The following is a 64,087-nucleotide window of genomic DNA, read 5'->3' as shown; positions in this document are numbered from 1 at the left end:
CTCTCACTTTTTCCTTAATTACTTAATGTAGTAATCTTATTAGCCTAACCTAACCTAAACTCTGATTTTTTGTATTTTAGAATAATGTGGCAAATTGGTACTCCATTGCAGCTGGGCTTCAATTGGAAGCGCAAGGAGAGTCAAGCGGAGTCAGTTGGCATGGGTTTAATGTTATTTCGTTTTGCCGGATACCTATAGTGATTAATCTTTGGTCAAGAGGGGGTAAAGGAGGTGCTCCGTGGTGGGAATTATCGGATTGCAGGAATAACGAACACGATTGGACCTGCAATGGGCATCGAGCCCTTGATGTACATTATCTATCCTGGTCGAGGTATTTGCTTTATTACATCAGACTGTATTAGTGACTGAACATGGAAGTTAAAGGCAATCTATTGATCTGTAAAATGTCGATAATAGCTTAACCATGAGACCGGACAAAAGAAAAATGAATCTCACAAGAGTAACCATGGTTTTCTTGTTGTAGCTTTACCTGTTGATGAGTCACTAAGTGTAATCCTGGAGCTTATAGGTTGGTCGATGTGGTTCCGAGTATAGATTTGTTGGAAGAAGACGGGCCAAACTTTTCCTTCTTTCTTTTTACCAAGTTTGTTCTCTTTTTCTGTTTTAATTAAAGAAAAATGTACCATACATAATCCTTCTGATCTACTATATTATATAGAAATGTGACTAATGTTCAAGTGATGATGAAGGTTTAGCTGGACCTTGTTAGCTTCACAGAGTAAAGCCACTACTCAAATCCTTGTACTTTTGGCTAGCTTGAGGTTCGTTTTCTTTATTTGCTTCTTTAAAATAACTCTGCCTTTTATACATTTAGCTTTGATTGGAGGTACGGTTTGGATAACCATGTTAGAACTCAAATTTAATGGCAATATAGTGGATGATTAATGATTATGGTAATAAGTGGGTAATACATAAACTGTTGTATTGTTTTTAGTTTTTGATTTGATTTTTAATTTTATTGTTGCTTTGTTAATTTAATTTCAACCGAGTGCATGATTAATGATTTTATGGTGAATGAAGTGTGAATCACACACCCTGCACCACGGACTGATGCGGAAGGACTTTGAATAAAAATTTCCCGTCATTGATTGTCTCAAATGAAAATTCTTGTGATCTGAGTCCAACTTAAGGGTTTGTTGTTGTTTGTTGATGTTCTTGTTCTCAAGGGTTTGGATTTTGGCCCTTTTGATCATGACCCAAGTTCAGTTCCGATCATAGGAAGAATCGATCTTTATCATACCATAACTAATAATATTGGTTACTATTTATCTCAATCCGATAAGTTGTTACAACAGATAGATTACATTTATTGACCATAGTAACTGATAATATATAGTAGTTTCCTGTCTCAGTTTTTGTTAGGATCGTCAATTGATGAACTCTGAGCCTTCTTATTTTTAGCTTATTTGTTAGATGGTGATCCTGTCCCTAATTTCAAGCAAGCCAAAGTGAAGGCATTAGTTAAAGATAGGCGGGCAGCCCTTGAAGCCTTCGGAACTTATGTTGAGGTATGTGCCTGAATTTTTTACGACTCTCATTCTTCTAATTTTGGCAAGCCTTTTGTAATTGTCCAATATTGTCTTTGTGACTTTAGCTTGAGCGCTGGTTCAAATATGATCAGTCATTTTCTGGAGACGCAGATGATAAATTGATAAGACAGCTATGTTCGTGCAGCTATATGCCCTAATGTATGTATCTTGCATACTCTTACTACCCTTTTCAACAATTACACCAAAAAAACTATCCTGTCACCGGTTATTGTTGTCTTCAACTTATCTTAAATTTTTTGAACTCAGAGTGTTATTCAAGTACTTTTTGGTGAATACAGATACAAACTTTTATGAATTTAAAAAATTGATCTTTTCAAAAGTTAGCTAAAAGAAGTTGAAGAGAACATGTCATAACTAACTTCTAGATCCAGATCTTAATTTTCCAAATATCTGTATAATTTGTTGTCGTACATGGTCTATGTGTGTACATGCAGGTTTCTTGTCCAAAGCTCATCACGGTAGATTACGTGTGAGAATGGTGGAAATTAGTGAAAGTACCCCGGCATGTCCGTTTGATAAGTTCACATTATAATGGCATTCAAGCTCCTAGGACAAGCAATGCACGAAAGTTAGCTGAGCAGGATGAATCTACGATGAGTCATTGATGGGCTTAGGAGTTCCATATACTATTATCAGAGAAGGTTCATAACTGAACTCCCTGGGTGGATCACAAGGGTTTAGCCTTCAAGAGGTGTATAAGGTTCGCATTTAATTTGAGCACGCCATTAAGAAATTTAGTCAAATAGTGAATCACTGCGTATTTCACCTCTTTATCAAGAGTCAAAACGTAGGTATTGACTCAATAAAACAACATAGGAGAAAAGAAACAAAGCCAAATTTCCTCAAAGTTCCCAAGATCATGTGTGTTATGTTTAGGAAGGCATCCTTTGACTGATGAAACTTTTTGATAGACGGCATCATTTTTTTCTATTCTGGGAGCCTTCTTTTGCCAGAAAGGAGCTGAGCTACCCATTTTCCTTACGACTCTAAGAAAGGGAAACTTATGAGCTGTAAATTCAAAAGCCAAAGCCATTGTCTTTGTTAGCGAAGTTTCTCATATAAAATGTTATGATTACCTGCCTTTCCTATCATGATATGAAGATGAGATAAACCAATGGGAACATAACATAGAGGCAATATAAGCCTAGGTTTAATAGCTTACGTAGACCTTTATCTACACGCCTTTAAATTTGGCCTTTTTAGGGATTAGGTGGGTGGGAGAGGGGGAGGGTTGAGGAAAATTAGGAAGGCGGGAGGGGGTGGGACTGTGGGAGAGTAGGAGAGGGAGGGAGGGAGGAAAAGCGTCTATGCTTGGTTTTGTTCAAATTACCTTCGCATTTTGTAGTTATTGAATGACCTATTTAAAAAAAAAAATGGCGCTGATGGTTATGCAGATTATGAATAACAGGATGAAGATAATGATGTTGAGATAGATTATTTGTTGATCGTTTAGTAGCTAAGACGATGGTGGACCACCTTAGGTTAGAGCATGGATAACCTTAGGTTAGAACATGGACCATATTTTTTTGGTTTTGTTGATTAGTTTTGGTTATGTGTGTATAGGTTGATTTGAGCAATACCATCATATAACACGATGCTTTTAAATATCAGTGTGGTTTGTTATTATTGGGACGTGTTGTATCTGGAAAACTATACTCATCCTATTCAGCCTATAGTTCCCTTTTCTCTAATATATGTGAGGAGTATTATAATGAAAGGGGAACTATAGGCTGAATAGGAGGGAGTATTTAACAGTGAGGGATCCACTAGGTTGGTTGGTCAGGAACTACTGGGGGTTTTGGTTGGTCAGAAACTGCATTAGTGTTTCATTGGAAGAAGAAATGGGTATATAATGTTTTTTTTTAAGCGAATTTGGATGTAACAAAAGGGAACTATTGCATTAAGGTCATTGATCAATGTACTTTTGTGTATCGAACATGATCATAGCTTAGTAAAAGTTGTAGCTTGGCACTATAAATTTCGTTTTTGACATTTAGGAATGTAAATTTATTGATGCTTTTTGTTATGTTATGTTCTAAACCGTGGTTCAATGGCGGGCTTGCTAACATTTGCTATTAATGCTTGGACCATCAATTATGAAGGTCATTGGTACGCCGCCCAAAGTACCAGTGATGGCGTTGTAATGTTAGAAGCACGGGGGTTCGTTTTAGTGTACTTATCCGACACCGATTGTTGAAAAATATGCAATGTCCGGAGACCTTGCGTATTCCTACATGTGCCAAATAAGAAATAAAACAAAGACGAATACTTCGAATGTACATGTGAGAAAAATTCCAAGTCCATACATTCTGCTTTACAAAATGAAATTATACACATTTGAACTTCTATTCCGCTTGTTATATTGATGATGCTATCTTTATAGGAACTTTAGTAAAATTCATACATGTTATTTTTTGGGAGGAATGCTCGTAAGTGGAGTGATGAAGTGGAATTCGGACCACTCTATGATTAAGAAATAGGGTTTCGTTTGAATTAAATTGTCAAGTTGCAAAAAAAAAAAACAAAAAAAAAGAAAGAAAAGAGGACAATAGGGCTTAACAAATTTCATAGCATCCAACCCGTTGTAAATGAGAATACTTTACAACGGAGTGTAAAATCATCCAAACCAATACTTCTTTGGGGAGTTTTCTTACCTTATTAACAAAAAAAAAAAAAAAAAATCAAAAATACTTCTTTGGGGGCGTGATTGATGCATACCTTCGTTGTAAAACGGTTATAAGCAAAACTTAATGATCTTCTAAGAGGTTCTCAATTGGTTTGTATCAAATGTTACATGTCACTGCCTTGGAGGCAATTGGGGCTTTACTTTTAGTGAACAGACGAAGAATAAGATATTAATTAGGTGTTCTTTATCAGAGAAATTCTTACTTCGATCATAATCCTTCTTTTATTCCCAGTTAGAAAATTGTATCATGCTAATATAAAGTAAAATGTACTCATTTAATATAAGCGAAAAGTCAAAGTCCATCAAACCAAATGAACTACTTTTACTATGATATTACTAAGGGTGTGTTTGGATAACAAAAGTGGAGGGAAAGGGAGGGAGAAGGAGGGAAGAGAAAGGGAGGGAAGGGGAGGGGAGGGGAAATAGGGTATGGGTGTTTGGATACAATTTCTCTCCAAATCTTGTCTATTGTGAAGAGATTTTGATTTGCTTTGAAGGAGGGAAAATGGATCCCTCCAAATCTTTCCCCCTTCATTTCCCTCAACCCTTATTTGCTATCCAAACAAGGGGTTTTAAATCCCCTACTCTCCCTCCCTTTCTTTTCCCTCAAAATCCCTCAATCCAAACACACCCTAAGGCTTTTTCCCATATTCAACATCTGTCGATCGGATATTCACAATCGAGTGACAATACTATTGTTCCAAAAATTGCAAAATTCGTATTAGTTTAGTTAATTTCAATTGATTTGTTATCGATTTCATTTTTGCATATAGTCTTTTCATTCTACAATATTAAATAATATGAGATTACTCAATTCTTAATACATACAATTATCCTTGTTATGTGATTGGAACACATTTGCCATTTATGTAATTTGGCTTCATTAAATTACTAAGCTCAGTAAATAAGTCCATTACTTCTATTATTTTTGGGGTACCGCTAGGCAAACAACAACTCGAAAGTAATAATATCTTGGGGTATCGCGCGCAAAGCGCGCGATACAACAACTAGTAGAACATAAGTGTTACAAAGGAGACTAAAGTGTAGAAAGGAGTGAATGACAATAATGTAGCAACATGTCAACAACTTATTAAAGATTTTTGCTACCATCCGATATCTCAAATACACTATTGTAGGAAAAAAGAAAAACTGACAAAAATGAAATAGTCATCCAAACCAAGAAAAAAATCTGTAAATAAAATCCATAGCCATTATTTCCAATCTCGTGCATTGTTATTGATATGTGAGCATGTCATCCTCCTATAATATTAATACAAACACACACAAAAATAACTAATAAAATTATAATTAATTCAAAACATAATAAAAATAAAAAGTGAAACAATTAATTTAGTTCTATATGTATAATTTACCTACCAAATTTTGAATAAAATTGAAAATTGATTCACCTGATGATGAGTGGTCATTTGGCCTCATTTTCCCCCTTCTTCCCTATACATTTTGTCCTAAATTTAGACGGTTTTGACCTCTTTAGCTTGCATTTTGTAGCTTTAGTCCCGCACTACGACTTTACATCTTTTCATGCAGGTTTGGGACCCGAGAGGACTAAAGAAGCTAGCTAAGAACATCACGGGACAAGTATGGGAAAGAAGATTGAAGATAGGCAAAAAAGGACTCCCAGTTGGTCGGCAGGCAGCCGGGCAGCCGGCTGAGAGTCCCTCCCGACAGCCGGTTCAGAGTCGGCAGTCGGTTGACCGGGTCATCATACCTGGCAACTAAATTTAGACGGAAAGTTACAGCGGGTTTTGTGCCGGTCCAGGACCGGCGGCCGGCCGGCCGACTGAGACCCATTTCCCCGCATTTCGATTTTCTTGTAATTTTCGGCCCATTTGTTTGTAAAATTATAAATACCCCTCCCCTAATTCATTTTAACACACAACCCTAGATCTATATTTTTCCTTACCAAGTTTGAATCTCCTAATTAGTTTGCTAATCCTTCCTTAATTAGAACAAATTCTTCATTAATTACTTCATTATTAGTACTAGAAATTGGGTTATAAGAAGATTGAAGATTTCTCCTTTTCTATTTTCAATCCAAGTTCCTTTCTTTGCTATTGATTTGGTACAATTTCTCTCCTTAGTTTCATTTGTTTACATTTACTTTCTCTTAAGTTTTGTTTAGTTGTTTATGTTAGAATCCTTCTCTTTGTTATTTGATTGTTGTTTTTTTTTCTTCTCTTGTTCATCTTTTCCTTGTTCTCCATTGTTGTTTTCACCCAAAGATTGACTCTTTGGGTTTCTTGTGTTAAAGTTTGTGTCTTTTGGTTTAGTCTTTACCTATCTTAGACTAATTTGTCCTTCCTCATAATTTTGTTGGTTTATTGCAGGATTAGTAGTAGAATTTATTCTCCCACCATGTTTATGCTTAAACAATCCATCTTTACTAATTATTTTGTCTTAATAACCATGATTAGTGAGTAGTCCTTTTACTGGGACTCGATTAAGAAATTGCCACGTCACACTTAAACCTGCCATGTCACATTTTTTAGGTTAGCCTTTTAATAAGATTTTATAGATTTAGTTGGATAGTCAAACATGCTACTCAAATCTACTAACCGTATTCTGCAAACTATTAGTGGTATTCTCAAAATACTCCAAACTTTAGTTTAACCCACAATAAACTATACAATTGCCCCTCTCTTCTCGTATTGCACTCGAGTCTTTTTTAACTTGTAAAAGCAGGTTAAAAAGTCATATGGGTAGCGGTGAGATCCACTAACATCACTACACCACCTTCCCAAACATTACCACCAGTACACCACTGCTTCTTTCTTCTCCATTTACACAATAACAACCAATACCTACATTGACACCTCCTTCTAGCCACCACCAAATCAGTTACTGAGCTAGCATCACCACTATCACTACACCCGTTTACTGTCGATGAACCAGAGGCATATAATTTACCGTCAATGAGCCAGAGGCACATCACAAACAGAGTTAAAGATTGAGTAACAAACCAACACAATAATGCAAAATACTCTATTTTTCCACATCCCATTTGTTGTCTCCTTAATCACTCACTTATGCTACTTGAACTAACAACACATTAAAGCAACTCAAAATAATCACCTTATACCCAAAACTTCATACAATCTGACTAATCTCAAACTCATTGTGAATAGGCAATGAATTTGGGTTCATATCGTTCTCAATCAAAATGAGTAAGAACACCGAGCATGACCAGTACAAGTAACAAAATGCCTTGTTAAGGGAATAAACAAAAATATAAGGAGGCAGACCCTAGATCCCCAAATTGATTTGGGTAAATTTTAATTTGGGGTTTTGGGATTTTGGGCGATGTCTTTATGGTGGTTGGATGGAGGGAGGTGTATGGGCCTGTATAAATAGGCAATATTTGATTTCTTGCTGTGGTTATGGTGGATGGTGTCGGTTGTGGTGATGGTTAAGGGCAGGGTAAGTCATTAATAAGAGAATAATGAAGGAGTGAACTCCTAAAGAAGTAGACGGTCATCCCATAGTAATATGAGAAGAGGGGGACAATTGTATGGTTTATTGTGAGTTAAATTAAAGTTCATAGTATTTTGAGAAGACCGTCAATAGTTGAAGGTATTCTTGTAAAATAATCTTAAAAATAAAACATATGGACACGAATTCAATTCAAACATATATAAAAGAAACCATACTCAAAAGAGGTAATTAAAAACACAGTAAATAAAAACACTAAATAATAGGGATAGAATGAAAAGAAACCCTGAAATTAACATAATTTAAAAAAAAAAAACCTTCATATCAGACGTTTGCGAACAGTTTGAAGAGTCAAAAAATACATGCCCCCATTCCATCTAAATTGTAGTGCCGGCGTATTTACCCATCCGAATGTAGCCGGTTGGTCTTCTGAAATCAAGAAGAAGTGCATGCAAAGTTTCTGGGTTTTTTCTGAAAGAAAACAGAGAGGTTCAATTCGAGAGAGAAAATAAAGAAAATGCGAGTTAGAGAGATAGATGTGTTTAATTGGCTCATATTTTATTTTTACGCACCGATTTTTTTTTATGGTCACCGGAGTGTGGCCCTGTCGGTTAGCTTCTCGACTCGGATTCATATCGGGTTACACTTACACATACATATGGTTGAGTCGGGTTTAATTAATCGACGCCCTAGTACACATTTCTTTATTGTCGGTTTTGGGGTTCGTACTTTCCGTACACTTAAACAAACGGGATGGTTAGGGTTGACTTGGGTAATAACTTTTTTTTTAAAAGAATTGAATAAATAAAAAGGACTTGTATAATGAATTTTTTTCTATTTTTTTTCACATCCAATTTTGTTTCTATTGTCCTGAGGCGTGGCCTTATGAGTTAACTTCTCGACACGGATTCATATCGGGTTACACGTACACCTGGTTAAGTCGGACAAATCAACGCTCCCTTGTACTTATTTCTTTTTTTTTTATATATATTTTTTAAAATTTTGATATTAAAAATAGGACTTATTCAATCAGGTCATGTTTGGGCAAATTGGGTCATGATGAGTAATATTTATATACAATTTTATACCTCCTCTTTGTTGATTTTGATACGGTTTTCGTGCTAGAATTGTCATATATATGTCATTTATGCTAGAATGAAAATATTTCCGCCTTTTTGTGTTTTAATGCATATTTGACGCATTTGTAAAGCAATCGGATGAGTATGAGCACCGCAGACTTGGTGATGGTGAGGGAGTCGTTGTTCATTCAAGCAAACACATTTATATTCTCAACAAACAACTAGTAAGTGGTTAAGCCGAGGTCGATCAACGGGACGGTGTGTTTTGGGTTCTAAGTCTACCTATTCTAACATGTGCAGTATAATAGTTATTGGGGTTTGAGGCTGTGTTCTAAACTACGACAAGAAATGTAAACAAATGGAGAACAAGGCAAGTAAATAGAAATGGAGATGTAAACAAATGATTAAAGACACTAGGGTCTTATGGAATCATAGGGGAATCATGGTAAGATAACATAAATGAGTCACATAGATGCAAACAATTATTATTTTTGGAATCGAGTTAGCTTATGTCTTCAATTCCTATGAAGATTTAGATCTCGGAGCCGAGCTGATCGAAAAGTTACAACACCTACATCGACTTAGTTCTCCCTATTCAACTATATGCATGTTCTAACAAGCCCTGAGTTAGCTTATATCTTACAAGTTTTGTTGAAAAGAGAAGAGAATCATGCTAGGTTGTCAATCAAGCATTTCATCAAACATAACATGTGCATAAGTTGAAAGTACAATAATCAAGCATTCATATGAATCATGCTAGGTTGTCACACAGAAGGTTCCTCGGAACAGGTAAATGGGCCACACAAAATTTTAGGAGCAACGGATGACATTTACGGGTTTCGGTATACGATAAACCAGCACTCATCGAACCCCTGGTAATCGTGAAAAATGGATTAATACTTAATACTCTTCACCTGAGGCTGAAATCGAATAGGTTAACTCCTGAAATGACATTGGACACGTGGTAGAAAAACCTTGGAGAAAAAAAAACGTAGTTCGGTACGACCTCTTGTACTACTAAATTTGAATTGTATTACACGATATTTGAGATTCCAGGATCCCGGAACAAAAAATTTCGGAAATCACACCGAAGGGTCCTCGGATCAGATAAAGGCGTAAAGCAGCTAAACAAAATTTGGGGAGCTCCAAGGACATTTGGGGGTGCCGGTATGCGATAAACCAGCATTCATGGAACTGTTTAAATTCATAATCTTCTAATCAACTTTTTTTTTTTTTTTTTTACTAAACTCCAAAATTCAATATGTTAGTTAAAATAAAATAAAATTTGTATAAATTCATAAGCTTTAAATTACCAAGTCTTTCATTCATAATTACTAGCCGCATAAAACAAAACTTACAAACTGTTATTATTAAGATCGTGATAAGAAAAAAATTAATTAAAGAAATGTGAGAACATTTATAAAACGAAACTATTAACTTTTAATTACACATCACCTAATTTTCTTGGTTAGATTTATAGAGAGACTTTGTTTTCTTGAATTAAAATACATTAAGCTAAAATATGAACATTGACAAGATGTCGATTTAGGCCCTGTTCTTTTTGACTGAAATTGTCTCGAATCGAATCGAATCGAATTGAACTTAATAGAACGAATCGAATCGAATCGAACTTAATAGAGCTAAATCGAATCGAATCGAATCGAACTCAAACAATAATAATAACTGCGCGCATTCTTTTATAAATAATAATAATAATAATAATAATAATAATAATAATAATAATAATAATAATAATAATAATAATAATAATAATACCATTCCATAAAAGAGCACAAAAATATACCATTCCATATAAACGGCTAGTACATCACGCAAGATTTGGACTAGTTCATGAGTATTAGTATTTTTTTTTTTTCTTTTTTTCCTTTTTGAAAAACCCCAAAAGGGATTTAAATATCATTAGCACAATCAAAAGAGACTAGCTCGGCAATGTTTTGCGGAAGTACATCGACCCATAAACGCCTACCTGGCAACCACGGCCTTACATGAGCAAGTTCGTGAGCCACCTTATTACTAGACCGCCTAACATAGGAAAATTCAACAGAGTTAAAAAAAGAACAAAACGAGTAAATGTCGTCATAAATAAGATATAAATCACTACGGCCTTGCTTCCGCTTGCGCAAGTCTTCTATCACAGTCAAGCAATCACTTTCGATTTCGACATCCGATATCTCCATACTCTTCGCCTCATGAAGACCCATTAGAATCGCTTCAGCCTCGAGCATAGACGGTTCCCGCATTTCTTCCTTCTGAACCGTGACACCCCATAGAACCCTCCCTTCATCATCACGGCAAATGGCACCCAGACCCAATCCCGTACCCACCATAGTTCCTGCGTCAACATTGATCTTTACCCAACCCGGCTTTGGTTTAACCCATCCTTGAGACACCACATCACGCTCCACGCCCGCTGACCCTGCCACCCCTCCCATTTCCTCAACAAGCTCCATCACCCGGTGCAGCACACCCTCCACACTCCACCGCACACCTTCAAAGACAACCTTATTACGCATCTCCCAAATCGCCCAACATCCCGTCATCAACTCCACCCATTCTGCCCCACCCTTATCCCTCATCATCGCTTCAATCCAATCCCTTGTACGGTCGAAGACCACACCTGACAACACATCCACACCCAGGCCTCTCCATACACCCCGTACCCAACTACACTCTCGCACAAGGTGAATACCCGACTCCACATCATACCCGCAAATGGGACAGCCATCCATCGTTCCCGGAATCCTTCTAGCTATATTACTCCTTGTCGCAATAGCATCATTGCATAGTTGCCAAAAGAATACTTTGATGCGAGGTAAGACCGGAACTTTCCACAGCCTCTTCCATAGCCATTCCTCCCTCGAGTAATCCGACTGCTCCTCCTGACACCCACCTCCCTTAGACAGTGGCCCATACGCCGTTTTCACAGAATAGTTACCATCCCTTGTCAAATCCCAACACCACACATCTCGAGGTTGGTTCGCACCCAGCCTGACATTCAGTATATTGTCCGCTTCAAATGCAAGAAAGGTCGCGCGCACCAAGTCAGCATTCCAACTATTCGTTTCAGGCCGTATAAGCTCTGAAACTCGCATTTCCATATCATGGTTTCCACGAGCTGTCAACACCATTCTTGAAGCCGTCCCAGGCAGCCACGGGTCCACCCATACACGCGTATCTAACCCATCTCCAATCCTCTTTCGCGCCCCTAATTTGACCACATCTCTCGCCTCCCAAATGCTCCTCCAAGTGTAGCTAGGAGCCACACCAATCCCTGCCTCCATAAAGCTCGTCGTTGGAAAATACTTAGCCTTCAAAACCCGTACCATTAAAGAATCGCTCTCAGTCATAAGCCGCCAAGCCTGCTTACCAAGAAGTGCAATATTAAACCTATTAAAGTCCCGGAATCCCAAACCACCTCTCGACTTTGGAAGACACAGACGATCCCAGGCCACCCATGCCAGCTTCCTCTTACCCCTATCCGCACCCCACCAAAACCCGGACACAAGTGAACGTAATTCATCGCAAAAATTAGCAGGCAGCTTGAAAACACTCATGGCATATGTCGGAATCGATTGGGCAACTGCCTTTATCATCACTTCCCGCCCCGCCTTACTGAGCAGCAAACCACGCCATCCCTGCAACTTCTTACTCAACTTATCCCGGATAACTTTTGAGATCACCTGCTTTGAATGACCCACCATCGTGGGCAAACCCAAATAACGGTCTTGAACGCCTACCACCCGAACTCCAAGGACCGCCGCCACCCTTCCTTTTCTGTCACCCCTTGTCCCCTTGCTAAAAGACACAATCGTCTTATCATAGTTAATTACCTGACCAGAAGCTCTTTCATATTGTGCTAGAATATCCATTACTTTCCTAGCCTCCGACTCAGCTGCTTTAACAAAGAAGATGCTATCATCAGCAAAAAGTAAATGAGAAATGACAGGCGCCGTGGGAGCAATCCTAATACCATGCAAAGTGCCAGCTTCCACCGCGCGTTTCATGAGGCTAGATAAAACCTCAGCGCACAAGATAAATAAGTATGGGGACATCGGATCTCCCTGCCTCAAGCCTCTCCCTGGATAAAAAAGATTAGACAGCTCGCCATTCACCACTACCTCATAAGACACCGTCCTCACACAATTCATCACCCTACCCACCCATACCCCGTCAAATCCCATACGCAGCAACACTTTTTCTAAAAACACCCACTCCACCCGATCATATGCTTTGGACATATCGAGCTTCAAAGCCATGTGGCCACCTCCTCCTCTTGAATTTTTCATGTAATGGAACATCTCAAACGCAAGAAGAATATTATCAGTTATAAGACGACCCGGAGTAAAAGCACTTTGATTTTCTGACACTATATCACCTAAAAACTGCTTCAACCTATTAGCTAACACCTTTGAGACGATCTTATAAATCACGTTACACAGGCTTATTGGTCTAAAATCCACCATCTTATCCGGAGCCTTCTTTTTTGGAATAAGGACAATATGGGTTCTATTAAAATTACTCGGAAAAGCCGCACCATTTAAAATATTCAAGCACTGTCTAACCACAGAAGGCCCAACTATATGCCAATATGTTTGGAAAAAGAGAGCATTCATACCGTCCGGCCCAGGAGCTTTAAGCGGATGCATCTGACTCAAAGCTTCCACAATTTCATCTTCAGTGTAATTAGCACGAAGAATGTTATTCATATTCTCCGTAACCCGCCCCTCAACCCCGCTTAATAACCCATCAAACTCCTCAGGTTCAGAGGAGGCAAAAAGATTAGAGAAATAACATAAAGCGCCATCAGCTATCGCACTAGTAGTACTCCTCACGGAACCATTGTCATCCACCAAGCGGCCTATATAGTTCCGTTGCTTCCTTTGTGTCGCCTTCCTATGAAAATTTTTTGTATTCTTATCACCATCTTTCAGCCATATAGCTCTCGACCTTTGCCTCCAGAAAAGCTCCTCCTGCCGAATCAACTTAGCTATATCCCGTACCAACCCTTGCCTCTCACGCACTAAACGCACACTCTGAGTACTCTCATTCAGCTCTCGCAATCTTCTCCTCTTAGTATTAATATCTCTAACAATCTTACCTATATTCAATCCCTTCCACTTTTGCAATTCTTGCGCACATCTCGAAATAGTTTCCAGGACATCAATATCATTATCATCCCATGACCTCCGAATAGCATCCTCACAACCCTCCTCCCCAACCCAGACATGTTCAAACCTAAACCGCCTTCGCAGCCCGCTAGCTTCACTCACACGTTTATCAAAAACAACTTTCAGGGGCGCATGATCAGACCACTCACGATCGAGGTGGAATAGCTTAACATAGGGAAACTTATCGAACCACAGATCTGTACCCATCGCTCTATCAATTCTACTCTGTCTATTATCATCGTCAGCTTGTCCATTGTCAAAAGTAAACTCATAACCCTCATAAGGAAGATCTCTTAACCCACAATCGTCGACTGCATCCCTGAAGTTATTCATTTGCCACTGAGCTCTAGAACCTCCCTTCATCTCAGTAGAATACAGAATCTCATTGTAGTCGCCCACACACAACCAAGGCTCCTGCGATTGACTTGCCAGAATCCGCAGCTGCTGCCACGAAAGGTGTCTATCTTGGTGTGTTGGGACATGGGGAGAAAGACTGTGAAGACGGACCGTATGAGGAGGAGGAGCTAAGGTTTGGAGATAAGTTGCGTGCATCACCGTGGAAGGGTGGTAAGGCGAGTGTGACGGAGGGTAAGAAGACTAGTAGGGATTTAAGACCTGAATTTGAAGAGGAGTATAGACGGAGTGAAAAGGACCCTACTCAAAAAAAAAAAAAAAAAAAAAAAAAAAAAAAAAAAACCCTTACGCTCGAGTCCACCTCTCACCCACTCTCTCTCCCCGGTGCCGCTCACAAGTCACAAGTCGCAAGTCTGCAACTTTCGACACTCTTAGCTTCACTCTCGTAAAAATCTCCACATTTTTTCACTCAATTTTTTCTCTCTCGAGTTTCTCTTCTACAATGAATTGCTCAAGTACGTAACTTCAATTCTCAATCTGTGTACTCTCATTTCACTTTTATGATTTGTTTTGTAATTAATTGTGTTGTAATTTTGTTTTTTCGATTTCTAGGGTTTTAATTAAAGTATTAGCATTTATTTCGATTAATTTGTGTTGTATTGCCTTTGTTTTCGCAGTTTCCGGTGAATTACCGGAAGAACCGGTAGTTTCGAAGAAATCTGGACTTCTCTTTGAGAAACGCCTCATCGAACGCCACATTTCAGTATGCTTTCTCCTTTTTTTTTGTTTATCGTCGTCGCGGTATTGTTTTATGCGGTTGTTTTAGTTTCTATGGCTTTACTGCGCACTTCGGTTGAATTATGCTAGACTTTGTTGAGGATTAGGAAAACTAGCTATTTTGCGGAATTTTTAGGGTTTTTTGGCCTGCTAGAACTGGTTATATAGCGGCATTTTGAGTAGGAGAGTGTCGCGTATTTAGTGAGTAGGTTGTTAACGTTTTCCCTAGCTCTTGAGTGATCGGCATTGGCTGTGTGAGGACTGAAAAGTAAGTAGTTTGCTAGAAACTTGCTTTATTGATACTAGAACTTTGATAGAATTGATAACATAGCGGCGTTTTGAGGAGAAGAATTTTCTAGATTTAATGAGTAGGTTGATAATGTTTTCCGTAGTTCGAGTGATCGGCATTGGCTGTATTAGGAGTAGTAGTTTGCAAGAAGCTTGCTTTTTGTATACAATGTGGATGTGAGAAAAAGAGTTTACTTACTGTATGCATTGGTTATTTGTAAGTTTTGTGATGTTTGTGGCTGAGTGAGGTTGGATAGGCTTGTTTAATGCTCAATCTTTGATTTTCTCGAACATTAGTCACAAGCTTCATATGAGAGGAATAAGTCAGATGACATGTAGTTTGGCGTTAGTTGACAACCGCAAAGGTGAAGGCTATAATATATGGGGCTTATTACGCCTTTGTTAGTTTGATAGTTTTGATTCAAAAGGTGAAGAATTAGCTTCATATTGGACATGTTATATGTTATAAGAGAGAATTTTGAGAAATGCCACATTTTGGTATGATTTCTCCTAATTTTGTGTATCTCGCTGCTGCGGTATTAATTTATGCATTTGTTTTAAATCAATGGTTTACTGCACAGTTCAGCTCAATTATGCTAGACCTTGTTGATGATTAGGAAAAGTGGCCATTTCGCGGCATATTTAGGTTTTTTGCCTGCTAGAGTTGGTTATATAGTGGCGTTTTGAGGAGAAGATTTTTTTGGATTTCCAATGGAGCCAAAGACTCCTTACTCTTTGGTTCTTGATTATGATGGAGTAAAGCAAAATGGCTTACTAAAGTGGTTGCGCTTCTTTCTCTTGTGAAGTAGCAGTCCTTCGATGCAGTTCTCGACGCAATTTTCATCTTGGGTCATTCCGAAACAGCCTCTTTGTGTTTCTAACACAAGGGTAAGGCTGCGTACATCCGACCCCCCCTTACCCCGCAATTTGCGGGAGCCATTGAGGCACTGGGGTAATGTTGTTGTTGTAATGAGTAGGTTATTAATGTTTTCCATAGTTTTTGAGTGATCAACATTGGCTGTGTGGGAATAAGTAGTTTGCTAGAGGCTTGCTTTATTGATACTAGAACTTTGGTAGAATTGGTTACATAATGGCATTTTGAGGAGAAGAGTTTTCTAGATTTAGTGAGTAGGTTGTTAATGTTTTCCGTAGTTCTTGAGTGATTGACAATGGTTGTGTGAGGAGTAAGGTGTTTGCAAGAACCATGCTTTTTTTGTGCTAGAACTTTGGTTATATAATGTGGATGGAAGAAGAAGACTCTAGTGTATGCATTGAATATTGGTAAACTTGTAATATCCCGAATGCGAGAATGAATAAACCTGTAATATACCCAATCCTTGGCTTTCAAGTACATTAGTTAAACAAATTCAATGCGAGAGGAAGAATTCACATGACGCTTAGTTTGGTGTTAGTTGACGATCTCAAAGGTGAAAAGCTATATTATTTGGGACTTATTAGGCTTTTGTTGATAGTTTTGATTCAAAAGGTGAAAAAGTAGCTATGTGTACGACATGTTGTGGGAGATACATATTGTATGAATCTCTAAATTTACTTCATGTTCTCCATTTTCGAGTGTCCATGAATAAACTTACTTCATGGATTTTTTTCATTTTTTGTATGTTATTGGTGGTCATTATGGTTATTCAACCCCATGCTTTGTCAACTTTCGTTTCCATTCATATTGTTTTACGTTCCTTAATTTTAGTGCAAACAAACTAGGAAGTCTATTCATGGATGGTGGGAGTATGTTTTTAGTGCCTCTCCTATCCTACTTAGTGTTAGGAGTTTAGCACTCCGTAGTTCACAACTTTTTGAACAAAATTATTGTATGAGACGTCCTCACAATAAAATAGTGTTGGGAATTTGGGATGTCCATTTATAGTTGTTTTTTTGTTTTTCTTGACACTTCTGTTAATATGTTAATTTTTTATTTACCGTGAGGCTGTCTCATTTAATAGTGTTGGGCCGTCTATTAAGAGACCAACACCTTGTTATGATAACTGAATATCGGTTTTTTTTTCTGGTCAAGGATTTCGGAAAATGCCCAATTACAGGTGAACAGCTGACTATGGATGACATTGTTTCTGTAAAAGCTGGAAAGGTATCGGTGTTATCTTTTCACCTTTAACTTTTTTTTTAAACATTTGTCATTAAAGTTGTTTGGTGTGTTCCTTATGTTGAATGTTTCTCTTGCAGATCGTGAAGCCTAGACCTGTACAAGCTGCAAGCATACCCGGGATGATAGGAATGTTCCAGAATGTATGTATTTCTCCTATCAATATAGGGTTATGTTTTGCTGTCTTCTCACTTTCACGACAGAGCCATCTCAGTCATCAGCTTGGTATCTTTTGAATTTTCTGTTCGTTACCTTGGTAACTTGGTTTGCTTTACCTTTCCTTTGGTTTAATGTTTTAGACCAATCAAAAACTTTGTAATGATGCTTCATTTCATACTTGTTGATGCATAAAGAATCCACCATTAAGTGTCGGTCTAGCTGGTTAATTATGTATCAAAACCATTCGTATGGTCAAAATACATATCATACTCAACCTTGAAGGTCTCTGTATTATATTACTGAGAATAATCCGTATGGATGTCTGCAGAAAACCATATATCTATTTTTGTAAGTGAGCTACATTTGAAAACTTTTCTGTGGTCTTGTGCTGTCTATTGTTCTTCTATCAAAGCACGGTGAAATGCTAGGTTTTTTTTTTCTCTGACAAACTCATTCCTGTCACTGAATCTCAGTTAATATACTTCTGAAAATTTGTATTTTATTAGTTTCTGATGCTATTTTTGTAAAACACAGGAATGGGATAGTTTGATGCTATCGAATTTTGCCCTGGAGCAACAATTACATACTGCCCGGCAAGAATTGAGCCATGCCCTCTACCAGGTATGACTTAGGCTCCCAGATTTTGCCTGCTGTCAGTTTTTAAAGAACTAGGGCCAATGCTTGTTCTGATCCATTTGAACTAGCTTAATAGGCTTTGTTATGCTTTTTCCTAATTTTATGCCAATCATTTTTACATCAAATGCATGAGTATGTGACTGGCAAACGCTTGCATCTACACTGAGAAACTAGGGATCCACTCATGGACTAACCTAGTATGGTTCTGTGGGATTAAACCCAATCTCTTTGAAACAAGTGATTACTATTTACATACTTAAGCACAATATTTGGTTAGATACGTGGTTTAAAAAGTGTATTAATCAGTGAGGGACAGCGCAATTCCCATTAGCAACGCTCTTCTTTTCGGTTTATTTTTACATTTTACCTGTTCCACTTATATGTTAACAATTTCTCTATTTCATTTAATGAGCTTATAAATAAGATAGCCTAGATGATCTTGGGGGATTACAACTCATTGACAGTCCCTAAAGGGTTCCCACATGTGGTCTTGGGGGAATGTTTAAGAAATTCTCCCAGATGTCACAACTACAATTATTTCTTTGGACATTTTCTTACAGTAACATTTTTATATCCTCCTGCATTTTCAATTACTCCAATTCCCGTTATATAGGCTTATTATAGTTTTTATGACCCCCACGATGTTGGGTCTAGAAATTTTCTATATAGATTATAGAGTCCCAATTTTAAGTCGTTATTAACGTGAAACATTCTGACAAAGATAGCCACGTCCGACTCCCGATATTGTATCGCACCGGACAGTTACAGCCGAGTGGGAGTTACATAGCTTTGGATTGTCTGGAGGAGTGGGATTGATTCTCACTTGATGTATCTGAAGTCTGAAGTCTGAACTCTGAACAATGGAATGTGGGATTATGTACAACCTTTGCATGGCTATATAGTCTTACATGGTTTGTAAAACCATCTTTTATCACTCTGTCAGATACAAGGATACGTTCAAGTTGTACTCTTATGCGTTTTGCTAAGTTACTTTACTTTATCAAATATACTCTTCCCTCTTTTATGAGGATCTTTTTAACTAAGAGTGTGTTTGGAGTTTGACAAAATTGGACACTGAATTCTTTATTTTCAGCATGATGCTGCCTGCCGTGTAATTGCAAGACTAAAGAAGGAAAGAGATGAGGCAAGATCATTATTGGCTCAAGCAGATAGACAGATACCTACATACGCAGACACAGGGAATGCAGTACATGCACCCACGAGAAATGGAAAAAGAGGTGGTTGTTTCCTCTTAGTCTGCCTGCTATTCTTCTTGTGATAATTTTTCATTACACATTTGAATTGAAAATGTGTGCTCTACAGCTGCTGATGGTGAAGATTTGGGCCCCGTAGGAAAGAAACCCCGACCTGGGATTTCTACTGATATTATAGCAGAGCTCACTGATTGTAATGCAGTACTTTCACAGCAGCGTAAAAAGCGGACGGTGAGTGTTACTAGAACGTACTATATTGGGCAGTCTTTGCTATTTTAGTACTCCCTATGTCCGTTAATAAACCATTATTTCCATTCAGGGCGTCCATGCATAAACTTCCCTATTGGAATCTTTTTTTTAGTATGTTATTGTGGTCATGATGATTTTTATCCCACATCTTTCACGAAATTTTTTAGTCCCTTTCCTTCCACATCTTATTATGCTCTGTAATGTTGCATTATAATAAAATAGGAAGGCCATTAATGGTATGAAGATGTATCTGTTTCGTCCCTTCAATGTGAATCTTCTTTATAGGAATTCTTTCATTTGCATCCCTTTGGTTGTGTATTGGACTTGAGTTATTGCTAATTATTTTGAAGCATTCTCAGTACCATCTGACAATTACACTTCTGTGATTTTTTTTTCTTGATTTTTAGATACCTCCAACTTTGGCCCCTATTGAGGATTTGGAGCGGTATACCCAAATTTCCAGCTATCCTCTTACTAAAACCAACAAGCCTGGCATTCTATGTGTTGATATCAACCACTCTAAGGTACAGTGGTACACTTGAAGGTTTTATACTCTTATGATCATCAGATTGGTTACTAATATCGCTATTTGTTGGTCGTGTGATTATAACATGTCATCTGTCTCTTTTTTACCCACTAGAATGGTAGGTGTGCAGTTTTATTTTCTCCACCATTTCCTCTGCCTGATTATATTTTTTCCCTTTTACAAAAGGATATAATTGCAACTGGAGGCATCGATACAAATGCAGTTGTCTTCGATCGAGCGTCCGAGCAGATTGTGTCGACACTCAGTGGTCATTCAAAGAAGGTGCTCATCTCTCATGCAGATTTTGGAAACGGAACTAAATGAGATGTATAGATGCTAAGCCCTCCAAGAACTCTTTTTTTTGGCGCATCTTGCAGGTTACCAGCATTAAAATTGTTCAACAGGATGAAAACTTGATTATAACAGGATCAGCTGACAAGGTAACTTTTCTTCCGGTGTTACTTGTACATACCATCTGACATGCAAGTTAGGTCCATGCTCTGGGAGCATTACCTCTTTCTTGTTTTTTGGCCCTTTCTTTCTAGTGCTGAAGCAGAGAGAAATTCTTGCCAAAATTTTTACTTCATTACGTATTGTACCAATAGGGACTAAAGTTGGCTCATCTTGTTTCTCTGATCGCTTACTGTCCTACTGGAAAGAATTGGAGATTTAAAGTTTTCATTGATAGTTCTTTTGAGGTTTCAACTTTAAAAGCTCACATCTTCCTATAGTGTGAGTCGTGTGACTGTCGTGTACTCTTGTGATCTTGTAATATATTCTTCAAGTTTTCTGAGAATTCCTGATATTGTTCTAAATATTAGGGAAAACAAGGTCAAGAGTATAGACTCTAAACCTGTCATGTCCCATATAGCCTACTGAATTCACGTGGTTAGAACATCTTGCTATTCTTGTGTATTTGTTTGGTCGATTAGATGTATGGGCCAATCTGCCTCTTCTTTTTGGATGTCACTCAACTTTCTTTCAAATCATGATTCTGTCTGGTGGACGGGTAAATGCTGAATGTTGGCGAAAGTTAAGCTATAGAAATTATTATCATGTTGGCCTTTAGGTTTCTTGCCTGGATATTAACATTATAACTACGTTAGTCCTCTAGTTAACCTTTCAATTTTATGTATCCCCTGTGATCCTTTCTTCAATGGGTCTGGTTAATTATTTTGTCCAGGTTTTCTCAGGCTCTTGCCTTTGGTTACGTACAAATTACAATCTCTCAATTGCTCTTTATTTTGTCATCTGTCGTACCATACAAATGCTGAATACCTGTTTTTTTTTTTACGTTCTCTTTTTCTGGTTTTTAGTTTTACATATAACTTCGTTAAATCTTTGATGTTGCTGACAGACTGTACGGTTATGGCAAGGGTTGGATGATGGTACTTATGATTGCAGACATGTTTTGAAGGACCACACAGCAGAGGTGCTGTTTCTCTGTTATTTTTTTTTTTTTTTTTTTTTTTTTTTGAAATTTGCTGCTTTTCTTTGGGTCACCTGTATACAATGTCTAATGTTAGTCTATAGTTCTGTGTCTGTTATACAATATTATGGATATGATATTGTATAAATTGTATTTGAATTGGCAAGAGTCACCATACTAAAATTAATGGACTTATCTCTCATGACTCTGTGGCCGTAGATTTTGGTCGCCTTCTCGCCTGCAGCTTAAATTATACTTCCCACTTCCCACAGTGCTAAATTGCTACTCTGCCACTTTCAAATATTGTGATATATTACTTGAAGAGTCAGACTGACTTAGTGATTTGTGTCATGACTTAGTCGGTTTATTTGATGTTTTTGAGATTTTTACTTGTAAATTGAAAGTTTTTGGGTCGGTTTGCTTTCAGCCTTTGACTAACAACTAACAAGGGCATTCCTAAAAAAAGTGTGGAATTATAGCACAAGTTCACTAATGTTAACCATTTGGCTGATTTTGAACAGGTGCAAGCTGTTACCGTTCATGCTACCAACAAGTACTTTGTGACTGCTTCTCTTGACAATTCCTGGTGTTTCTATGATATTGCAAGCGGACGTTGTTTCTCACAGGTCTCCATACACCATCTTCAACCTCTTTTGAACGTTTAGAATGTCAGTTTAAAAAGATACACCAATTTTCTAGGCGTGCTGTACATTTGGCATAGCATAGTCTTATTTTATATCTATGAACAGGTCACAGACTCATCGGCATATACCTCTGCAGCTTTTCATCCTGATGGCCTCATTCTTGGAACTGGCACTACAGATGCTATTGTAAAGATTTGGGACGTTAAGTCTCAGGTACTTGTTGCTTCTGAGTTGGCAATGTGAAGTCTCTGCCCTTTTGTTGGATGCAGCTAACTATGTTTTTGCTTATAGGCAAATGTTGCAAAATTTGACGGCCATACCGGTCCTGTCACAGCCATGTCGTTTTCAGAAAATGGTTACTTCCTTGCGGTAGGTGTTTTTTCTTTTGAGTAAATTATTGAATATCTGTACAGCTGTACTTCATCTCATTATTGTGCATTGGGTTTGGTCAGACCGCAGCTCATGATGGTGTGAAACTTTGGGATCTACGTAAATTGAAGAATTTCCGCTCTTTTCCATCTCCTGACCCTGATACGCCTACTAATTCTGGTATTGAAAATTTTGTTGGGTAAAAATAGACAGATTTATTGGCCTTAGACTTCAACTCAGGTTAATCGTTGTAAATTTTTCACTCACTTATCCTTATATTTGTTCTTCAGTTGACTTCGATCACAGTGGGAGTTACCTTGCAGTTGCTAGCTCCGATATAAGGTTAGCTTGTAATAGATTCTCTTAATTGCTGTTACCCTCCCCCACCACTTTAAAAAAAAAGTATAAACAACTTTACCACCTCGGGATGGATTGCTCTGGGTCTTGGGGAAGAATATGAAATATAAAGGCAGTCCCAATTTACGGGATGGATATGGTCTTTTCATGTTGTACGAAATTGAAAAGCATGTCTAGGGTGCACCTGGTGCACAAGGCTCAACTAACATGTCTCATTAAAAAAAATCCTCAATTTTTTTCGCCTACCTTTCTCTTCACCTAATATCGCTATTTCTTACTTCATTAAAAAAAATCCTCAATTTTTTTCGCCTACCTTTCTCCATTTTGAAAATTAAGTTTTGTTTGCAAAACTAGTGTCTCGTATGACAGGAGCGTGCCTTTGCGTCAAGCCTTCGCTAAGGCTCAAGGTATAGCTTCTGAACGTAGCAAAGTTTTGATACTTGGCTGTTTTACAGAGTATACCAAGTTGCGAGTGTAAAGTCAGAATGGAACTGCATAAAGACCCTTCCTGATTTATCTGGAACTGGTATGTATATACTCCCTGCATTGTCCGTCCTATTTTGACATTCACCCTCCAGTTCTTCATGTTTCACTCACATATGTTGAGTAGTGGGAATAACACGGTGAAATGGAGGTAAATGCAATTTTCTTGCCGTAGTAACACATTACCTATGGAAAATTTGTATTTTTGGAACTTTCATTTCAGGTAAAGCAACATCTGCCAAATTTGGTCCGGACGCAAAATATATCGCAGTGGGTTCATTGGATCGCAACCTACGAATTTTTGGCTTGCCAGTGGCTAAGGATGCACCTGAATCTTAAGATCTCGACCTTTCAGGAACAATGGTAGATTGGTAGCTAGCTATGTGTAGTTCTTGCATCGTATAGACGTACGTATACTCATTTGATACAAATGAAAGTGAGGCCCAAACTACTTAACTGATGAATTCATACCCATGGGATCTTGCTTGTCGGATGCAGTTTTCCAGTTGAAGCTTAGCTTCATGCTCCGCCGCTTAATGTTGTATTCTGAACGTGTAACTGTGATGATGGCACAAGAGCCAAACTGTTCCGAGTACTGTATTTGCCAAGAGTACATCTACACTTGTTCTCAAAGTTATTAATTAAGCGGCTTTTTTCCCCCATGTATAATGTGTTCTGTCGGCATTCTTTATCCGCTAATTCGGTATGTATGATGAGAACGAGACAATTGTGGTAATTGAAGCATGTTTATAATTGATCATTTTCTTAATTACCTGAAACACGAAGTACACTACCTGATTTGGCCTGAATGATTCGTTTGCAAATCTAGAACAATTTTGATCTGCTAAAATAACCAAAAACTAGGAATAAATAAACACACTTGTAAAATATGTACACCAAAATAATTAATGTATAAATTAAATGTATAAGTTGTGCCACATTCAAATAACATCATTGCGGAGTTACTTGGAAGGCTGGAGTTGCGACAGATCATCAGCAGATCAGAATAAATAACGTGACGAGTGGGTGAAACCCCAAAGCTGCACATAAGATGGGAAACAAATTAAGCAGACTAGCTATACATGCCAAACAAACAACAATTATTCATGATACTAGACAGATATTAATGCAAAACACGAAAAATAAAAAACTCCGCACATTTAGGTCCATGGGCTATAGGTCGGAGGATTTTCCGCCGAGTATTGTTTGCTTTGCCAAAGCTGATTTGAGTTATATAGTGTAAACCCGAGTTGGGTTTCTTCCCCCCCCTCCCACTAAAAAAAAAAAAAAAAAAAAAAAAAAATCTGCACCAACATACTCAATGCAAAATGCGAAAACAGAAAAAGATTGATGTCACCGAATGGTAGTGAACTCCCCGGCAAAATACTCAGATAGTCAGTTATAATACTACAGAGCATATTAGAACATGTTGCCACTTTGGGTAAACACCAAGGGATGCTCTCACTTTTCGTGAAAACTTTGAAACATGGATAATTCATTAATTTGGCAACTATTTCTTTTATATCAGGCTCAGCCCGTTCAGGAACCTTTGTAATTTATTATAGATCGCATGCAAAAGCGAAAACAGAAAAAGATTGAACTTCAACCTTTCGACTTGCAGTCAATTCCTATGTGGATCTTAACTATATGAAGAGAAGTTTGATTATTTCCCTTGTTGAGTCTCATACACAGATGATTATCACATCTACTGAAGCCATATACAGTCATATGCGGCTTAGGGCAGAGATGAAATAAATCAAGTTGTGCTGCGTATATAAAGAAACAGTCAACCAACGCAATTCTTAGTGCCATATATATACTCTCTGTGATTTTAACAAAGGCAGGAAGGCTACATAGTACATACATCATGCTGTTTTACCTTGCTAGAGACGGGATTTTCGAAGACACTGGGTTGATGTTGTTTGTCTGCTTTTGCTTTATTAAGAGACGCCTAAATGCATTGTACACATTCAAAGTTTAATGGTGATATCTACCATCAGAGCTAAACTGCCTTATTCACTGCTTTGACTACGGACGCTTCAGCATCCTTCTAGATAATAATCCTTCTAAGTTCTATTTCCTACTGTTTTCCACAAAGTTTCACAGCTTTCATCAGTGAGATACAAAAGTAACTTGCCTCAAGCCCAATAAAATTACAATCGCCGCAAATTTAACTCATAGAGAGAAAACGAGCAATTAGGCTAGAAGTCATGAGCTACTTTGTTCTCATATGTTTTCATCATCCTCATGAAACATGGAAAGATCAAAGGTCCTAGAAATAATAGTCCTTTATGGTGTGTTTGGATAGTAAAAGTGGAGGGAAAGGGAGGGGAGGGGAAAGGAGGGAAGAGAAAGGGTGGGAAGGGAAGGGAAGGGGAGGGACTACATAATACAGTTCATGGTTCCATAACGAGAAACATAAGCAACTATTTCAGAGCTCCGGCACAGAAAAGTGTTTTTAAAGCCTAAGCATGCAACATTACTTCAATACCTCAAATGACTTCAGATTTTTGATTTGAGATATGAAACAAATAAAATAATAAAATAAAACTGCTCACAAAATTGTATAAGCTTCATTTATTGTAAAGTAGTTGTCATTCAATGCAACCATGGACACAATTTCATTGTCAGACATTCCTGACTTTATTACCCGCCATAGTTGGCAGCCTTTAAGGCACTTCGATAATGGTATTGTTCGTTTTCATTCCAAAACCAAAAAAGAATCGAGTTTTTGGCTCAATCAGTCAATTGGAAACTGAACCGACTAAGAACTGATACAACACAAAAAAAAAAAGTTCACGCTAAGTGGTAAGCTTAATTGCTAAGAGTTGAGAAATAGTACCTCAACGTTCTTCAACTCGAATTCAGAATCAAAGGCCAAGCATGCGTTACCAAAAGTATCACACGGTCCACTGCTTCCCCTCAACCTTGTAAAAAGGAAACTCATAAGTGGATTATCATAAGCTTAATGACATCTAATAATCCTTAAATAAGGGACTTACAAGTCTTCATCCAATGACAAAGCAAAGTTACCACCCCCGCCAAAAGCTAGCAAGTCAGTCAAGCATAAGTAGAAGTATCGGTTGGCACCTAGCAATGCAAAAAAATTGTGTAAGCATTCCCAGAAGTTGAATTTAGGTTAATGATAAGAAAGCTGCCTAAACATCATTAAACAAATCCATTCATCACCAAGAGAGAGTAAAAAATGAAGACTTGAGTCGGACCAAAAGTAAGTGTAAACATCAAATTACTTGAATGATCGGGACTGAAGAAGAGAGAAAATTTGCTAAGTAACAAGTTTGGGTCTACAACAGCCAAGAAACTCTAAACATGAAGTCAATTAACCCCTAGTGTTCTAATAAAATTAGTAGTTGTTCATTTGTGACAAGAAAATACTATACTGTCCGAACAGGGTTGGACGGTATACTCTAAGCCAAAAATAACATTACACCAGCAATTGGTAAAGAAACAAGAACGATAACTGATCACTAATGCATGAGATAGCATATCAACCTGTTGTTCTAAACAGCCTTGGTTCACCATATATAGTTGTAAAAACAAATGTCTGGTTTGTTCCCTGTACAAGCAAGCGAATGAATTTCCAAATGAGTCTAGTACTAACGCAGTCCAGTTAGAAAAAGGGGAATGGGTGGAACTTGGAAGAACATAAATACAACGACAGCTATGAAATTCAACTTACTTGATATTTCCTCTTTGGACACGGTATCAAAGGGCAATCAAGGAGTCCACCGAAAACAGCACCCTTTTTATCTCCAACAATCTGACACATATATAGTTGTTCCGACACAGTTAACAAATTACTTCTAAAACAGGATCTCACAAAGAACTTATAAGTTAGTCATACATACCAGTATTCCAGGACCAGACAACTCAGCACTCTTCCTTAGTAAAGTGCGAAGCGATATACCATGTTTTAAAGTACTGCCCTTCAGTGGAAAGAAACAATCAAAATGAAATATATAATTTAAAAACCATATAAAGGCCATGAAGAAAAATGCAACTACATGGTAAAAGAAGCAGTTACCTATACAGCAAAACCCATTGACAACCTTTAACAATGTTCGGAATAGATGACTGTAGAAACTCGTATAATTCCACATCAATGAATGAAGAATCGGTAGTCAGATTAGGCATAAGCTTCCACGAGCTCTCAGGCTCAACCGCATCCTCAAAAATTTCTGCACCACAAGTGCTTCGGGCAGTAACAGGGCTGTCATACTCATTCTGAGGGCTAGATAATTCTGCAAGCTCATCCCTAGGAATGCATTCTAGCTCATCGTCCATGTTTACCCCTCGCCAGGAACAACTATTACTCCTCCTCCATCTACCACGAGAAGAACGCACCGATTTGCAATCCTCTTCAGTCTCGTTAATTGGAGTTGACGGATGGATGAATGTAAAGAATGATGACAAAGTTTTTGGTCCCTTTGTATACGAATTGAGCTACAGTTCAGAATGACAAGTTAGAAAGCATTCAAGTACAAACAAAATAAGTCATTGAAGAATGATAAAAACTGATCCATTCACTCACGTTTAAGATCTTAAAAAAATGGTAGTCAAACTAAGCGCCAATGGTCGAACCAGAATTTGAAGTTAGGTGGGTTAAGGCTTTGGGGTGGACGTGTGGCTGGGATCGACACATGCATAAAATATTTGGAGACAAACTGATAATGCAATAGAGTAACTTAGATCTAATATACGAGTATAATAGCAGAAAGATTGATATGCTCATAGTTGAAGACATTAAGCGTAGAAAAGAGAGAAGAGCAAAAGGCTATTGTCTTACGCACATTATGTCCTTTTCTTTACTAAGAGCTGATGAGTTCCTGTAGTGCATGTATCAAACTCATTGACTAATTAAAATTATCGCAAACATTTCTCAAGGTCCTAACTTTTTCGTGCGTGGTAGAAAAAAATGTACACCTGTTATTAAACTTCTACCTAAAAGAACCTCTACGCAACCAGAACCAAAAGATCACAATTACATGACTTTCTATCCTTAGACCAAGGATAGGCAAGAGCCTTAGAGAGACGCACAAGAATGGTGTCTCTGTAGTCTGTACATAAGCAAGGACAAAACTTCAACAATAACGATCACTTCTCGGCCAAAAGAGAAGTTGAAAACCATCACTTCCGATAATACATAACCGCAAAATACGATTAAACGCCTCATAATCTCACAAGTATTCAGCTAAAATTATTCTCAAACAATCGAACCACACTGAATTTAGTGTGCAACTCACAATCATACTAAATCCAAAAAAGGTGTGCCGGTGTAGCTCATGTTACTTCATCTTATTTATCTCTCTTTCTCTCTTGGCCAATGCTCCATCTTCCATCACTCAAAAGATCAGCCGCTCAACGCTGAAAACGTGAAGCGTAGAGAAGAGGAAAGAACAAAAGGCTCTTGTCTTATCGCACATTATGTCCTTTTTTACAAATAAAGAGCTAAAAATGAGCTGCTCCATAGCATTGAATCAAACTCGTGCTGATTAATTAAACTTCTCGCAAACTTTTCTCATGGTCCTAACTTTTTGGTGCGAGGTAGAAACAATCTATAACCGTTATTAAACTTCTACCTGAAGTAACCTCTACGCACCAGAACGAAAACATCACATGAATTACGAAGTCAGGCTTAGAGAGACGCACGAGAATGACGTCTCTCCACATAAGCGCCGACAAAATTTAAACAATCACGACTTCCTCGCGAATAAGAAGTTAAGGATCATCACTTTTGAAGAGCTATAACCGCAAAATATGACTCAAGGCTTCATAATCTAACAATGTATTCAGCTAAAAAACATAAACTTAATAATCTTAGAATTCAATTGATTTGCATCATCGTCACAACACGGAGATATCTTACCATCATAAACTCATAATTCAGAACAAGTAACGCATAAAATCGGCAAAATTTCGACTTCAATTGAATTTGCATCGCCATAACACGGAGATATCATATCATCAATCATCATAACGCATCATTCGTTGCACGATCAAAATCATCGATAACGTTCACATTCAATAATAACGAACAAATAAAGCAATAAAAATCAAAATTAATCAGTAAAATTAACCTACATTGCAAGATCTCAAACAATACAAAATAATCAAATCATTAAACATGTTATAATTCAATAACCTGAGGATGATCGCGAGGTGGAGAAGCAACAGGAGACGGAGAATCTCCTAAAAGTCGCGATAATTTCTCCGACATCTTCTCTTTTAATGCGAGCATTGTCAGTTGATTGATCGCTGATTGTCAATTGATTAATCCTACAAAAATTAATCAACGCAATTATGATGAATTTTGACAATGCGATTGTGATCGGAGAAACCCTAACCCTAAAATTCGCGAAATGTAGGAGTTGAGAGAAATAAATTGGGGAAAATATGGTCGGTGGTGAGAAAGGTGTATTGCCGGAGCACGGCAACCTTTTATGATTTTGATTTTTAGTACAAGAAAAGAAGGTTTATTCCTTCACGTTTTCCTTTATGTATTGGATTCTATTTTTCTAACAATCACGCGTTTGATTTTGTTCGTGTTATTTGGGTCGGGTATGGCCCGTATGGGGTCGATCGTTTTGGCTCGGGTTAGCTAGGGTGTATTTGTACTAGGTTGAAGAGTTTTGTAACTGGTTGTGTAGAATGTGAGATTTATTACAAATTTTACGAGTTTTGTTTTAAGGAATATGACTTTTATTGTAAAGTTTATAAGTTTATCAACTTGAACATATTTTTTTTTCTGTTGGAAAAACTTGGGAAAAATCCATACAAGCTCAGATAGATATATGCTGGTTGTATAATGCTATTGTACAATTGGACGTATAATCTGATTTGTGAGTTATGTTTTGAATGATATGTAGAATAATTTAGGTGTAATGTCAATTTGGGCTAGTAAATTTCATGACGGAGCGAGATAATTTGAGTTTGTTTCTTGCGTATGGGTCGGGTATTGGGTGGGTAGCTCATGGTAATTTGGAATGAATCGGCTTTGACGGAAATTTAGTCGTACGGGTATTGGGTAGCGTCAAAGCTGATGGCCGGACACTTCATCTTAAGCTAGATTCAATGTACCATGGGAAGGAGAGAGTATCAATTTGATCATAACTTCTTGTTGGAAAATACTTGTGTTTTCCGTAAGGACGCCCTCCTTACACTCTTTGTCCTCCTTATACTCAAAGAAGGAGGATCATCGTCCTTATTTTCATTTTGATCCTTCTCCTGGCCTTTAAGTGTAAGGAGAACGTTCTTCCCAAGAATAGAAGGTAATTTGGAATTGATCAGCTTTGACGGAAAGTTAGGGGACCGTTCGGGTTTATTTGCTTGTGTGGGTAGAAGTATTGGGTAGTGTCAAAGCTGATAGGCGGATATTCCGTCTTAAACAAGACTTACGATAGACGGACACTTCGTCTTATGCAAGAATCAATGTTCTATGCGTCAAAGCTTTCTGTTACACACACACAAAGAAAGAGACTTGACTTATTACCATTTACCCCCACAAAGGAGAGATTCTTTGTCCTGACATTTCACACAAGCTATCCACTGTAAGAATATCTCTATTATCAATAAACCTTATTGTATTTTTATAATCTGCACAATTATGTCTTTATTCTTATGTATTCTTCTATTCAAATACTATGAAATCTCCAACTTGGGCAGCCATTGTAATTTAATTTAATGAACATTATTTTGTTCTCATTCCCTCAAATACAGCAACTAAGTTTTGACTAGAAAGCAGCAAATCCCATTCCAATGAAAAATGCTTGTATATTGCCATATTGGCAGTAAAAATAAATAGGAATATTTGTTGCATATTCACTGCTATCAATCTGTCACTTATACGGTTATACCCTGTCATATGAAGCTTTTGAAATACAAGGGATAATATACTTGGTTTTTACTTTTTAGTGTAAAGAGAGTCACAAAGGCGATTTGTTGTTAAAGGGATTTGAATTTATGTCATGAGTGAATATCACTTATCTTGATTTTACCAGCTAAATTAATTGACATATGCAAATACAAGCTAAGGATAATAATGTACGGCAATACTAGTTCACGTAAGTTGTTTAATGTTTATTATGGATTATGGAATATGAGTATAAGATAAGATGCTTATTATATCTTTCAATTTTAGGATATACGGAGTACGTCTTTATTTTAAGAGCATACATGTGTTACTTTAAAAGTTTGAACATCAAAGTAAGACAATATGTTATTTACATCTAAGCTGTGACCGAACTAGAGAGTTAATAGGGGCGACTACCCCTTAGACATTGCAAAAAAATTGAAAATTTAGTTAATATTTTTGATTTTTTCGAATTTACTTTATTGGATTACTAGTTCGACGAATCTGAAAATTTCCGTATCCAACACGAAATATATATACTTTATATTTGAAAGATAATCATAATTAGCTCCATGGACCATGTATATTTGATTATAGAAGCTAAAACCAATCACATTACTTCAAACTGATGTATATCTTACATGTCTATAGCTTTGTGTAACTCGAACAGTCGACCTTTATGTTAATAATTGTTGACAAGTTTGCATAGATTAATAATAGAGCCAGGTTTTATAGTTAGGGGGATGAAAAATCTCAGAAAGGACATAAAATAAAACTTTTGATTTTTTTTCTTAACCAACGGAGACGAGCGTCCCTCCTAGCCCTTTCTAACCCACCACTGCATGGACATAAAATAGACAATTTATACCCCCTCCTCGACCTATTTAGTACTATTTTCCCACAAAGAACAACATTAGTTAGTGTACAATCAATTCCCACTATGAATTTGAACTACAAGCTTATGTCTCTTTCACTCTTTTGCCATTTCTTCATAATAAGATGTGAAATAAAGTTACTTATGTACCTAGATAGATGGGTGGCTATTAAATTGATAATCATACCTTGTAATTTTTTCTTCTATTTCTTGGTTAACGAAGGAGACTCACAACCAACCTCTTTCAAACACATTTAGGTATATCACAAATTGATCAAAGATGCGTATGGTACCGACCGTACCGTATCATTCAAACACGCACATAAGTTTAATCAACTTTTTATCGCCATGTTGAAGTCTAGATCAAAATGTCATAATTACATAGCGTCTGACTATGAGTCTAGACAAACTTTTAAACTATCTTTATTCTCAAAACCGATTAGAGTACGAGTATAACTGTATATATAAGACCCATATAAGTCTTGACATAAATACTTTTACTATTTTACAAAGTTTTAAATTTTTTTGGTCTAAACCATCCGGTAATCCGAACCACATTGGGCCGACTAATCCGGATTTCGGGGCGTGTCCAAGGATTACGGTATTTAAACCCCTCCCAATCGCAGTTGTGGGGGATCGATCCGCAGACCTCCCTACCAAGCGCAGCCCCATGCTACCACTGCGCCAACCAACGATTGGTTAACAAAGTTTTAAATTAAGTCTTGGTTTATTTGATACGACAGAATATACGTAGAATGTAAGTGGAAAACTGGATTCCATATATTGCTTTATAGTTTTCCATGAATTTGAGTATCATTTTGAAAATAAAGTAGAATAATATAATATGGGAGTGTGAACTAAACTTTAAAAGTAAGTTATTACTCTAGATCACGAGAACAATTTTGATAAGTGCTGAGATAAAGATAATGTATTAACATGAAAAGGTGGATTGAAATTATAATCGTTAGCTTGTTCTAGGTTAGAAATCGAATCCATGAAAATAAATGGAAAACAAAGAATAGGGTTCAAATGAAAAGAATCCACATTGATCAGAGTTGAGTTTTAGACTATGCTTATTATTACTCCATACATTTAACAAGTCTTGATTGTGATGAGCACAAATTTGTGACCTCTTATAACTCTCATTTCTTTTTACTACCGGCACTAGTAATAGATGAACTTCTAAGAGATTTGTTCTCATTCCACATAAGCTAATATATAAATCCATTTACCTACAAACCTTATACCAACAACAAATAAATCTCTTCAAAGTTCATATCATGACCCACTAAACTTTTTCTACTCTCACATTCTTTCTCCACAAACCTGGATACTAATTTATAACCTCTCACATTTATAAACCTCAACACTCATCACAACCAACAGAAGATTTGTAAACAAACCTCTAAAAAAATAGTCATATCATCATACAAATCTCTTAATAAACTCTACTCCCTCCATTCAACTCAACATTGCATATATCACTTTTGCACAAATATTAAGAAAAGTATATTATAGTAATAAAAGTACAACAATGGGATGGAAAGTGTTAGTATTGTGTTGAAAAAGTGGGCCTTAATAGTGACATTATAGTATTATAGTATTAAAAGTACAACCAAATAAGGAAAGATGTAATGTGGAGTTGAATGGACAAAAAAGGAATATGTGTAATGTGGAGTTGAATGGAGGGAGTATTACTAATGCCCTGATGTATACATCATTAAAATCATGTATAAGTTGTTCTTACTTGTAAGTTGTAATGGTCATTCGGTCACAAGATTCACAAGTCACAATACAAGTACTTTTAAGAATTTGTGTACAATTAGTACCAAAAAAAAAAAAAAAAAGAATTTGTGTACAATTAATTAGTTTTATAATTTGTACGTACTCAATTAATCACGTAGCTTTATCACACAGCTACTATACTACTGTGTTATGTACGATACTCTTACTACATTATGCATTGTTTTCAAGAGAAGACTACTCTCAAAAGCCACCCCACCCCCACCTGGGCCCACCTCCTTCTCACTCTTTTTCCTCTCAAAAGCTGCACAAAGTTTACTCTTCATCCTCCCAAAACTCCACACTTTTTAACACCAAAATTTACCAAAAAAGAAAACTCCAAATTTCTCCCAATAAACTCAAAAACTCACCTTATTTCCTCACACCTCTCATTTTCCACTCAAAAATAACATCTTTTTACCCAAGAAACCCAAAAATTACCAAAACCCCCCCTCAAATTTCTATTCATTTAAACACTTATACCAAATCCCATTTCAAAGATATCATCTTTTACCAAAACCCATCTCAAAAAGCCCCAAAAATACCAAAAAAACACCAAATTTCTACATATTTACACTTGAGAACTAAAACCCATTTCAAAGATAACATCTTTTACCAAAACCCATCTCAAAAAACCCAAAAAAATCCCAAATTTCTACACATTTACTCCATAAAAACTAAACCCCATTTCAAAGATAACATCTTTTATCAAAACTCATCTAAAAAAACCAAGTTTTAATCCCTAAAACCCCAAAAAAACACCAAATTTCTTTACATCAACTCTCAAGAACTAAACCCATTTCAAAGACACCATCTTTTTCCAAAACCCAACTCAAAAAAACCATGCTATAATCCCAAAAAAACCCAAAAAAAATGACATTTTCATTTTCAAAAACACTAAAATCAACTCTTTTACTAATATTACTACTAATTTTTACCAATATTTCCAAATCTAGCCTTGATTACACAACATTAATATACAAAGGTTGTGGAAAACAATTATCAGATCCAAATAATATTTACTCACAATCATTAACAACATTAACAACAACATTAATCCAACAATCATCAAGATCCAAATTCTATAAAACAACAACAGGTGGACCCCAGTCAAGTATTTCAGGTTTATACCAATGTAGAGGTGATTTAAACAACAATGATTGTTACAATTGTGTTAGTAAATTACCACAAATAAGTCAAAATTTATGTGGTAAAGTTGTTGCAGCAAGAATTCAATTATTAGGATGTTATATGTTATATGAAGTTTCTGGGTTTCCTGAAATTTCTGGAATGCAAATGTTGTTTAAGCAATGTAGTTCAACTAATGTAGCTGGTTCTGGTTTTGAAATGAGAAGAGATACTGCATTACAGGTTATGCAAAATGGGCTTGTTTCTGGAAATGGGTATTCTAGTACTACTTATCAAGGTGTTTATGTTTTAGGACAATGTCAAGGTGATTTAGGGAGTAGTGATTGTGGGCTTTGTGTTAAATCGGCTGTCGAAAAAGCCCAAGTTGAATGTGGGAGTTCTTTAGCTGGTCAAGTTTATTTGTATAAGTGTTTTGCTAGTTATGGCTATTTTCCTAATGGTGTTCCTGCTAAATCTGAGGGCTATTCTTCTTCTGGTGGTGGTTATTCTTCAGGTAAATTTCCTTTTGTTGGTTTTTTTTGTTGATTGTTCGGGTTTTAAGGGCGGTTTTGATGCTGACGGGTTTTAAAGTTGTTATTTAGTTGGTTACTAATATTCTCACAATTCATAGAATAGACTTGTTAGAGTGTATAAGGGCGGTTTTGATGTTAACAGGGTTTGAAGCTGTTATTTTATTTGTTACTTATCGTAAATTATAGAATAAGACGTCTTAGAGTAAATTAAGGGCAGTTTTGATGCTTACGGGTTTTGAATATGTTATTTGATTGGTTACTAATATCACAAATTACAGAATAAGACGTCTTAGAGTATTAAGGGCAGTTTTCATGCTTACGGGTTTTGAAGATGTTATTTGATTGGTTACTAATGTTATCACAAATTAGTTTTGATGCTTACGGGTTTTGAAGATGTTATTTGATTGGTTACTAATGGTATCACAAATTATAGAATAAGACGTCTTAGAGTGTATATATACATTTATTTATTTAACTCGGAGGAGACGGTTTTACACAATAATTATTGAATGTTATGAGATAATGATATTCATTATATGATGGTGTAGTATCTAAATGCAGCTGATCAAATCTAGGACCTTGAGTTTTAGGCATGTTGGTTTGTTTAGTCACACTATCCTTATAGTTTAATGTTAAATTTTGCAAGGATAACATAATCAAATTATTTCTTAGAGTGTGCCAGTTGGTCTTTTTAAAGGTCTTGCTTGATTTAGACAGTTGTATGTTACAAGCTTATCACATATGGAGTATCTAATCTAATAATCATATATTCATATCATTTAATAAAGGGTATAATACAAGACTCGTCGTATGGGAGACCGTCCTAAGTCCTAACTTGTGGTGGCTGAATGAGTCACAAGGGTATAACAATACGTGGGGAGGGGGGGTTCGAACCTGGACCTGTCCATTGTACCTCTGTCTTAACCACTATACAACAGTCTTACAGGAGACGGTCCTAAGTCCTAACTGGTGGTGACCGAATGAGTCATATGGGTATTACAATATGCGGGAGGGGGTTTCGAACCTGGACAACTATTGTCCATTCCATTGTACCTCCGTCTTAACTGCTAGTCAAGCTTATACACTACTACTAGTGTAGCTTTATCTTGCAACCCCACATCACACTTTTATAACGGGATCGAATCAAGTCATGAGCATGGGCAAGTGTGGGATATGAATATGTTGAGGATATTCATTGATTCAATGGCTAATATTTGTTGATTTTGAGATGAATTTGATTTGATTATATGAATGTAGGGTCAGGTCAAAATACTGGAAAAACTGTGGCTATAATTGTTGGAGGAACAGCTGTAGTGGGATTCATAGTCATTATGGCACTCTTTATAAGAGGCTTGAAGAAAAAAGATGATGGTAAGTTCAACTCTCTTCTTTTCCTAGGATATGGTTGAAATTTAATGAGACCCATTATTGGCATTCCGAAACCTCCCTCAAATTCACCCAGCATGGTACTCGGTATTGATTAGCTCTTGCTTCAGACCGTCTTAAAAGTGAAGACCTCCCTCAAATTCAACCTTTCTTTTATTTTGCCTTGTTTAAATCAGTTGCAAGTGTCGTCTTAACTTAGGACGGTCTTAACCTTGAATTTGTGCTCGACAGTAATATTTGTTGGAGACCCGGTCTCAAAATCAATTAGCATAACCTGATTTTGGTCGTTGTCATTGGCGAATGCACCTTAGTCCTTAGAGCATCCAAGGTCCGCAAAACCCCGGAAATCATATATGTTTACATTTTGCCTAACTTTTGTACTGAACTACTGATGTTCTTTTTAAAAATACTGATCTTTTTAAAAATACGAATTTTTTTAATAGCGTCAAAATTCTTAAGGGACCCCAAGAACAATAATTTATGGGTCTGCCACTGGTTGTTATGCGTGAATTCAGCTGAAAATGCGGTTATGTTAAACCCTTTGAAGCCTTACAGAGTTACAGCTTAAGCCAGAATGCACTTGCGTCATTTTCTGTTTTCCGAGAATGATAGTGTATTAATAAGCCGATAAGCTCATCATTCAAAATAAAAACCCCGAAGTATGAAGTTAAAAGGAGTGCATAAATTCTGTTTTCGGAATGCAATAAATAGTCCTGGATTGTGATCAAACGATTGACTTTTTTCCGACTGTTCTTAATTTGATTGCATGCATTTGCAAATTTCTTACATTCTCTACAGATTTTTAAGGAAAAGAACATAGCTGGACCCAGAAGGAGAAGGAGCTCTTAGCTGGAAGAGGCTCAATATCAGATAACTCGATATCACGAGTATTTTTGCATCAAGGGAAGAAAAATATGGCGGATTTTCATTTTGGTGACGGGTAATTAGCGCGAAAATTGTAAAACTCTTTTTGTAGACAGTAAATCAACTGAGAAATATTCAGTATAAATGGTACTGTTAAGAATTAACAAGGGCAGGTGCATTCAAAATTTCAAATGTACTGAAAGTTTGCTGTCATTATCAATTCTGATGAGGAGAACAGAAGAATATATATAGAGAATATTTTGGTGGAACATCTCTTGCAATTTGCACATTGCCATGTGATCTTTTTTGTCTTTGTTTTACTCTTTGCCTACAAACAATGCATATGAAAAATTTGCATTTTTCTTCTCATCATTTTAATGCTTTTTGTTCTAAAGCAAAAATGTCCTTAAGGTCTTGTCACATAGAGTTGTTGGCTTGGTGCCTATCAAAGTTGGTTAGGTTAATGTAACATTGGAATTTTCCAAAGTGGTAAAAGGGTTTGATTTCGAATTTTACTAATCGAAGAATTCGAAATTAATGTTAGCATGGTTTTAAATGATTATTATGTCAGTAGGCCTCAAAATCATTTTAAACTAAAGATCTGATGTAGAGGTTGTCACGCGGTAGGGCTATGTGGGCTTGGGCCAGGCTAAGACAAAAAAAAACGGCCCTTTTATTCGGGCTGGGCTGAGTCAATTGAGCTAGATCGAGCTTTTAGACTCAAATGGGTTTTTCGGGGCCAGGTTAAGGTTTATTTGCACAAAATACATAGCTGTCTCGGAGCCACGTTAAGAGCACTGAAGCTTGAGTTAAGAAGGGTTGCCCCTCATCTCTCCTTGGGCCCAGTCAGGAACGGGTGGTCCAAGTGTCCAACTATGTCTCCTTACGGGTAGAGCTAGACTGTGGGCCGGTTTAGCACGGGTCGGGCCGGGTTGGGGAGCCCGAGCCCACAATACAGGCTGAGAACGGGTTGGGCTGGGAGGTGATGGCGCTGAACCGGACAGGTTGGGAAAAATGGGCAGAAATGGGGCGGGTTGAGCGGGGTTGGGCAGTGTGGGCCGGGTAAAGGAAGCCCAGGACCAGCCCGTTTATAGGGGGCTGAGCGGGCCATATGAGCTGGCCAGCGGGCCTAGGAATTGTTGGCCGGTTGGACGGGTCGAGTCAGTGTGGGCCAGACCAACCCGCACTCTTGTCCAGCTCTATTTATGGTTAGGGTTGGACACTAGTGCGAGCCAGACTAGCCCGACTCACTATGCAAGTCTATTTACGGGTCATCCGAGTACCCAACTCACTTGGCCTCTTGGCCAGCCAACCAATCTTTGTTTTCCAAAGAGTAATTTAACAAACCGAGATTCTAAAACACAAATAACATTACAATAGGTCTTGGTATAGACGGGTGGGGCGAAGAGACGGTAAAGACCTCTAATAAAATGGGTAGGGGGGACAAGGTGGGGCACCCCCATGTGCTTCCCACTTTATGGCAAATGGATATTTTGTGAGGGAAAATGGTATCCGTCTATACGTATAGACGGATAGTGTCCGTCTATAATGAGAATTTGTGATAACATTATACCTCCAGTGTTACAATAGCATTATACAACCAAGTTATATCTTATCGAGCTTATGTGTAATTTTTTTGAGCTTTCTTAAAGTTAATTTTTTTTTATGTTTAAGTGAGTGAGTTCAGAAATTTTATAGTAAGATAAAACTTCTTTAAAACAAAACTCGAAAACTTTACTATATATATTTCGGATTTAGAAAGATACAACTGTGTCAGACAACCTGTTGGTTGTAGGATCTATTAACCTTATTCTAAAACACAATGTTGGTGGCAAAACAATGAGCATCAACATTTTCGCACAAACATCATCAACCTCTTTTCTCACCATTAGTATTACTACTCCTCGATTCTTTTCAATAAACCATCAATCCCAATTCAATTCATCTTCATCTTCTCTATCTATATCTAATCCTGTAATTAATACTAATACTAAGATCATCACCACAATTACAAGAAGAAATCATCTGAAACATTATTCAATGGACATTAAAAGTTCATCATTTGAACTTTACAATGATGATTTTAAGCATTTTCAGCTAAATGATGTTGATGATTTTCGCAAGATTGCTTCTTCTGAAGGATTTATCTCAATTTGCGGATTTGGGTCTCTTTTATCTGGTATTAATACAATCTCTATAGGTTAAAGATTCAATCTTTTTTACTTTTTCTCAATTGGGTATCTTTTTTGATGCAAAACTTGAAATGGGTATGTTAGACTAATTCTCGTATGAGACGGTTTCATGATAATTTTATTGCGAAACATGTCACATAATAGGTAGTTACTCCTTTTATGTTATGTGTATGTTGACCAATCACCAAGTGATGGACTTTGATTGTTTTGCTAGTTAAATTTCAAAGGAAGTTGAGATTTTTAAGGGGTTTTGTTTGCTGTTTTATGCTTGAAGGTTCTAATTTATTTTCACTAGAAATTACATGATGAATTGATGATCCATAATTCAATATTTTTGTCAAATAATAAATCAAATCATTTTTTTTTTTGCAAATGTATGTTTGAAGTGTTAAACCAGTGTACATAATGATAATATGATATTGCTACTAGTATGATACTGTATCGTCTGTATGCAAGTATGCAACATTGTTGAAATTTCGATATTTTTGGGACCGTTTTCAATTGGCATGTGTATTGATGCTGATACTTGGTACCTCAGTTGTTGATTTTTGGCAATGTGATTGTTGGTTCTGAGCAGAGCGGAGTGCAATGAGTACATTTCCGGATTTAGTTAACTTTAGAGTGGCGCGGTTAAAGGGGTTTAGGAGGGTTTTTGCTCATGTAGCTCCTATCTTTTTTGAGCGTGGCATTGCCAAGCCTGAGACCAAGGTATTGTTATCTCCTTCCTGCTTTAACTGCATACGGAGTATAATTTTACTCAGTTCTCGTCTGGTTTTCCCCCTCGAATAAGTTTTTTCAGTAGGTCACTGGTGAGACGGTTGTATAGTAGGGAGTGATTTGTTACAAGACCATGCGACGACTGAGACTAAAAGTTGTGAAATACTCCGTAATGGCTAATTATATAAGAGACGGTCATTTAGTGAACGGATACAGTTGATGTTAAGATTATTACTAACAAATACTCGTAACAATGTAACAAAGGGTCTCTGACATTATCGAAAGACTCACAATCAATTCTCACGAGGTTACTTTAATTTATGATCTAAGTTGTCTCACAATAATTTTATTTCCTACGAGTTTTGTGAAGCTTGTTTTTTGGTGAACACACTCTTGACTTGGTTGAGTATCTATCAGGAGATATCAAGTTTAAGTGTAGAGCCTTGTGAAGGTGAGGAGCTCATAGTTACCGTGTTTGAAATTCGAGAATCAGAGGTATCACCATTCATGTTGTATGGATTTTCATTTCTCGTATTTTACCTCTTATTCCCTGACTATAAGTTTCATGCCAATGTGTTTTGCTATGAATACAGGTGCCTTCCTTTATGGACAGGGAGCTTGAGTTCCGATTTTTAGCAGTATGTCTTTAACCATTGTTTATCTATATTATCCTTTCATTCCCTACAGCATAGCATAATTCTATTAAAAATGTAATCCAAACTACTCCGTATTTAACAGGTAATGCCAGAAATATTAGAGGGGAAGCCTTTCACGAATCCAGCGGTGCGTTTAAATTTTGGATTTAACAATTTACTTGTGTTAAACATCTACAGCTTGTTTTCCTAATTCTTTCGTTTTGGAAATGCCTTTCTGTCACATTTTTGCAGGTTCTTTGTGCTCGGTCCAGTGATGAGGAGTTCTTCAATATACGATGTAAAGGTAATAAATATACTACACAGTAGCTATTAATTTATTGCTCTAAATTCTTATTATGTTTTTTAGTTCAAGGATGAAAGCCTTCCAACTAAGTAAAGGTCACGTACTCACCGGTGCTTTTATTTTTGGCGTAATGGAAGCCACAAAGGCAGATTTCTTACCAATGCTTTTCCAGTGCTTTTATAAACTCTGACACTGGTTTTCTAAACTCCTCCAGGAAGCAAGGAGATTTACCATCAACATTACGGCCGATATAACATTGATAAGATTTGGAGAGACGATATTTTACCTTGTCGTCTATATCTACGACATTGGTTAGGTTTCCATAACTCGAAATTGAAATTCTGAAGATGCCATCGAAAAACTTGTACTTATGCTTTGTCTTGAATCTTGATACATTCTGCAGTGTTTTAGCTGCGAAGAATTTTGGAGAAGTTGCATACAACAATTTCTTAGATCATACATACCTAGGAAACCGTAAGACAACCATCCGACAGTATCTTATGACATCCGGTTCAGGTGTAATGGAAGAGGAGCCGCCGGAATCTTTGAAGACTCGTTATGGTGGCTGATATCGATTACAGAACAAGACTTACAGATTCATTGATCAAATAAATTCGCATTCTAAGTATTCCTTGTATATATATATATATAGGCTGATGGGTTGATCTCACATGTAAGACCGTCTAAGGTAGACGTGGCTCCTGAATTTGACATCCTCTTGTTATTTGGCCTAGATAAGATATGCTGCTCTATCAACTTCTGCAGGTGGTAAATCGGCAATCAGTCTGCCTTTTATTTAGTCATCTTTCACGGAATGCTTCATTCCGGTAATTACTGCATCACAGCATGAGCTTTAGATACTTGCTAGTTGTTACCATGGCAGCAGTTACCAATCGAGACGTTCTTGCCTACCTTTGAGTTTTTTTTTTTTTTTTTTTTTTTTTATGTAATCACATGGAAGCGAGCCAAGGAGCCCTACATTCATGCTCAACATCACAAAATACGTTTTCACAAAAAGCGACAGCTACCTAACAGAACCAACTAAAACGAATACATAATAGTATCTGTGGAGCTATTTTCCCGCGTAGAGTCATACACATCGCTTCCCTAAAATACCTGGCATTTACAAATATTACAGAGCTCTCTGTCATAAATCTTACACACATGAAAAACAGGAAACCACTACATGGTTACAGGCGGGAAGTGTTGAGGTTTTTAGGCCGACATTGATGTCGATTCTCATGCAGTCTCACTGTCTTTTAGAACCATGAAAAGTGAAAATTGGCAAACTTTATAAAGAAAATGAGAAAAACGGATCCTGCAGGAAATTGTATGTCACATTATATTATACGGTATTAGATTAATCTTCTTGTGAAGCAGTGTTACAGATTAACAATTCATCGTTCTCAAGTTCACTGATAAGCTGCTCGATTATTCTTTTATACATGGGCATATAATGATCATTAATCATTGTCTTTGTCAATCTAATTTTACTATACAGATTTCTAGGTGTCTCATAGATACCTAGGCGTTCCTCGACCATATCATCATCACCTGAGCTACCAGTGTCTGTAAAACGAACAAATACCATGTGCATGATTCGTCCAGGTGGATAAAAATGATGGTTTTCCCCGATATCTGAAGCCGACATTGATTGTTGCCTCTCAACGGCCCCAACCAACACAGTCACCTCTTCCGTAATCTCCTGAACTGCAGCAGCTTCTTCCTCCTGTGCCTGCATTGGTAGATCATTGTTAGTAGTTGGAGCCTTGGAGATCATCATACACCATCATATTGAAATTATTGGTACATTTCAGTTTGACTGTAATATAAATATTTATATTCTACATCTGTTTCAGAAAACGGTACTTTCCTTTTTTTTGTGATCTCGCAAATCACAATAAGGTTTATACCAGGTTTTACAGAGCATTCCTTAAAAGGTACTTACTCCGTCCCAATCATTTATTTTCCGTCCCAATCATTTATTTTCACGTAAATAAATGATTGGGACTGTGAAAATAAATGATTGGCACTGAGGAAGAATCTTTTTTGCAGTTTTGTCTGGATGAAACATAGTATTTACAAGAATGCCACTCATTTGCCCAGTTGCATACCCCTCCTAACTATTTATAATGAATGCCTACTCATTTTATTCATCTCTCCCTTCTATTTTTCTTTCTTAATTCTGGTGTCCAACAGAGGGTGGACCTTGCGGAATACAAAGTATTATTTTTGTATAATAGTTGCTTTAAATTTGCAACAGGCCAGAAAAGAAATAAAATTTGGCGGATCAGTTAGCGTGTGCTTGTACCTGAGAATCATTCTGTTTCTGAAGCTCCTTCTCCAGTTGGTACCAGAGTTCACCTTCCGTCACAGCCTCTAATGTTGATGAAGTGATATCTTTATCTGCCGCCATTAACTGCTCCTCCTCCTCCGAGTCATTGTCATGACTTAAACCGTCACTTGAGGAACCGCTATAATCATCATTATTCAGTTCTGTGCTAACAGTAGACAGTTCGGTCACAAGAGCTTCTGATGAGCTGCTAGTGATTAATGGAGCCTCGGCCATACCCTCTTCAAGGTTTACTGATTGAGCCACGTTCCTACGGCGTGCTCCCATACACGACCATGAAGATAGGGTGGGGCGTCTGCGGACAACAGCTTGCGCAACATTCTGAGCGCTTTTCATAACAACCTACATATGACGTAATATGTAATAAGAGGAAGTTGCAAAAAATTGTTCCTTGTATTATACAGTACAACCACAATTTAGTATTAAAATTTTTAGTCAGAAAGCAAATTCTCTATCAAATTCACTACTGCTTTATATTGATCCCTATGACATTTGTGACCTGGTTTCGAACCCATCAGCATTCAAATTGCCTTGTGGCGGCCTTTTAACCAAAAAAAAGATCACATTTTCTACACTTAAAAGTTATTGCTATTACAAGCTAATGAGCTATGACTAGATGTCGAGTGTAAGAGCCATAGTCAACATTTAGCTGGTGATGTATGTTATCCCTGCCGACAAAACGAAGAATCGTAACTGTTCATCGACATATAACTCATTTTGATTTCTGTAAGAGTCCCTCTGCTTCATCATGGCAGCCCCACACCCAGATAGAGAATAGGAATTGCAGTATGCGAAAAACGAGAGTAATTCTTGCTCAAGAGTGCAAAAGGAACGGGACAATTAAAGTATGGTATTCCTAGACTCCATAATCTGTTTTACCCATCTGACCCATGCCATTCCCATTTCCTATGGAGCTAAGCCAAAACTCGGTATCATTTAGTTCAACATTGTTTTTCAGAGGTAGCTACAGAAGTTACCTGAGTGCCACTCGAGACAGGCCGTAAAAGTGCACCAGCAACAGCAACCCTTGCTTTTGCAGAGGTAGCGATAGATGGTAAACGGGATCCTATTGCAGAAGCAGAGCGGTAGACAACATTTAAGACTCTCGTTCTCTCAACTTGATCACGCAAATCATTCAACCAAGATGATGCAGTGACCTGCTCACAAGCCCTTTATATGTTACATGAAGCAATTGATGATGAAAGATGTGATAGTCAACTGTAAGGATCTTACAGTACCTCGGAGCGAAGCTCATCAATTGATGCAGTTGAAAAGGTAGGCACAAGGTCAGAACCATTAATTATTGTGGTAATGAAGTGCTTGCCTGATTCTGCCAATTCCCAAGTCATACAAGCAGCTGCAAAATAGGACAACACTATCAACTATCAAACAGAGACATTAGCAAAAGCATTGATATGCATAAACCCCGCCACTGAGTATTTTTGACAGCTCAACTAATTATGTTTACAACACCAAATTAGAACGTAACTATGAAGCAGACCGTTACATCCGAAAACAAATACTCGATAGTGAGAAAGTTTGAGAAAATAGTGGAGGACGTAGAAACATACCTGGAGCAAAAGTCACACAGGTACTTGAGAAAAACTCCTTTTGTTCCCGAAGAATATATGTCAGCAAAGCTGCAGTCCCACCACCAAGAGAATGACCAACTATCTGAAATGTAAATTAACATGAAAAACTTCTCACACCTGCTTATGAGTTTGTGACGAGACGGATATATATTAAGAGAGTTAATCAGTTAAGCTGTTTTGGTAGGAACTGTTCCCTATTCCACGCAAGACTTATAGTCAACAAATCATTTGAGTGAAAAGTCATACAAGCTAAAGGTCTCATAATGATCACAACATAGAATTCCACACTTTGGATGGTCACTGACAAGGTATGTCTGAATTACACAATCAAACCATACACGTAAATCTCAGACAGAAGAATGATTTAACAGCTAAAGGTTATATACGGCTAACACAAAGAGAAGCTACCACTCTACTAGTAATCAAGAAATAAATGATAGCAAAGCATTTTTATGTAATCCGCAAAAGGAAAGAACATGATCTGTTAAAGTGTTAAATACGGAACAGAACAAATGGTTAACAAATGCAACAATTACCTTGATGTTATAGTGAGGATGATCACTCAAAGCCTTAATGAGGCAAGGAGTGCTAAGCTTTGCTATCCAACGAGCTGCAGCAACCATTCCGCAATGAGCGTATCCTAGAATCAGATTGCTAATCCCACCATCATGTATTACAGAATGATGAAAAGGAACCACTGCGCCTGTTACTGCTGTCAGAGTGTCTTTAATACTATGGGTACCTCTGATCAATAAAAGGACACACTTGTTCCCGTGATCATTTATAATTGTAAAAGCAGGCTTCAGAAGCTGCAAATATTGGCATACCCATAATGAGAACACAAGCGAGAGATTAACCACCTACTGCTTCACAATATCAAATTCTAAGAAGGCTTACAATGATTTAAAGTAACACCAAATTTTATGAATGAAATTTGTCGTTATAAACTATTAAAAGATTCCTATTGGGGCCTTGGAGCCCCAGATCCATACAAAATTCACATAAAAAGGTTATGCTAAGTGCATTACGGAGGGCATTATCAGTGGGAACCATGACGTCTTTCAAGACAAAAAGTGTGATCTGCAGCTGCTGCTACTGTAAATTACCCATAACTATTAAAAAATAGCGCATCGCCACGGAAAAGCAAGGAATCAACTTACTCCAGCTTTTGGCTGCTTCAGAAGAACATCTGCTTCTGAGTATCCGGCAGACTCTAAAAATACAGGAAACGGCTTCTTGGAAAACAATATACAGAAGGTTAAAAGTCTTAGATAATATTTTAGTTCAGCTACAATTTCAGGACCTTTGAGCTGTACACAATCACTTCCCGCATACACGCTGGCTACTTGTAGATCTCCCTGCAAGAAAATACTTTTAGGTACAGCAACAAGAAACTCTGAAGCATATACTACAACAAAATGAAAGTAAACTGGACACCTCATAGATAATTAAGTGATGTACGTTCAAGTGCTCAACTAAGCAATTCCTTGCTAACACATTATCAGATAACAATTGCTTTACTTTACCATCTTCAGTGATTAAAGAACTGTCAAAATGCAAATGCTGCAAATAAGCTCTAAGCTACAAGATGCATCTAAATATAAAAAGTATGTGCGCGAAAGAGTACGGCAACATTTGGTTTAGCTCCAATCTTGATAAGTAAACTAAGATGAACTAAGAGAGCTACTATGGCCCAGCCACCCAGAAATAATCTTGTCAAATGCATTGAGCATTTCATCACCAACTACAACGGTGGAAGAGCAACTATCCATGTGTTAGCAGCACAAAGACAAAGAGGCTGTATGAATGATCCAAGATGAAGCATCGAGAACTACATGGAATGACTTCTACTTCACTTTAGAAAGAAGTGTAGCACATTTAATGAGTCATTTTGCCTTATTCTATCGAACCAAAAATTAATGTGTATTTGGCTCCATTGGAAATGGAAATGCATTGTAGCTAATTTCCCTAAATAATCCAACCCATTCTTTCCCACAATCCAACTACTCATGGTTTCTTCTATGTCAGAATTTTCCTCCATTCACCACTCTAGAATCTCATTGGCAAAATCATGAAATAAATGCATATACATAACCTTCGGATAGACCTGACTACTCAGGTCTGCCTTCTATTATTCAACAGAAACCCAACCCTGCACACTACATGGATACGTCCGTACTCGATCTTAACTCCATTATTTGTATGTTTCAATGTTACCTATATCGGTTTTTTTTTTTCATGATGCTAACACATCAAAGAAGCCATCTTCGAGCACATAAAAAAGAATAACAACCACCAAACTTGATTTTTAAGCACATGTCCATCTTTTTTAAAAGCTGCTCAAACTAAGCTTTCACCAAAACAGAAACACACCCCGGATCACGACGAACACAAACAATCAAAGCCGGAACCTTTGCAGGCCTTAAATATCGCCCTTAATTCAGTATCAACTATAATGAATGGCCAAATAATACTACATCCTAGGGTTCATAGAACCACAGCAATTATCATCAACCAAGCAAATCACTTGACTAATCTAAACACTATAAATTCATCCAAGAGCTAGACTTGCTAAAACCATTTCACACTCAAGACGGTCTCAAGACTCGCAACTGAACCAGATGGCCTGAAAAGACGCCGTCTTAAGCTACTTAAAGACGATCTGACCACAAATTCATCCAGAGCTAGCCTTGCTTAAAACCTTTACGGGCTTAAGTCTTAAGACAGTCTCGACTGAACCAGATAGCATGAAAAGAGGTCATCTTAAGGTACTTAAAAACAGTCTGACTACAAATTCAACCAGAGCTAGCCTTGCTTAAAACAGTTGTAAGCTTAAAACGGTCTCAACTGAACCAGATAGTATGAAAAGAGGTCGTCTTAAGTTACTTAAAGACGATCTGACTACTAATTCATCCAGAGCTAGCCTTTCTTAAAACTGTTGTAAGCTTAAGACGGTCTCAACTGAACCAGATAGCATGAAAAGAGGCTGTCTTAGGCTACTTAAATCGGTCTCACTGCATCATCCAGAGCTAAGCTTGCTTAAAACCGTTTTAAGCTTAAGACGGATTGGCTCAAGAACCAAATAGCATGAAAAGTGGCCGTCTACCCATCTTAGCTACACAATCATGCAACTTCAATCAAACTAAACATTACAAAAACAAATTAAAATAATATACAATAAAATCAATCAATCAATCAATCGATCGAAAATTAAACCTGTCTTCTTAAAAGATAATTGATCCCAAACGCCAAATCTCCGATAGGCCATTTCCCTAACGTCTCGGAATACGTAAACCTTAAAGTTTCCGACAACGTCGTCATCGTCTCAAACCATGTCGCCGGAGCTTGAGCCGGTCGCCGTGAAATCTTCCGGCGAACCGGCCGGCTCGATTTCGAATCTCCGGCGACATCGTTGGAATTCTCCGCCGCCGATCTTCGAATTAAGATTATATACAAAATGATCGCGGCACCGGCAGCCGTCGCCACCGCCGCCGTCGCCATTTCGGTGAAAAATTAGTACCGAAATGACATCGGATCGATGAATTGATGAATTTTGAGTTCAATTGAATGGATTGAAGTAGGATTTGATGATAGTTTAGTTGATAATTAGGGTTTATCAGTTGAGAGATGAAGATGAATTAGGTTTGAGGAAAGAGGGAATAATTGGGGATGTCGGAAATGGGAAGGAATAACGGTAATTTGGCGGAAAAGTTGCCGTTAAGATTACTTTTGTTGTGCAACTTGGTGTCTTAGTGGGTTACTTAATTGGTTAGGATCCGATCCGATCCGAATCCTATACCGTATACAAAAACCATTTTATTTTCGGGTTCTGATAACGTCTAATATCGTAACTTGGATTTGGGTTTTTTTTTTTTTTTGGTTAAACAATGGAACACCCGGATACCCTGCAAACTTGGGGACCAGGTAAGTCATCAAGGTTGCCCTTGAAGGCAGGTGGATACCGCAGCACTCCCGTGTAGGGAGAACCCGGGGCCTCTCAATTCGTTGCCATTTTGCAACGATTTGAGACACTCCCGCGCTCCACTACACTCAAGCCACTTTGGTTGGATTTGGGGTTATTGGCTTTTATATATCATATGGGTGAATCAACCTTCGTCTTTATATTGTCATGATTCTAACTCTTCTGTTAGTTCTATATTTAATAAAAATAGACTTGTAGCGACTTGATCAACACGAATAACGACAATAATTATTCGGAAAGATAGTCCCATGTCTTTTAGGTAAACTCATAGGGACAGTCTTGATACGAGTAGGTTTGACCAATTAGAGTACGGTCGATTCAGATGTGGTGAATTGGTGATCAATAAAAGTTCAATGTTTGAAAATGTCAAACTTGGGAGGGGTCAACCCATTAAATTGTCTTCAATACCCCGAAGGAGATTGCCCGGGTAAACACCAAAAAATAAAAAGTTAAATGCTTTGATCTACTGTACAAGCATACGAATGTCTCTCTCAAATAAGCTAAGAAGAAGTGTGTTCAACATGAAGTCGGAAAATCTTTGCATGGAATGCAAGCGGAAACTACACATCATGTAATGTCTTGATCAACACACCTACACATTTAAACTGACAATGACAATAAGTATTTGGCAAGACAACCTCTGTTTTGTAGGTATAAAGGAAATCATACGAACTACGGACAATCTTGATAATAATAGGTTTGACCAATTGGAATACAATCGTGGTTATTGGCAAAACTTCTATGTTAATATCTACAAGTACAAGAATAAAGATGTCTCTTAAATGAGCCAAAAAGAAGTGCGTTCATCTAAAAGAAATGGAAAAGTTTTACTGGAAGCGGAAACTACATAGTACAACATATTCTCGAACACCTTGAAAAACTCACAACATTAGTTTCCGGTTTGTCTTGTCAAGCTCACAGAGGAATTCGAGATAGTGCATTATAGTGCAGCACTGCAGCATTCATCTACGGAAAAGCTTGGCTACCCACATAAAAGAAATCAATGGTTTTTCCAGTACTGCATTTTTGCAAACCGCTACTCTGTACGAAAACTACTTGAAATCCTAAACTTAAGCTGCATTATTCTGGAAAATTAGTTTCTGGCATTCCGGGTTCACAACTTCACATCATAGCAAACTGGTTTCAGCCTCGGCTCTTGAGGACTCAATAGTACAAGAAACACAGCGTGTTTATACTTTATAGTGTCATTTTCCCATTATCTTTGACTTCAGAAACAGGAAAAGTGACTTCATTATACCAGGGACAGCAATACATTTCCATATAATGTAAAAGCCTAAGCATCATAATACAGAAACAGAAGGAAACACGCTTCGAGTATTTACTAAAATTAGAGTAGAAGCTCCTCTACACTCATGTCTTGAACTACTTGCTTGTGGGTTCAGAGACCCGGATTTTCAGAACCCCGGCACTTCTTTACCAACATTTGACTTCAGCACTTCTTCTCTATGTTGCTTAGACTCATTTAGAAGGATCCGACACGGGTGCGTGTCCAAGTGTCGGACCTGGCCATTTTATGAAAAATATGCATATTTTGGCTTAAAATGAGGTGTCGAAGTGTCATACCCTTATCTGAGTGTCGAGTGTCGGACACGGGTACGTGAGGGAAGTCGAAGAGTCGGAGTAACATAGCTTCTTCTGCACTTTCAATACATGCGTCGACGAGACTCTGCATAAGGGTATTAACAAAATCATCACATTCATTTCTAGAATACAATACTGGTTTCATAAACATTCAATATTGCACATTCATAAGGATCGGAGTCAATTCTCCACTGCTCAGGTGTCAAAATCTATTCCCAAGAAATATACGTAAAAGAAATATTTCATTTGACAAAAATGTGATCCCCATATGACCTACATTACTGCATACATAAGTGGGACAACTTCCAGTTCAAAATAAGATAACAAACCTCAGCTAGCCAGCTTTTAACCAGCAATTCCTGCCTTCTTACTTCCCTCAGCCAATAAGGTATCTCCTTAGGGTTCCATACTTTCATCGTGCTTATCTTCTTGCATATCATCTTCGCTAACATCCTCATCTTTCTCTGCCTGTTGTGAAAATGCAAGATTTAACTACTAAAGACCGCGTTTTTTACACACATTGACCAATCCAACAGGAATCATTCCAAAAAAGATGGTCGACAATGGACTTACCTTTGAGAAAAGAGAAGGAATCGAAGCATTTAAACAGGCCAAATCATCCGGACTAAGGTAGCGTTGACAATTTGGATGTAGCAGTTGTAATAATGGACGTCTTGCACTCTGTATCAACAAACAAGCACATAAAAATCAAATTTTGGGCCATTAACTTGGGCATAGAAAAATTGTGTACAACTAAACAAAAATCAAACACCTTGTCCAAGATGAATTCCTTCGAGTTTGACTGTAACTCACGAATGATGATCTGTTTGCGGAAAACATGAAGCAGGCGGATAAAGTAAATCATCTGGTAAATTATGAGAAGCCACATCCGCACCTTGGGATTTGACTCCTCTAATAGAGATGAACACAAACAAGCTGAGAACGAGACTCGAGAGAAAGGCACAAACCTTGGAAACCAGTTTTGTATCATCGACAGTTGATAATATAGATACTAGCACCTGATTGCATGCAGCACCATAAGAGGCTCAGATATTTCATTTGACATAAGACTCAAGGAATCAAGACAAGGATAAGCGACAGCAAAAAGTGTGTACCAAGCTTCCACAATTATCACGGGCAATCTTGCCAATGTGCTCTTCATGGCCTTAAGAAGTTTATTTCTTTCCTACGACATTCAGAAAAAGTGAGGTCAATATTGTATGCTTATTAACAAAAATCAAAACCCTTTATAACTGCAATGAAAAAAAAGAAATTGAAGTTCCAAACATGGTCAGGAATTAGAATTAAATTTAATAAACCACAAACCAGCCAAAGATTGATCTTTATCAGAATGCTCTACAATACTAGTTACAAAAATCTTTTTAGTTCTCACAAACAAAATGTCCTTGCCAAATGCCAATGCACCCAACAAAAAAAGATAAATTTCTACATCTGTGTGTTATTGTCAAAAAGTTCAAACCTTTGCAAACTGACGCATCTCTTTTTTCGACTTATCATCCTTAGTTGATAATTCCTTCTTCTCCAAGGACTTGGGTTTGGGATAAACAGGATTACCGAGCTTCTGTTGTTTTGTATCCTTCTTCATTTAAGGCTTCAAATGGTTCACACATATGAATTAGAATCATATACGAAGTACGTTTATTTTAAACTGATGAAAATCAGAACCAAATACACCCAAGGCCAACACTAGATTCATACAAAAGGACAACATAAAAATCATGCATCAATAGCGCAAACCAGAAAAAGTCAAAACCAACATTAGTATACTACACAAGATTAACATAATAATGAAATGTCTTGCAAAATTAATATATTCCAAAAAAGTTCGAAACTTTTTACAACATAACAGCAAAACCTTAGTCCTAAAACAAATCAGGGTCAGCTAAAATGAACCATCATACTCATCAACAAATCTTGCTTGTGATAGTCACAAGCTTGTTGCGTCTCACAGTCCCCTTTCGTTTTTAACATTATTTAAATCAGGTGTGAGTCGTCACAAGCTTGAGACCGTCACAAGTAAGGATTTGTGCACACTCATAGTCATACCCTACAAGTGAGTATGATCAACATAACTACAACTCTACAAGTCTACAAACCAATTTCTTTCCGATCGATTCTCTCCAAAAATGTTCCAACTTTGACAGTTCAAAACACACTCAACTAATAAAATTAGCTCCACACAATCACAAATACATAATAATCATAATGCTTAAGCTGATGATCGAGGCCCAGTTAATAGTTCGATACCTTAATACATACCAGCAACAAAACATCAGTAAATTCAACTACAAACCTGCTAAATCAATAAAAAATGGCTCTACACAATCACAGATACATAAAGAGTAAAGACAATACTTTTAATCAACAAGTCATAATCTTTGCAGTTCCAAACATACCCAACAACAGAAAACATCGTTAAATTCAACAAAATCTTCATAGAAACAGCAAAGATCAATAAAATTATGAGTTTTAATCACAAAATACATAAAAAAACATCGATTTTAATCAAAAAGTTATAATCTTTGCAGTTCAAACATACCCAGCAACACAAAACATCATTAAATTCAACAAAATCTTCTAAAACAACAGCAAAAATCCATAAAAATTAGCTCATGCACAGATTATGTACCTTTTTATTGAACAATTGTTTACCATCTTTAGCTGAAACTTGAGATTTCTTCTTCAAATAATTGGGTTTAATGTCCTTAATTTGTTTTGATTTCTTCTTAAAAACTTCATTAGTTTTGCCCACAATTTTTTTCCTTTTCTTGGAATTCAAGTCCTCATCTTTGGGCGCCATTGATGGAGTTTGTGTTGAATTGTTGATGGTTTAGTGAGGGTTTTAGTGAAATGTGATAGCTTTTGTCAATTCAGTGTTCAAGTCATCAAGTGCGAGTCCGTTTTTGGGTTTGGTTTATCGGGTTGTCCCATTTTCAATTCGGATCCTCCGGTTTCTCGATATGGAATATCCACTAACCTATACAAGTCAAGTTCGGATTTTGGATCCTTGGAATTAGACCGGATAAACGGTCCTATTGAGTCGGGATTGTAAGAATTTGTTAGAATATTGGCTCCGAGATATACAAAGATATCGTATATTATCTTCATATATATTTGATTGTGAATATTATGTAGTTACCTATTACGGAGTATGTAGGATAGAAATAAGGAAGGTCAAACCCTTCTTCTACCTAGTTTCCTCTGCGTTTGATTTTCACATCGGGCCAACTTATCATTTTGAGTTTACTTATACTATTTGTTCCGGGTGTAATTCCAGAGCAGTTATTTGTTACCACCCGTGCTTGTAGAATGACGTCTTTGGTTGAATCCTCCTTGCGGTCTCCTGAAACGATGAACAAACTGAGGGCTCGGCTTTGGACCGAGCGAACTCACTCCGACGCTCAAGTCAGTAAACTTAGAGAGATAAGTTGTTGTTACTTGGTGAAATATATATTTATAGACTTTCACCTTTTGTCACGTAGTGGCCAAGTGGCTAGCAGGTGGAAAGACTGATCTACCCCTCGGCCGAGGGACCCATGGCAGGCCGGCGGGCCCTGTTGAATCACCGCCGAGGGGTCTTGGATATGAGTTCGCGGATGTGTGCCTCGGCTGGCTAGTTGCCCCAGCCGGGACCCACGAGACAGCCGACAGTCGCGTCGGCTTAAGGGTCGTGTCTAAGCCGTTGACTTGTTGTGGATATCTTTGACCTTGCTCAATATGTTGGTAGTCGTGGTGCGAATATGCCCCATCAATTTGCCCCAGCCGTAGTCTATGCCGTGGTATGGGCCCGATGTATGTTGAGCGTATATTCGCGCAAGTGAAAATTTCTCGCCCCGCTTCTTCTTCCCAAGCATGGCTCTGCTTAGGCCGTACCATATCCCCCCTCCACATGGATGTATAATGGACATCCGATGTGGAAAAGGCAATGACGCTGGCTGAGACCAGGGTGGAGAGTGCCGGTTGTTTCTGATTGCCCCCTGGCCGGTGCTTTCTGGCTTGGTTGATCATGTGGCCGGCAGAGAAACGGATACTTAGGAATTTGTTGAGGAAGATGAATGGGCAGAGAGATTTGAAGGGGCGTGTTGAAGACGCTTGGTCACCGTTGCATTGATTGACGTTCAACTGTTGCAACGATTGACATTACGTGGCTGCATGCCTGACACGTGTCTGTTTGCTGATTGGCTGGCGTTTCATGGGATGTGCCCTGATTGGTCCTTCTTCATGGGCTTTTCGCTATAAATAGGGCAGTTAGTCCCTGAAATTGGCCACCAATTTCATTTTCTATAAAATTTTCTTCTTTCTAGCCTTCTTTGACGAAACTTCTCTCTAGCTTTCAGACTTGTTACTCCGGCGTAGCATTTTTCTTCAAGGTAAACAATCAAATTTTTAATTTTTTTCATTAAGTTTTCGTTGTGAATCATGTCTTATTGCGATCGATGCCGGTCCTAGTAACCGTGCGCCGGGGGGTTCCCCGCCGCGTCTTGATGAAGAGGAGATGCTAGATGCCATCCCGATAAGGTCTGGGGGCCCTAGGTCTCCGTCTCCCGAAGTCGATCCAAAAGCTTTGGAGGATTGGGAGGAAGATGATGATGATGATGACGACGGTGATGATCTTCGGTGATGATCTTTGAAAGGGCTCATCCCGATGAGGGGAGGCAGTACGTTATGGATCACGGCGAGACCTGTAAGGTCCGCCTTGACCGTGTCTGGACCCATAAGTTCGCCAGTTGTTCCGGCGAGACATTTTTCGAGGGTCATTTCTACTTTGGCAGGGGGTACAAAATTGTTATCCCCGAGGAGGGCCAGCCATCCGTTGTCCTCCACCGGGTTTGCACCGGCGTATACATCCGAGACTTGGAGTACGGGCTCCGGTTTCCGCTGAATGATTAGGTCATGGCTATCATTAGAGCCATGAACGTCGTCGTGGCCCAACTGCACCCGTTGGCTATTAGGACCATAGTCGGCTTTGTCTGGCTCTGTCTCTTCAAGGGGGAGGTCCCAACGGTTAATTTATTCCGTCGGCTTCACCACCTTCGCCGTCGTTTCCGGCCGTGTCGGATGGTACAGCGTGCAAGTGGAGCCGGGTTACATCTCCGTTGATAAGCTTTCCTCCTGCAAGGACTGGAAAGATCGGTGGGTGTACGTTGAGGTGCCGGATGACTATCCGCTGCCCCGGTCCTTCCAGCACCAAGTTAATTTGCGGTGCGAGCGAGGCGGAGCATAACGGATGGGTCACCGGAAAAAGCTTAAGATGGACGCCAAAGCAAGGTCCCTCTTAATGAGGATGAGAAGTCGGCGATGAGGCTCTTTGAGACGGACAAGAGTGGGGTGTCGAAAAGATGGATTCCCCCGACGCAGATCATTCTTCGGGATGAACGTTCGCCATGTCGGCCTCATACCGACCCCTAGCGCAGGTGAGTGGGGTCGGTGTGAGGCCCATCTCTCGCTCTCTCAACGTTTCGTTTCTTGAATTTCGATTTACTTCTACTTAACTCTTGCTTTGCTTCCTTTGCAGACCACTTTGGACCGGACACTCGAGGATATCCTTCGGAGAATGGGGCCGCACAAGGATAAGACCGTTGCTGATTTGCACCCTAAGGCTCTGGCCCGTGATCGCAGGACGTCGCCGAATGATCTCATGGATCAGCAGCTGAAAGGCCTGAATGTGGAGGCGTCCCAGGCGAAGGTTGCTAGTAACATGCCGCGCCGAACGCGGAAAACGAAGTCTTCGGCGGCGACGCCGTCGACATCCGTTCCACCTCCCCTCCCTTCAGTCCAGAAGGAGACGGTGGTGATCGTTGACATTACCGATGGGGGGACTCCGATGCGGAGGGTGTAATACTCCGTATTTATATGTCTTGGGGTACTCTATCGAGTAGCCCTTACTCTGTCGAGTAAGGGCAAGTTGCGAAATAAAATAGTTTCTGACCTGTTGGGTACTCGATCGAGTAGCTGGGGTACTCGATCGAGTAAGGGGGTACTCGATCGAGTACCTTGGGTACTCGATCGAGTGTCCGGTTTTACGGGGGAGTTTTCTCGGGTTTTGTTAATTACGCGATTGAGGTATTTAAACATATTCGTAATTGTTTTAAATCACTTTTTACAAAACCTAAAACCCGTTTAAGAGAGAAAGCAACTAGTCTTCTTCCTAATCGCGTTCTTGACAATTCCGGAGTTCGACGGTCGGTTCAGATCGTAGTTCACGTCGTTGGATTCCTTGCGTCGAGGGTAAGCTTTTAATATAATTTATATAATGTTTTGTTAAGATTGATGAAACCCTAATTTAGGAATTGGGGTTTTTATGAGTAGTATTTGAATGGTAGCATCTATGTGTTGTATGGTAGGAGGAGAATTCGTAGAGGAGCCGTTTTGATACAAATTTGTAGATACCGTCTGCGTGATGTGCTTTCCGGGTAGGATTTCTACTCGTATTAGTCCCATAATGGGATATTGGTGATGTCTTTGTAGTTAGTTGTGTGATACGATGATTGTGATTGTGATTGTGATTGTGATTGTGATTGTGTTTGGTTGTCTATGGCTCTCGAGATGCGTTCTCGGCTGAGTGGGGTCACTTGCGGGAGTGATCTCACGCCCTAGTTTCGCCCTTCGTGGAACCCGCCACGAAAGGGGATGTGCACATTAATGGACGGGGTTATCGCTCGTACGATGAGCGGGGCTTAGGTGGGAACGGTGCGGTCCCCATCGGCGTAATGGGTCCAAAGTGGACGGTCGAGATTGAGATGATGGGAGTTTGTGTGTGTGTGTGTGTGTGTGACAGTTCAAATTGTCTGCGTATCTTGTTATTGTTATCTATATTGATTGTGTGATTAATCGACCCGGTGTTGTTTTGTAAACTGCGGTGATCCATTCGGGGATGGTGAGCAGATATTGAGCAAGTATAGAGATGAGTACTGGGATAGCTGGGATGGCCACGACATGACGATAGAGTCTTCCTTCGTAGTTTAGCATTTATTTACATTTCGATTGAGAACAGATAGTTTGGAATAATGTATTGTACTTTCAGTTTGGTTTCGAGGATTGTACTTATTCATTAAACTATTTACAATAAATGTTGTTTCTGTTTTGTCTATTTGATTATCATACCTCGGGCGACCGAGATGGTGATGTCTTCATACCTGAGTGGTCCTGGTAAGGCACTCGGAGTATGGGGGTGTTACAAATGGTATCGAGCGACGATCCCGAAACCCGTAACCAATGAACTTAATGAACATAGGGAGTCAATTAAAATGAACCCGGGGTAAAGGTTGTAGGAGCTAGTGCAAAGGCTTGGGAGACGTCCTAAAGTCGCGGGGGTCGCCCTACAACTTTGAACCGGTCACGGGGGAAAGTGTTTGTCGAGTATATGTGTGCTTGGTTAACTTGTTAACAATGTGATGAAGTGTATGAATTGATGGATGCATGTATGTGGAGGATGGGGGATCTGAATTGAAAGATTGATGAGATATATATAGAATTGTTGTTGGAATAGAAAAGCATGTTGGATGATTACTATGTGGCATTTGATAATATGACGTCACTGTTTCGTTGATTATATGAAAAGCTTGATAAAATTTCATGCTTAGCTATATCACATGTTGCGTTTATAATGTTGCTTAGTATGTTGGGAGATGTGAGATAACATGTGGGTAATATGTGATTGGTAAGTTGAATAATATATGTGCATGATGGATGATGTTGCTTGATTTTTGAAGATGGTAACATGAGATTAGCAATATTGGTTTTATAAGTACTGGGTCGTTTTGTCTACCTTGTTGTTGTTTAAGTCGTTTGGGAAGTAAAAATCAATAGTTGTGTTTTTCGATGATAAAGAGGTTGTCTTTAAACTGCTATAACTTGAGATGCATAAATGATTTTGATGTGATTCCAATTGGAGGTGATAGCTTGTCCTTTTACGATTCTAACGATAGGTCACACGCCCAAAATGACCAAGTAATGAGTGAGTTATGACTGTTTTACTAAAACGGACAGTCTTTGAGAATTGGGGTACTCGATCGAGTAACTAAGATACTCGATCGAGTAGGGGGTACTCGATCGAGTAGCCTTGGGTACTCGATCGAGTAGCCCTGGTAATTTGTTTACGTGCTTCTGATCTTCACCTACTCGACCGAGTAAGTCACTTACTCGATCGAGTGGCTCGTACTCGATCTAGTGATCCCTGTTTTGGGTCATATGCTTATCTTTTGACTTCGTTGCATTTTATGTTTAATTCAAAGGCGTCATTTTGCTTCTTTATGGATTGTTTTACATGTATGTTGGTCTTGACGCGTAAGTTACCCAATTTTGTGGTGTAAAGAGTGGCACCTATGATGAGTATGAGTTCGGTGGGGAGGACATGATTTATATGTGTTGGGATTGGTAAGACTTAATTGAGGCATAGAGCATGTTGTGTGAGACGAGATGAGTGACATGATTGTATGTTGAGTAATGAAAATGTAAGTGAATGTGAGCAGGGCATGATGTAAGTTTAAGGAACGTGAGAATGAAAAGAGTGAAAGAAAGGATGTGGATAGTAGCAACCTGAGATGTATAATAAATTATAGAGGGAGATGGTTAGAAATAGTGTTGAGTAAGAACATATGTAATGAAAGGTCGTTTGGAAATAGTGGTATATAGCGAACTTAATAGAGGCATGTCGCGACGTAGATTTGCAGATAGTGAGTGAGATTGGGAGATTTGGTTCATTAAGAGATGAAACTAATGTGTGACTTCCTTGGGCAATTAATGGTATGAAATAAATTTGGATTTCTAGAGAGGTACAAAGGAGATGCAATTGTTTGAACAGTGAACGTTGATTTTATGGATAAATTAGTGGCAAGGGTGAGTGATAGCATAATAAGAGGATATCTATGGTAAGGAAGAGGGAGATGATATCGATATAAAATAATGAGATGTGAGTTCTTGAACAATGAGAAGGTAACCGGAGCACTAGAGAGTTAGATAGAAATAATGAAGAGTTGAGTTAATAAGGGATTTTGTCAAGGGCAAAAGAAAAGAATGAGGGGAATAAAACTAAGGAAATGTCCACCGAGGTCATGTGATATAAAAGTAAGGAATCGTCGAGATGTATGATACTATCACGAGGATTTGAGTTTACAGTTATATAGAAGTTCCAGAACAACATGATTAGTTTTGAGGAATTAAGGAAAGCAAGAAGTTGGTAGAATACCTGCATGATATGAGATTTTGGTGGATAGTTAGATGACAATACAAATAAGATAGTATTGGGAATAATGTTGAGGTAATTTTGTTGATGGGTTTGTTGTTCGTTGTTTGGGATGTTAACCAAAGATAGGAAAGAAATCGTGATGTTTAGAGATGAGTGAAAAGGGTTCAATGTCCGGATAGTGGTAGTATTATGGTTTTGACTAATGGTTAAGAGTGACGGTATGTTAGAGAGATGGTAATTCTAAAGAGGCTGATTTTGTAGAGACTGAATTGATAAGTATGGTTGTGAGGAAGTATAAGACATAGTCTTGGGAGGCGGTTTCTCATAGTGAGTGTTAGCTATATGGTTATGTATGGCAGAAGGTGTTGGGCATGCGAATGGAAGAATGTGATGAGGGGCATGCGAGTTAAGCTCGGGTGACAGGTAACCTTGGTTGAGTGGTAACTTACGTGATCAGGATTGATTGGTTGGATGTGATTATGGGTCTATGTTATATATAAATGTTTGTGTGAGGTTCTGACCTCACAAGAAGTGGTACGGTGTGATAATTATAAAGTTGTTATATGATTGTTTTGTAATTTATGTTGGGTACGGTATACTAATTGAATGATATCCAAAAGGGTAATAATTTGATTAATTTAACATGGCTAGTTATAATTTTGTGTGTATTAATAACACGTGGGTATTCCGTGAAATGGTAGAGATGATGTTCATGAGATGCTTATCTGTTTATCCATATTATATGTTGCGTGGTGAATTAATAAGTGGATTTGAGTAAGTTTTTCTTGTCTGAAAAGTTATGCTGAGTCAGTGTTTATGGGAATTGTATGCAGTTGTGATGTCTATCGGTGTATGTGGTTGTGATGCCTCGGGTGGTGATCCGGGCACGGTACATAGTGTTGTGATGCGGGTATTTTCGCACTACGGTGTGGCTGTTGGTGGCGGTGTTGTGATGCCGTCACCGGTTGTGGTGGAGTAGGCAGGATGATTATGATTCGAGTTTCGAAAGTACATAGCAGTTATACATAGATTGTTGTTTTGTTTGATGTTGTTCCCTGCGAGTTTCAGTTTGTGCAGATAGACAGTTGTCTTGTTTATTGATGTTTTCTTTACCTGGTTAAGTTGGGAATGAGGTAGAGTATGATATGAAATAGAGTTGAAAATGTTTTCGTTGTTGTCATGGTATAGTGATGTTCTATTGATGGGACACGGTTGTGAGAGGTTGTTACAGTAATTTTGATCCTGTTCTAGTTAAGGTTTGGTGAGACATGGTAATGGCAAGTGAGTCGTAGAACATGTGTGGTAATGATCCGAAAGATGCAGGTGGTTCATAATCCTTTGTTGAAGACAGTGAGTGTAGGGTGTTGGGGAATTAGTGCCATGTTGAGTTATGTATGAGTTTTGCGGTAATGGAAGAAAGAACTTGAGGATCTAGTGTGAGTGTACGTAACAAGTGTGGATCGTGAGTTATGCTTTTGGTAATGAGAGTTTTATATAGTTTATATAGAGAGGTATGTCGTGTTGCGGTAATGTGGAAGAGTTGGAGTTTTGGGTTAAGCTAAAGATTTTGAGGTATAAGTTAGGTGGTTTGATGAGTGAATTAAAGTATGAGAATTGTTTAAGTAAGAGAGCCTTAGATATATGCATGGTGAGTGTTTGGTTTATAAACGGTTGTCTTGCACATGTGGTGGTAAAGAGGGTAATGAGATGTATCTAGGATTTAGTATTAGTGAGTTACGAGGACGTAACATTTATCTTAAGAGGAGTAGGATGTGATAAAAGAGATTTTGATGGGTGTGCATATGGTAATATATTTGGAAGTTTGAGTCTTGATGTCGAATAAAAGGTTGATTCGTGTTGTGGTTAATTTTGTTAAAGGTCATGACCGGACTGGTAGTAGTTCAATGTTTAGGAGTGTGAGAATATTTGGATAGTGTTGACAGTTGGATGATGATGGTTATGAGTTCGATAGTCTTGGCAGTTGAACGAGGATGTTTATGAGTGTGAGTAAACTTCGAGGACGAAGTTCCTTTTAAGGGTGGTAGAATGTAACATTCCGTTTGATGTCTATGAGTGTCTTGATTTTAGATTTGATAGTTGATGATATTATGGAGCTAAAGCATTAGAGGATGGTAATTGATTATGTATGGAGTTGGTGTCGTGAGAAATATATATATGTGGTAGATACGATATAGTGATCATGTTGTGGAAGTAAACATAGTTGGTAGAGTGGGGGTTAAGAGTTCATGTTCTATGTTCGGTCGAGTTCTTGAGTCCTTAGCTAAGTTGTTGTGTCTTGGTCGAGTCAGTATGGTTGTTTTTGATGTATGGGTTGAATTTCGGGGACGAAGTTCTTTTTAAGGAGGGAAGACTGTAATACTCCGTATTTATATGTCTTGGGGTACTCTATCGAGTAGCCCTTACTCTGTCGAGTAAGGGCAAGTTGCGAAATAAAATAGTTTCGACTGTTGGGTACTCGATCGAGTAGTGGGGTACTCGATCGAGTAAGGGGGTACTCGATCGAGTACCTTGGGTACTCGATCGAGTGTCCGGTTTTACGGGGGAGTTTTCTCGGGTTTTGTTAATTACGCGATTGAGGTATTTAAACATATTCGTAATTGTTTTAAATCACTTTTTTACAAAACCTAAAACCTGTTTAAGAGAGAGAGCAACTAGTCTTCTTCCTAATCGCGTTCTTGACAATTCTCGGAGTTCAGACGGTCAGTTCGTATCGTAGTTCACGTCGTTGGATTCCTTGCGTCGAGGGTAAGCTTTTAATATAATTTATATAATGTTTTGTTAAGATTGATGAAACCCTAATTTAGGAATTGGGGGTTTTTATGAGTAGTATTTGAATGGTAGCATCTATGTGTTGTATGGTAGGAGGAGAATTCGTAGAGGAGCCGTTTTGATACAGCTGTAGATACCGTCTGCGTGATGTGCTTTCCAGGTAGGATTTCCTACTCAGTATTAGTCCCATAATGGGATATTGGTGATGTGCTGTAGTTAGTTGTGTGATACGATGATTGTGATTGTGATTGTGATTGTGATTGTGATTGTGTTTGGTTGTCTATGGCTCTCGAGATGCGTTCTCGGCTGAGTGGGGTCACTTGCGGGAGTGATCTCACGCCCTAGTTTCGCCCTTCGTGGAACCCGCCACGAAAGGGGATGTGCACATTAATGGACAGGGTTATCGCTCGTACGATGAGCGGGGCTTAGGTGGGAACGGCTGCGGTCCCCCATCAGTAATGGGTCCGGTGGACGGTCAAGATTGAGATGATGGGAGTTGTGTGTGTGTGTGTGTGTGTGATTCAAATTGTCTGCGTATCTTGTTATTGTTATCTATATTGATTGTGTGATTAGTAGACCGACCCGGTGTTGTTTTGTAAACTGCGGTGATCCATTCGGGGATGGTGAGCAGATATTGAGCAGGTATAGAGATGAGTCCGGGGATAGCTGGGATGGCCACGACATGACGATAGAGTCTTC

At 38.2% G+C, this 64,087-nt stretch overlaps 5 protein-coding genes and 2 long non-coding RNA genes across 8 annotated transcripts; 4 read left to right on the top strand and 3 right to left on the bottom strand.

Annotated features, from left to right (window-relative positions):
• The first annotated feature begins 565 nt into the window (after positions 1-565).
• LOC141609524 (uncharacterized) lies at positions 566-1,825 on the top strand. The gene is made up of 3 exons (XR_012527451.1): positions 566-782; positions 1,423-1,529; positions 1,643-1,825. It is a non-coding gene; the product is annotated as an uncharacterized LOC141609524 (long non-coding RNA).
• Positions 1,826-14,661: 12,836 nt separating this feature from the next.
• LOC141606860 (pre-mRNA-processing factor 19-like) lies at positions 14,662-24,238 on the top strand. The gene is made up of 18 exons (XM_074426201.1): positions 14,662-14,844; positions 15,007-15,092; positions 17,424-17,495; positions 17,591-17,653; positions 18,204-18,290; positions 19,399-19,543; positions 19,629-19,750; positions 20,176-20,292; positions 20,481-20,576; positions 20,672-20,734; positions 21,652-21,726; positions 22,245-22,349; positions 22,473-22,580; positions 22,659-22,736; positions 22,820-22,916; positions 23,027-23,078; positions 23,549-23,619; positions 23,800-24,238. Exons 1-18 carry the CDS (start codon positions 14,832-14,834, stop codon positions 23,913-23,915), a joined length of 1,566 nt encoding a protein of 521 aa, XP_074282302.1. The 5' UTR covers positions 14,662-14,831; the 3' UTR covers positions 23,916-24,238.
• A 65-nt stretch (positions 24,239-24,303) lies between these two features.
• LOC141606861 (uncharacterized) lies at positions 24,304-30,104 on the bottom strand. 2 transcript variants are annotated; one of them, XM_074426203.1, is made up of 9 exons: positions 29,740-30,104; positions 27,622-28,040; positions 27,446-27,518; positions 27,277-27,357; positions 27,090-27,153; positions 26,579-26,666; positions 26,419-26,503; positions 24,543-24,616; positions 24,304-24,417 (listed from the first exon to the last, which is right to left on the bottom strand). In XM_074426203.1, the coding sequence occupies exons 1-8, from the start codon at positions 29,833-29,835 to the stop codon at positions 24,578-24,580; spliced, it is 945 nt and encodes a 314-aa protein (XP_074282304.1). In that variant the 5' UTR covers positions 29,836-30,104; the 3' UTR covers positions 24,304-24,417; positions 24,543-24,577. The 2 variants fall into 2 exon arrangements, with proteins under 2 accessions (XP_074282304.1, XP_074282303.1); XM_074426202.1 differs by lacking the exon at positions 24,304-24,417 and having other exon boundaries at positions 24,427-24,616.
• Positions 30,105-34,484: 4,380 nt separating this feature from the next.
• LOC141606858 (plasmodesmata-located protein 3-like) lies at positions 34,485-38,282 on the top strand. Its single transcript, XM_074426197.1, has 3 exons — positions 34,485-35,744; positions 37,021-37,134; positions 37,948-38,282. The coding sequence occupies exons 1-3, from the start codon at positions 34,976-34,978 to the stop codon at positions 37,953-37,955; spliced, it is 891 nt and encodes a 296-aa protein (XP_074282298.1). The 5' UTR covers positions 34,485-34,975; the 3' UTR covers positions 37,956-38,282.
• A 1,546-nt stretch (positions 38,283-39,828) lies between these two features.
• Positions 39,829-42,650, top strand: LOC141606857 (uncharacterized). Its single transcript, XM_074426196.1, has 8 exons — positions 39,829-40,192; positions 40,783-40,913; positions 41,340-41,417; positions 41,516-41,560; positions 41,661-41,705; positions 41,810-41,861; positions 42,076-42,172; positions 42,265-42,650. The coding sequence occupies exons 1-8, from the start codon at positions 39,853-39,855 to the stop codon at positions 42,428-42,430; spliced, it is 954 nt and encodes a 317-aa protein (XP_074282297.1). The 5' UTR covers positions 39,829-39,852; the 3' UTR covers positions 42,431-42,650.
• A 530-nt stretch (positions 42,651-43,180) lies between these two features.
• LOC141606855 (uncharacterized) lies at positions 43,181-49,704 on the bottom strand. The gene is made up of 8 exons (XM_074426195.1): positions 49,023-49,704; positions 46,967-47,164; positions 46,343-46,615; positions 45,786-45,888; positions 45,453-45,571; positions 45,192-45,371; positions 44,173-44,556; positions 43,181-43,596 (listed from the first exon to the last, which is right to left on the bottom strand). The coding sequence occupies exons 1-8, from the start codon at positions 49,305-49,307 to the stop codon at positions 43,222-43,224; spliced, it is 1,917 nt and encodes a 638-aa protein (XP_074282296.1). The 5' UTR covers positions 49,308-49,704; the 3' UTR covers positions 43,181-43,221.
• Positions 49,705-50,255: 551 nt separating this feature from the next.
• LOC141609523 (uncharacterized) lies at positions 50,256-54,308 on the bottom strand. The gene is made up of 8 exons (XR_012527450.1): positions 54,041-54,308; positions 52,871-53,002; positions 52,506-52,576; positions 52,359-52,409; positions 52,163-52,213; positions 51,964-52,071; positions 51,720-51,858; positions 50,256-51,475 (listed from the first exon to the last, which is right to left on the bottom strand). It is a non-coding gene; the product is annotated as an uncharacterized LOC141609523 (long non-coding RNA).
• Between the last annotated feature and the right edge of the window lie 9,779 nt (positions 54,309-64,087).

The sequence above is a fragment of the Silene latifolia genome, chromosome 10, assembly GCF_048544455.1.
Source record: "Silene latifolia isolate original U9 population chromosome 10, ASM4854445v1, whole genome shotgun sequence".
NCBI lineage: Eukaryota > Viridiplantae > Streptophyta > Magnoliopsida > Caryophyllales > Caryophyllaceae > Silene > Silene latifolia.
This window is presented reverse-complemented; position numbering and strand designations above follow the sequence as displayed.

Coding starts and splice junctions, on each gene's coding strand:
- LOC141606860 (XM_074426201.1), top strand. Junction 15,093..17,423: donor TCATCGAACGCCACATTTCA/GTATGCTTTCTC, acceptor TTTCTGGTCAAG/GATTTCGGAAAATGCCCAAT. Junction 20,293..20,480: donor TTGATATCAACCACTCTAAG/GTACAGTGGTAC, acceptor CTTTTACAAAAG/GATATAATTGCAACTGGAGG.
- LOC141606861 (XM_074426203.1), bottom strand. CDS start 29,835: ATGCTCGCATTAAAAGAGAAGATGTCGGAGAAATTATCGCGACTTTTA. Junction 28,041..29,739: donor CACCTCGCGATCATCCTCAG/GTTATTGAATTA, acceptor TCTGAACTGTAG/CTCAATTCGTATACAAAGGG. Junction 27,519..27,621: donor CAATGGGTTTTGCTGTATAG/GTAACTGCTTCT, acceptor ACTGAAGGGCAG/TACTTTAAAACATGGTATAT.
- LOC141606858 (XM_074426197.1), top strand. CDS start 34,976: ATGACATTTTCATTTTCAAAAACACTAAAATCAACTCTTTTACTAATA. Junction 35,745..37,020: donor TGGTGGTGGTTATTCTTCAG/GTAAATTTCCTT, acceptor ATATGAATGTAG/GGTCAGGTCAAAATACTGGA.
- LOC141606857 (XM_074426196.1), top strand. CDS start 39,853: ATGAGCATCAACATTTTCGCACAAACATCATCAACCTCTTTTCTCACC. Junction 40,193..40,782: donor ATTTGGGTCTCTTTTATCTG/GTATTAATACAA, acceptor GGTTCTGAGCAG/AGCGGAGTGCAATGAGTACA. Junction 42,173..42,264: donor CGTCTATATCTACGACATTG/GTTAGGTTTCCA, acceptor TACATTCTGCAG/TGTTTTAGCTGCGAAGAATT.
- LOC141606855 (XM_074426195.1), bottom strand. CDS start 49,307: ATGGCGACGGCGGCGGTGGCGACGGCTGCCGGTGCCGCGATCATTTTG. Junction 47,165..49,022: donor ATTATCTTTTAAGAAGACAG/GTTTAATTTTCG, acceptor ATTTTCTTGCAG/GGAGATCTACAAGTAGCCAG. Junction 45,889..46,342: donor ATCCTCACTATAACATCAAG/GTAATTGTTGCA, acceptor TTTACATTTCAG/ATAGTTGGTCATTCTCTTGG.